At 44.9% G+C, this 70,620-nt stretch overlaps 6 protein-coding genes and 1 pseudogene across 7 annotated transcripts; 4 read left to right on the forward strand and 3 right to left on the reverse strand.

Annotated features, from left to right (window-relative positions):
* Window positions 1–14,497: 14,497 nt before the first annotated feature.
* On the reverse strand, window positions 14,498–17,425 carry LOC125528018 (Radical SAM superfamily protein). Its single transcript, XM_048692536.2, has 2 exons — window positions 16,562–17,425; window positions 14,498–15,349 (listed from the first exon to the last, which is right to left on the reverse strand). The coding sequence occupies exons 1-2, from the start codon at window positions 17,413–17,415 to the stop codon at window positions 14,728–14,730; spliced, it is 1,476 nt and encodes a 491-aa protein (XP_048548493.2). The 5' UTR covers window positions 17,416–17,425; the 3' UTR covers window positions 14,498–14,727.
* A 2,092-nt stretch (window positions 17,426–19,517) lies between these two features.
* On the forward strand, window positions 19,518–25,264 carry LOC125538355 (putative U3 small nucleolar RNA-associated protein 7; annotated as a pseudogene).
* A 3,375-nt stretch (window positions 25,265–28,639) lies between these two features.
* Window positions 28,640–29,221, forward strand: LOC125538363 (defensin-like protein). Its single transcript, XM_048701624.2, has 2 exons — window positions 28,640–28,754; window positions 28,845–29,221. Exons 1-2 carry the CDS (start codon window positions 28,691–28,693, stop codon window positions 29,015–29,017), a joined length of 237 nt encoding a protein of 78 aa, XP_048557581.1. The 5' UTR covers window positions 28,640–28,690; the 3' UTR covers window positions 29,018–29,221.
* A 2,355-nt stretch (window positions 29,222–31,576) lies between these two features.
* Window positions 31,577–33,082, forward strand: LOC125538373 (BTB/POZ and MATH domain-containing protein 2-like). 2 transcript variants are annotated; one of them, XM_087530514.1, is made up of 2 exons: window positions 31,577–31,713; window positions 31,789–33,082. In XM_087530514.1, exon 2 carries the CDS (start codon window positions 31,829–31,831, stop codon window positions 33,044–33,046), a length of 1,218 nt encoding a protein of 405 aa, XP_087386640.1. In that variant the 5' UTR covers window positions 31,577–31,713; window positions 31,789–31,828; the 3' UTR covers window positions 33,047–33,082. The 2 variants fall into 2 exon arrangements, with proteins under 2 accessions (XP_087386640.1, XP_087386639.1); XM_087530513.1 differs by having other exon boundaries at window positions 31,810–33,082.
* Window positions 33,083–35,583: 2,501 nt separating this feature from the next.
* LOC125538383 (BTB/POZ and MATH domain-containing protein 2) lies at window positions 35,584–37,384 on the forward strand. The gene is made up of 2 exons (XM_048701640.2): window positions 35,584–35,719; window positions 35,804–37,384. Exon 2 carries the CDS (start codon window positions 35,811–35,813, stop codon window positions 37,023–37,025), a length of 1,215 nt encoding a protein of 404 aa, XP_048557597.2. The 5' UTR covers window positions 35,584–35,719; window positions 35,804–35,810; the 3' UTR covers window positions 37,026–37,384.
* Window positions 37,385–38,176: 792 nt separating this feature from the next.
* LOC125530335 (65-kDa microtubule-associated protein 3) lies at window positions 38,177–42,428 on the reverse strand. The gene is made up of 13 exons (XM_087530518.1): window positions 42,270–42,428; window positions 42,083–42,187; window positions 41,758–41,964; window positions 40,866–41,105; window positions 40,563–40,772; window positions 40,331–40,486; window positions 40,081–40,249; window positions 39,774–39,925; window positions 39,595–39,682; window positions 39,438–39,511; window positions 39,273–39,347; window positions 38,954–39,191; window positions 38,177–38,858 (listed from the first exon to the last, which is right to left on the reverse strand). The coding sequence occupies exons 2-13, from the start codon at window positions 42,158–42,160 to the stop codon at window positions 38,488–38,490; spliced, it is 2,058 nt and encodes a 685-aa protein (XP_087386644.1). The 5' UTR covers window positions 42,161–42,187; window positions 42,270–42,428; the 3' UTR covers window positions 38,177–38,487.
* Window positions 42,429–44,764: 2,336 nt separating this feature from the next.
* Window positions 44,765–48,370, reverse strand: LOC125530336 (ATP synthase subunit beta, mitochondrial). Its single transcript, XM_048694736.2, has 9 exons — window positions 47,823–48,370; window positions 47,056–47,131; window positions 46,886–46,974; window positions 46,645–46,762; window positions 46,453–46,556; window positions 46,211–46,369; window positions 45,840–46,064; window positions 45,444–45,755; window positions 44,765–45,149 (listed from the first exon to the last, which is right to left on the reverse strand). The coding sequence occupies exons 1-9, from the start codon at window positions 48,288–48,290 to the stop codon at window positions 45,039–45,041; spliced, it is 1,662 nt and encodes a 553-aa protein (XP_048550693.1). The 5' UTR covers window positions 48,291–48,370; the 3' UTR covers window positions 44,765–45,038.
* Window positions 48,371–70,620: the final 22,250 nt, after the last annotated feature.

Consider the following 70,620-nt stretch of genomic DNA (forward strand, 5'->3'; position numbering starts at 1 on the left):
CGATAACCCTTCCGGCACTCCGGTTTTCTCCGAAATCACCGAAACACTTCCGGTGTCCGAATATAGCCGTCCAATATATCGATCTTTATGTCTCAACCATTTCGAGACTCCTCGTCATGTCCGTGATCATATCCGGGACTCCGAACAACCTTCGGTACATCAAAATATATAAACTCATAATGAAACTGTCATCGTAACGTTAAGCGTGCGGACCCTACGGGTTCGAGAACAATGTAGACATGACCGAGACACGTCTCCGGTCAATAACCAATAGCGGAACCTAGATGCTCATATTGGCTCCTACATATTCTACGAAGATCTTTATCGGTCAGACCGCACAACAACATACGTTGTTCCCTTTGTCATCGGTATGTTACTTGCCCGAGATTCGATCGTCGGTATCTCAATACCTAGTTCAATCTCGTTATCGGCAAGTCTCTTTACTCGTTCCGTAATACATCATCTCGCAACTAACTCATTAGTTGCATTGCTTGCAAGGCTTAAGTGATGTGCATTACCGAGAGGGCCCAGAGATACCTCTCCGACAATCGAAGTGACAAATCCTAATCTTGAAATACGCCAACCCAACATGTACCTTTGGAGACACATGTAGAACACCTTTATAATCACCCAGTTACGTTGTGACATTTGGTAGCACACAAAGTGTTCCTCCGGCAAACGGGAGTTGCATAATCTCATAGTCACAGGAACATGTATAAGTCATGAAGAAAGCAATAGCAACATACTAAACGATCGGGTGCTAAGCTAATGGAATGGGTCATGTCAATCACATCATTCTCCTAATGATGTGATCCCGTTAATCAAATGACAACACATGTCTATGGTTAGGAAACATAACCATCTTCGATTAACGAGCTAGTCAAGTAGAGGCATACTAGTGACGTTTAGTTTGTCTATGTATTCACACAAGTATTATGTTTCCGGTTAATACAATTCTAGCATGAATAATAAACATTTATCATGATATAAGGAAATAAATAATAACTTTATTATTGCCTCTAGGGCATATTTCCTTCACAACCTTCACAACACCATGAGAAAATCAACGCAACACTTCAAAAGAGGATGACTGGATCGCTCATAAACATTAAGTTCAAATCATGCAAGGGTTCAACCATATCCTCAAGAACTAATGTAGCTACTCGGACATGAAAGGGATAAACATAGAAGGGAGATGCATGATACAAGCTGACACCAAGTCGGTGAAGGGGAAGCCAAGGCAGTGTCGATGGAGATTACATCAATGGAGATGGCACAGGACCAAAGGACGCTGCGGCGTGGTGGCAGAGCCTCCATTTCCTTGTTCTTGTCTTGTCCCTTCTTCTATGGATGTGATCTTGGAGCAGCAATGGAGATGGAGGTTGTGTATATGCCTGCGGCTACGGTTGGAGGTGTATATATAGGAGGCCTCCTCGTGTCCCTCCGTTGATACAGCTCCTCCAATTTGATCCAAGGTTTGTAGATGAGCCAAATCCAATCTCAATACCTCACTTGGTGGCCAAGGAAGTTGCGGAAACAAAAGGGGACGAACTCCACCAAGAATCGCGTCTGATCTGGGTGACTTTGCAGCTTTCTGGGCCTGGTACGACCGCCAATACGACCGTGCGCAGTCGTACCGAGCGTCATCTTTTGCTCCGGACCTTTTTTATAGTAAAACGATCGCTGTTTCTTCATATGAATTCCAAGTTTGAAATTCTTGGGCTCGCTGAATTTGCATGAATGATGTCAATGCACCTTAGTGTTGGATCTTTAATTTGAGCACTTTAAACAATATATTTTGACACTCTAAAATGCCTATATCTGGTTCTTGGAAGTCCTCAGTATGGATCTCAACCTTGGCATTGTCATCGTGCTTGGTGTAATCAGACGGCTTTGCACGCTACAATCAGACGGCTGGAAAGGTGACTGGTCGAGGCTTTCACCGTTCAACCGACGCCTAGTGCTGCCCATAAAATTATCTTTTTATACACCAAGTTTGACCATACCCCCTATAAACTTAATATCACGATATCAAATAGAGCTATGCTCTAGTACCTTCCAGCAAAATATATAAATATACTAAAAACAATATATACACGCTATAATACATGTCAAAGTGGCATAAATTATTTTTGAGGAATGTGATTCCATCTCTTTTAATTTGCTTGGATTAGGAGAGATTTTAATTTAGTTCAATTATTGTAATCTCATAAACTATGTTTTCAACATCTCACATAATTCCTATAAACACATAAATTTATATATTAGCAAAATTATATTTGCGTTAAAATAGAAGGAACCCTATAATTCAATATTATCAACACAACCGGTAGGTGAATTTGCTAGACACAGTTTGAAAAACATTGTTAATACTATCTCTATAACTAAATATAAGACATTTTTTAGTTCAATTGAACCGCAAAAACATCTTATATTTAATTATAGATGTAGTATCATATACTAACAATTGTGCTAATGCCGAAAGAAGCTGCTCCCTCTAGTAAGAATATACATCTTCTAAGCTTAAAATAAAATTAGGAGCACTCGTAAAATGTTCCAGTATATCATTTTCGTAACTTGTTTGTATTCAATTCAGATGCAATGAATATCAGACAAAATTTCTGAACTTAAGCCGGGCAAACATATCAATAGTGAAACTTATGAGAATAAATAGGTGACGTATTCTAAAATAATTAAAGGAGGAGCAAACAAAGAAAAATTGTTGCTAATTGGTGAAAAGAAAGTGCGAAACAAATATAAAAGTTCGATATAAATAGGTGATGACTTTTGATTCTCAACCGTGACGCACGTTGTCGTTGGCAGTGGCGGAGTACATGGTGTTGGTCGTCGACGAAAGAGAAATTACGGCTTCTAGAAAGAGATATGAAATTGCTAAAGTAACACACTTTTCCTTTTCTTTGACTCAGTGGCATATCCTTCTTCTTGTTAGATAAAATGGTACACACTGACTTTTTATCTCAATTTTTAGGTCTAGGTCTGGGCCCACAAGTAAGAATTTTTAGGACAATTTTGTCCCTTGGCTGTTTTGACTTGGTTGGTTCGATCAGAATAGCGGCAGACAAGACAGTGACCAGAACCTCTGAGACAGAACAACGCCGCCACCTCGCTCTCCTCACCGTGCCTCCTCCCGGTGCACCGCCCATCCCACCGTCGTCGCATCTAAGTGTGGCTCCTCACCACTCCCCAGCCCTCTGCCCCGTCTCGCCGCACTCTAGCCACTTCACCGCCAGCTAGAAAGTAAAAGGCGTCGCCCCTTCACGCACCATAGTAGTCAGACACTAGCCGCTCGGACCTCCGCTCAACGCCGCTGCGGCACCCTCTGATCGCCCCAGCTGTCACACCATAGCAGCGCGTCCATGTATAGGTCGCTGCTGGCCGCGCTGTTGGAAATATGCCCTAGAGGCAATAATAAAAGCATTATTATTATATTTCCTTGTTCATGATAATTGGTTTTATTCATGCTATAATTGTATTATCCGAAAATCGTCATACATGTATGAATAATAGACACCAACATGTCCCTAGTAAGCCTCTAGTTGACTAGCTCGTTGATCAACAGATAGTCATGGTTTCCTGACTATGGACATTGGATGTCATTGATAACGAGATCACATCATTAGGAGAATGATGTGATGGACAAGACCCAATCCTAAACATAGCATGAGATCGTATAGTTCGTTTGCTAGAGTTTTCCAATGTCAAGTATCTTTTCCTTAGACCATGAGATCGTGTAACTCCCGGATACCGTAGGAGTGCTTTGGGTATACCAAATGTCACAACGTAACTGGGTGACTATAAAGGTATACTACGGGTATCTCCGAAAGTGTCTGTTGGGTTGACATGGATCAAGACTGGGATTTGTCACTCTGCATGACGGAGAGGTATCACTGGGCCCACTCGGTAATGCATCATCATAATGAGCTCAGAGTGACCAAGTGTCTGGTCACGGGATCATGCATTACGGTACGAGTAAAGTGAATTGCCGGTAACGAGGTTGAACGAGGTATTGGGATACCGACGATCGGATCTCGGGTAAGTAACATACCGATTGACAAAGGGAATTGTATACGGGGTTGCTTGAATCCTCGACATCGTGGTTCATCCGATGAGATCATCGTGGAGCATGTGGGAGCCAACATGGGTATCCAGATCCCGCTGTTGGTTATTGACCGGAGAGCGATCTCCGTCATGTCTACATGTCTCCCGAACCCGTAGGGTCTACACACTTAAGGTTCGGTGACGCTAGGGTTGTAGGGATATGTATATGCAGTAACCCGAATGTTGTTCGGAGTCCCGGATGAGATCCCGGACATCACGAGGAGTTCCGGAATGGTCCGGAGGTAAAGATTTATATATGGGAAGTCCTGTTTCGGGCATCGGGACAAGTTTCGGGGTTATCGGTATTGTACCGGGACCACCGGAAGGGTCCCGGGGGTCCATCGGGTGGGGCCACCTGTCCCGGGGGGCCACATGGGCTGTAGGGGGTGCGCCTTGGCCTACATGGGCCAAGGGCACCAGCCCCAAGAGGCCCATGCGCCTAGGGTTTCAAGGGAGGAAGAGTCCTAGGAGGAGAAGGCACCTCCTAGGTGCCTTGGGGAGGAGGGATTCCTCCCCCTTGGCTGCACCCCCCTAGGAGATTGGATCTCCTAGGGCCGGCGTGCCCCCCCCCCTTGGCCCTCCTATATATGGTGGGGGAAGGAGGGCTTTTCATCCACGCCTTTGGTTGCCTCCTTCTCCCTCTCCAACACCTCCTCCTCCTCCATAGCGCTTGGCGAAGCCCTGCCGGAGTACTGCAGCTCCATCAACACCACGCCGTCGTGCTCCTGCTGGTGCCATCTCCCTCAACCTCTCCTCTCCCCTTACTGGATCAAGAAGGAGGAGACGTGGCTGTTCCGTACGTGTGTTGAACGCGGAGGTGCCGTCCGTTCGGTGCTAGGATCTCCGATGATTTGGATCACGTCGTGTACGACTACCTCATCCCCGTTCTTTGAACGCTTCCGCTCGCGATCTACAAAGGTATGTAGATGCATCCGATTACTCGTTGCTAGATGAACTCATAGATGGATCTTGGTGAAACCATAGGAAAATTTTTGTTTTCTGCAACGTTCCCCAACAGCGGCATCATGAGCTAGGTCTATGCATAGTTCTTCTTGCGCGAGTAGAACACAATTTGTTGTGGGCGTAGATGTTGTCAACTTTCTTTCCGTTACTAGTCTTATCTTGCTTCAATGGTATTGTGGGATGAAGCGGCCCGGACCAACCTTACACGTATGCTTACGTGAGACCGGTTCCACCGACTAACATGCACTAGTTGCATAAGGTGGCTGGCGGGTGTCTGTCTCTCCTACTTTAGTTGGAGCGGATTCGATGAAAAGGGTCCTTATGAAGGGTAAATAGAAGTTGACAAATCACGTTGTGGCTTTCACGTAGGTAAGAAAACGTTCTTGCTAGAACCCTACTTCAGCCACGTAAAACATGCAACAACAATTAGAGGACGTCTAACTTGTTTTTGCAGCAAGTGCTTTGTGATATGATATGGCCAAAGTTGTGATGAATTATGAATGATCTATATGTGATGTATGAGATGTTCATGCTATTGTAATAGGAATCACGACTTGCATGTCGATGAGTATGACAACCGGCAGGAGCCATAGGAGTTGTCTTTATTTTTGTATGACCTGCGTGTCATTGAGAAACGCCATGTAAATTACTTTACTTTATTGCTAAACGCGTTAGCCATAGTAGTAGAAGTAATAGTTGGCGAGCAACTTCATGGAGACACAATGATGGAGATCATGATGATGGAGATCATGGTGTCATACCGGTGACAAGATGATCATGGAGCCCCAAGATGGAGATCAAAGGAGCTGTGTGATATTGGCCATATCATGTCACTATTATTATTTGATTGCATGTGATGTTTATCATGTTTTTCATCTTGTTTGCTTAGAACGACAGTAGTAAATAAGATGATCCCTCACAACAATGTCAAGAAGTGTTCTCCCCTAACTGTGCACCGTTGCTAAAGTTCGTCGTTTCGAAGCACCACGTGATGATCGGGTGTGATAGATCCTTACGTTCACATACAACGGGTGTAAGACAGTTTTACACATGCAAAACACTTAGGGTTAACTTGACGAGCCTAGCATGTGTATAGACATGGCCTCGGAACACAGAAGACCGAAAGGTTGAGCATGAGTCGTATAGAAGATACGATCAACATGAAGATGTTCACCAACGTTGACTAGTCCGTCTCACGTGATGATCGGACACGGCCTAGTTGACTCGGATCATGTTATACTTAGATGACTAGAAGAGGGATGTCTATCTAAGTGGGAGTTCATTGAATAATTTGATTAGATGAACTTAATTATCATGAACTTAGTCTAAAATCTTTACAATATGTCTTGTAGATCAAATGGCCAACGTAGTCCTCAACTTCAACGCGTTCCTAGAGAAAACCAAGCTGAAAGACGATGGCAGCAACTATACGGACTGGGTCCGGAACCTGAGGATCATCCTCATAGCTGCCAAGAAAGATTATGTCCTACAAGAACCGCTGGGTGACGCACCTGTTCTCCCTGCAGAACAAGACGTTATGAACGCTTGGCAGGCACGAACCGATGACTACTCCCTCATTCAGTGCGGCATGCTTTACAGCCTAAAGCCAGGGCTCCAAAAGCGTTTTGAGAGACATGGAGCATATGAGATGTTCGAAGAGCTGAAAATGGTTTTCCAAGATCATGCCCGGGTCGAGAGATATGAAGTCTCCGACAAATTCTTCAGCTGTAAGATGGAGGAAAATAGTTCTGTCAGTGAGCACATACTCACTATGTCTGGGTTACATAACCGCTTGACTCAGCTGGGAGTTAATCTCCCGGATGATGCGGTCATTGACAGAATCCTCCAGTCCCTTCCACCGAGCTACAAGAGCTTTGTGATGAACTTCAATATGCAGGGGATGGAGAAGACCATTCCTGAAGTATTTGCTATGCTGAAATCAGCAGAGGTAGAAGTCAATAAGGAACATCAAGTGTTGATGGTCAATAAAACCACTAAGTTCAAGAAGGGCAAGGGTAAAAAGAACTCCAAGAAGGACGGCAAGGGAGTTGCCGCGCCCGGCAAGCAAGCTGCCGGGAAGAAGCCAAAGAATGGACCCAAGCCCGAGACTGAGTGCTTTTATTGCAAGGAAAGTGGTCACTGGAAGCGGAACTGCCCCAAATACTTAGCAGACAAGAAGGCCGGCAAAACAAAAGGTATATGTGATATACATGTAATTGATGTGTACCTTACCAGCACTCGTAGTAGCTCCTGGGTATTTGATACCGGTGCAGTTGCTCACATTTGTAACTCAAAGCAGGAGCTGCGGAATAAGCGGAGACTGGCGAAGGACGAGGTGACAATGCGCGTCGGGAATGGTTCCAAGGTCGATGTGACCGCCGTCGGCACGCTGCCTCTACATTTACCTACGGGATTAGTTTTAAACCTCAATAATTGTTATTTAGTGCCAGCTTTGAGCATGAACATTGTATCGGGATCTCGTTTAATTCGAGATGGCTACTCATTTAAATCTGAGAATAATGGTTGTTCCATTTATATGAGAGATATGTTTTATGGTCATGATCCTATGGTAAATGGTTTATTCTTAATGAATCTCGAGCGTATTGCTACACATATTCATAGTGTGAGTACCAAAAGATGTAAGGTTGATAATGATAGTCCCACATACTTGTGGCACTGCCGCCTTGGTCACATAGGCGTCAAACGCATGAAGAAGCTCCATGCAGATGGACTTTTAGAGTCTCTTGATTATGAATCATTTGACACATGCGAACCATGCCTCATGGGTAAAATGACCAAGACTCCGTTCTCAGGAACAATGGAGCGAGCAACCAACTTATTGGAAATCATACATACTGATGTGTGCGGTCCAATGAGTGTTGAGGCTCGCGGTGGCTATCGTTATGTTCTCACCCTCACTGATGACTTGAGTAGATATGGGTATGTCTACTTAATGAAACACAAGTCTGAAACCTTTGAAAAGTTCAAGGAATTTCGGAGTGAGGTTGAGAATCAACGTGACAGGAAAATCAAGTTCCTACGATCAGATCGAGGAGGAGAATACTTGAGTCACGAGTTTGGCACACACTTAAGAAAATGTGGAATAGTTTCACAACTCACGCCGCCTGGAACACCTCAGCGTAATGGTGTATCCGAACGTCATAATCGCACTCTATTAGATATGGTGCGATCTATGATGTCTCTTGCCGATTTACCGCTATCCTTTTGGGGGTATGCTTTAGAGACTGCCGCATTCACTTTAAATAGGGCTCCGTCGAAATCCGTTGAGACGACACCATTTGAATTATGGTTTGGTAAGAAACCTAAGTTGTCGTTTCTGAAAGTTTGGAGATGCGATGCTTATGTCAGGAAACTTCAACCTGAAAAGCTCGAACCCAAGTCGGAAAAATGCGTTTTCATAGGATACCCTAAAGAAACTACTGGGTATACCTTCTACCTCAGATCCGAAGGCAAGATCTTTGTTGCCAAGAATGGGTCCTTTCTAGAGAAAGAGTTTCTCTCGAAAGAAGTAAGTGGAAGGAAAGTAGAACTTGATGAAGTATTACCTCTTGAACCGGAAAATGGCGCAACTCAAGAAAATGTTCCTGAGGTGCCTGCACCGACTAGAGAGGAGGTTAATGATGATGATCAAGATACTTCTGATCAAGCTCCTACTGAAATTCGAAGGTCCACAAGGACACGTTCCGCACCAGAGTGGTACGGCAACCCTGTCTTGGAAATCATGTTGTTAGACAACGATGAACCTTCGAACTATGAAGAAGCGATGGCGGGCCCGGATTCCGAAAAATGGCTAGAAGCCATGAAATCCGAGATAGGATCCATGTATGAAAACGAAGTATGGACTTTGACTGACTTGCCCGTTGAGCGGCGAGCCATAGAAAATAAATGGATCTTTAAGAAGAAGACAGACGCGGATGGTAATGTGACCATCTATAAAGCTCGGCTTGTCGCTAAGGGTTATCGACAAGTTCAAGGGATTGACTACGATGAGACTTTCTCACCGGTAGCGAAGCTGAAGTCCGTCCGAATCATGTTAGCGATTGCCGCATTCTATGATTATGAAATATGGCAAATGGACGTCAAAACGGCATTCCTTAATGGTTTCCTTAAGGAAGAATTGTATATGATGCAACCGGAAGGTTTTGTCGATCCTAAGAATGCTAACAAGGTGTGCAAGCTCCAACGCTCAATTTATGGGCTGGTGCAAGCATCTCGGAGTTGGAACATTCGCTTTGATGAGATGATCAAAGCGTTTGGGTTTACGCAGACTTATGGAGAAGCCTGCGTTTACAAGAAAGTGAGTGGGAGCTCTGTAGCATTTCTCATATTATATGTAGATGACATACTTTTGATGGGAAATGATATAGAACTCTTGGACAGCATTAAGGCCTACTTGAATAAAAGTTTTTCAATGAAGGACCTTGGAGAAGCTGCTTATATATTAGGCATCAAGATCTATAGAGATAGATCGAGACGCCTCATAGGTCTTTCACAAAGCACATACCTTGATAAGATATTGAAGAAGTTCAATATGGATCATTCTAAGAAGGGGTTCTTACCTGTGTTACAAGGTGTGGAATTGAGCTCAGCTCAATGTCCGACCACGGCAGAAGATATAGAGGAGATGAGTGTCATCCCCTATGCCTCGGCCATAGGGTCTATTATGTATGCCATGCTGTGTACCAGACCTGATGTAAACCTTGCCGTAAGTTTGGTAGGAAGGTACCAAAGTAATCCCGGCAAGGAACACTGGACAGCGGTCAAGAATATCCTGAAGTACCTGAAAAGGACTAAGGAAATGTTTCTCGTTTATGGAGGTGACGAAGAGCTCGTCGTAAAGGGTTACGTCGACGCTAGCTTCGACACAGATCTGGATGACTCTAATTCACAAACCGGATACGTGTATATTTTGAATGGTGGCGCAGTAAGTTGGTGCAGTTGCAAGCAGAGCGTCGTGGCGGGATCTACATGTGAAGCGGAGTACATGGCAGCCTCGGAGGCAGCACATGAAGCAATATCGGTGAAGGAGTTCATCACCGACCTAGGAGTCATACCCAATGCGTCGGGGCCGATCAAGCTCTTTTGTGACAACACTGGAGCTATTGCTCTTGCCAAGGAGCCCAGGTTTCACAAGAAGACAAGGCACATCAAGCGTCGCTTCAACTCCATTCGTGAAAATGTTCAAGATGGAGACATAGAGATTTGTAAAGTACATACGGACCTGAATGTAGCGGATCCGTTGACTAAACCTCTCCCTAGAGCAAAACATGATCAACACCAGAATTCCATGGGTGTTCGATTCATCACAATGTAACTAGATTATTGACTCTAGTGCAAGTGGGAGACTGTTGGAAATATGCCCTAGAGGCAATAATAAAAGCATTATTATTATATTTCCTTGTTCATGATAATTGTCTTTATTCATGCTATAATTGTATTATCCGAAAATCGTAATACATGTGTGAATAATAGACACCAACATGTCCCTAGTAAGCCTCTAGTTGACTAGCTCGTTGATCAACAGATAGTCATGGTTTCCTGACTATGGACATTGGATGTCATTGATAACGAGATCACATCGTTAGGAGAATGATGTGATGGACAAGACCCAATCCTAAACATAGCATGAGATCGTATAGTTCGTTTGCTAGAGTTTTCCAATGTCAAGTATCTTTTCCTTAGACCATAAGATCGTGTAACTCCCGGATACCGTAGGAGTGCTTTGGGTATACCAAACGTCACAACGTAACTGGGTGACTATAAAGGTATACTACGGGTATCTCCGAAAGTGTCTGTTGGGTTGACATGGATCAAGACTGGGATTTGTCACTCCGCATGACGGAGAGGTATCACTGGGCCCACTCGGTAATGCATCATCATAATGAGCTCAGAGTGACCAAGTGTCTGGTCACGGGATCATGCATTACGGTACGAGTAAAGTGACTTGCCGGTAACGAGGTTGAACGAGGTATTGGGATACCGACGATCGGATCTCGGGCAAGTAACATACCGATTGACAAAGGGAATTGTATACGGGGTTGCTTGAATCCTCGACATCGTGGTTCATCCGATGAGATCATCGTGGAGCATGTGGGAGCCAACATGGGTATCCAGATCCCGCTGTTGGTTATTGACCGGAGAGCGATCTCCGTCATGTCTACATGTCTCCCGAACCCGTAGGGTCTACACACTTAAGGTTCGGTGACGCTAGGGTTGTAGGGATATGTATATGCAGTAACCCGAATGTTGTTCGGAGTTCCGGATGAGATCCCGGACGTCACGAGGAGTTCCGGAATGGTCCGGAGGTAAAGATTTATATATGGGAAGTCCTGTTTCGGGCATCGGGACAAGTTTCGGGGTTATCGGTATTGTACCGGGACCACCGAAAGGGTCCCGGGGGTCCACCGGGTGGGGCCACCTGTCCCGGGGGGCACATGGGCTGTAGGGGGTGCGACTTGGCCTACATGGGCCAAGGGCACCAGCCCCAAGAGGCCCATGCGCCTAGGGTTTCAAGGGAGGAAGAATCCTAGGAGGGGAAGGCACCTCCTAGGTGCCTTGGGGAGGAGGGATTCCTCCCCCTTGGCCGCACCCCCCTAGGAGATTGGATCTCCTAGGGCCGGCGCCCCCCCCCCCCCCTTGGCCCTCCTATATATAGTGGGGGAAGGAGGGCTTTTCATCCACGCCTTTGGTTGCCTCCTTCTCCCTCTCCAACACCTCCTCCTCCTCCATAGCGCTTGGCGAAGCCCTGCCGGAGCACTGCAGCTCCATCAACACCACGCCGTCGTGCTGCTGCTGGTGCCATCTCCCTCAACCTCTCCTCTCCCCTTGCTGGATCAAGAAGGAGGAGACGTGGCTGTTCCGTACGTGTGTTGAACGCGGAGGTGCTGTCCGTTCGGTGCTAGGATCTCCGGTGATTTGGATCACGTCGTGTACGACTACCTCATCCCCGTTCTTTGAACGCTTCCGCTCGCGATCTACAAATGTATGTAGATGCATCCGATTACTCGTTGCTAGATGAACTCATAGATGGATCTTGATGAAACCGTAGGAAAATTTTTGTTTTCTGCAACGTTCCCCAACACGCGCTGGACGGCTGGAGCGACGCGTCCATGTACAGGTTGCTGCTGTAGTTGTGCTTTGCTCTGCTCGCTTGATGAGCCATGGACGGGTGAGGATGCGATGGAATTGGTGGAGCGTTAGGAGAAGAGATGAAGCGGGACGATGCGTCGGGAGATGAGGACAACACGTCGAGACAGAGGCACGACCAGGCGATGGCAGTGGAATTGGCGACGCGTGTGGGAGGAAGCGGGCGAGGCAGCAGTTCCTCTTCTCTACCTCATCTCGTCTGCCTCTGTTTCGATAGAAACATATCGCTGGCAGAAACGATGGAAGGCCCTAGTGAGGTTCGATCCAACCAGTAAGTCAAAACGACGGAGGGGCAAAATTGTCCTATGAATTCTAACATGCGAGACTGGACAAAATAAGCTAAAAAATCAGTGTGTGTCATTTTATCTAGCAGTGAATCAAAAGTGTGACATTTTATCTAATAAAAAGGAAGATGAAGCATTGGGTCAAAATACAAGGAAAAGCGTGCTATTTTATCAAATTGCTCCTACAAAGATGGTGGACAGCGAATCAACAACTAAGAGAAATGTAGGCTATAGGACTCGTGACTCTAAGAGGACAACATTTCCAACTGCATAGGAGCACCACGGAGTTGTGGGAATGCAGAAAGGAGACCGATACCTGTTAGCGAAAGAGATCCCGTGATAAGGAAGAAGAGGGCGGTGTCAGTGATTTGGAACTTCTCCATTGGTTCGTTTGTTGCATTTTTCCATTCTACGATAACTGGTGCGGTAGAAGAAGAACTCTTGTGATGAAATCAAAGATGTGCAGGATGAGGATTGGAGAAAGAATGAGACCAGTAAACATGTCGGCTGACATTTTTTGTCGTATGAATCTCTGACGAGTAGGGACCCTACTAGTTTCAGCATCAAACGCGCTAAGTGGACGACCGGTGCTTTTTGCAATGTAATTACTCATGAACCTTTGTCGTAAAAAAAGTGACTAGTCACTGTTTTCTGCAAAGCAAAATTCACATTGAATGTGGCCAAACATGCCCACACTCATGAGGGGAGCTACATGACCTTGCTCACCTGCACCAAACCTCTCACCAAAGGTCCGGAGCCGGTTGTGGGTGTGGTATTCACAGTGGTTGGCAGGGATGCTCGGGTACCGGAGATCATATCTCCCGCCGGCATGATGCGGCAGGCGGCCAGGTTATTGTCAGTTTGCCACCAAAGAGAACAAGCAGAGCTTTGGCGTATGCACCACAACCCACTCCTCCACTTACACGCTGGTAGCAATTGGGGTTTGTGTGGGCTGTCACATTGCCTCGCGCTAATCGTAGTGGACTATAACGGGCATCCGCAGATGACCACAGAGCGTGATAGTTTCTGTAATCTAAGTTTCTCCGAGGCCACATTTACTGTAATAGGAGAGCTAATCAAGTTCCGAATGAGACTGCTAAATTTTTTGTCTATATGAACTGAAACTCGATAGGCCTAAGTTTCTCCATCTCTGTGAAGGAAACTCGGTACCTTTTTCTTTACATGAAACTCTCGGCACCTGACTGCAGCAATTCAAGTTCTTTTTTCCGGAACACGCAAGAGCTTTGCGTGTGGATTCATTAAGATTGAAAGAGTTTTAGCTACATGATGCTAAAGAAGAAAGGCTCTAGCAATCCACATCCACCCCAAGCCTATAGGGATTTCGCTCTTGTTCTCGCACTATCCCGACTCCGCTCCTCTTCGTATGCCAAGCTAGTTTCCATAGCCTCCACTCCACAAGGATTTGTTTTAGGAATGGTCACTCCGCAAGGATTTTGTTTGCCACCTCGCTGTCCGAGGTTGAGATGTTATCAGAAGTTCGCCGATTCCTCTCTTTCCAGATGGAGAATATCACCGGAGTGATTATCGCACCGGCTTCCTTTGTGTTTGCCCTCGGATAATTGGCGAGCACCTCCTCCCGCCGACACACGAGAACTGAATTTTGCTAAAGAAGGCACGGGATGGCAATATTCAGAGCTACGGTCACCAATGACCAGACAGTCCTGGAGAATGGGCACTGCATTACAAGATGATTCATCGTTTCAGGCTCCTGAAGGCACAGCGTACACAACAGTTGGTGCTGAGGCCCTCGATCTTGAAGACGATCCTTTCTGTTTGCCCTCCACAAGGATTCTCTTCAGGACCAGCAGTTCAAGTTCAGTGTCCAGACCCCGTGACCACTAAACGATTCATGTGCACATTATCAATAACCAAGCCTTGCCAAAACATAATCCTCGCCAGGATGTACTACACTACATTACCATCTCAGGAGGTGCGAACTCAACTGACAGGTAGAAGGCGCCCCGTTAAATTCAAATTCAGAAAGCACCGGCTAGGGGTCTGGTAAACACACGATTGGTGCTAGCTGAACAATTGAACAATTTTGTAAAACAAAAATTGCTATGGATCCCAGTGATCAGCTAATGTCTAGTATATCAGTAAGTGTCAATTTTGTCAGATAAAATCTGACAAATAAGAATGTGGAATTATCAATGCGAAAAGCCAGCTACTCTTGTCATGGCGAAATAGTCCCAAAGGCAAGCGAGATCAACTCGTTGGACAGCAGAAATCCATCCGGGTCACTCAGGCGGAGGAAGGCCACCCTGCTCCCACTCATCTCACCCTCCAAATCTGACTCAAACTCATTGAACTGCAGGGCCACTTGCTCCTTGTCCATGGCGATCACCAACCCACTCTCAACAAAAGGCCTAAACGTCTCGCACAATGACCGTGTCAGACCCTCGCCAAAAGATTTACTGAAACTGTGCAGATCCAGCCCGCGAGCTGTTCTCAGTGATAGCATCACCGAGTCCATCGCCATATCCTTCGTCTCGGAGACACTAGGCTCGTGGCACCAGGTCCCGTCTTCCAGCTTCTGAACCCAATCTGCGTAGTTCTTCATTCCTCTGGGCCTAGAGAACCTGACACCGTTGATGTAGCTTGCCGATCCCAGACCAAACGCATAGAACGGCCTGTTTTGCCAGTATGTTACGTTGTGCTTGCACTCGTAACCAGGCTTGCAGTAGCTACTGATCTCGTAGTGTTGATATCCTGCTTCAGAAAGCTGTTTTGAAGCGATCTTGTAGAAGTTTGCAGAGTCTGTCTCATTTGGGAGAGGAAATACACCAGGCGTATAGCTGCAACATTTAATATGAAAAGGATGAGATCGGCATCAATCTGACACATATTTAAGGATGAGCTCATTTCATCTTTCATACAAAAATGTGACTGAAAATTAATATGTGACCAAATTGTTAGAAACTTGGATATAGGATGGCAGGCTAGAGAACAACATGGCTTTATAAGGTCGTAGTATAATGCAATTGGTTGAGTAATACACCCCAAAACAAATCCAGTTAAGCCTTTTAACATGCAACTATCAGCATCATGAGTTCAATAAGAAGACTGAACTTCTTTCTCTGGAGTGATATAATCTTCGCAAACAGTGAGGCAACAGTCAGAGCTTCGGTTCAGTTCTCACTGAACTATAGGAACACTTTGCAAGATATCAAACATGATATAAATGAATACGATGAAAAGGGCAAGACCGCAAGAGTGTAATCCAGGGACAAGCTAGCAAGGAGACAACTCCTTACTAGATAAGTTGTATGCCACCTGATGTCAGATGGTTTATGTCATTACGTGGACACCAGTTTTACCGCCAAACTAATACTGCAACTTGGACGGCAGTGATCAGAATCAAAGAGGAAAAAGTAATTCTGTCTGCCTAGGACATGGTGCCACGATGCCTTAATGCTGAGAAGCAGAAACCATTGCATCGCATGTCTAGAAGGTGTCCAAAAGGCGCTGATCTACACTAATCAGGCCGATGTTGATTGACAGCAACAGCCTGACGGTGGCTAATGCCATCGATCCTCATATGTTGTGCTGGTCCACAATTAGTGGTGGCATTCAGGAGATTTGTCAATTGTTGCCTGAATTCCCGAGTCACAGAATACTCAAAATCTAAAAGCAGGATAACAGGGTAGCGCATGGTTTAGCTCGATGCTGTAGAAAGGTGTTGTGTGGTGGTGTTCTACAAGATGCAGTCCCGGCTTGCCTGTTGATTATGATACTGCAGGATCGTAACCTCAGCTCTGTAACCTAATTAATACAAGTAGCCCCTTTCCAATAAGAGAAGACCAAACTTCTAAAACACAAACCAGTGCAAATCAAAACAACACTTGTAGCTAACTGTGTGACGATGATGGTTGCAGTGTGTTAGTTTTTCTCCAATTCGTTATTATCTATAGAACAGAACCACCACAAACAACACACATATTTGTCAGGACCGATAATGTTTTCAAGATAGGGGTCATAGCTCATAGATATGGATAGAATGAACTCACATTTGGCCAAACTTGGTGCCCTGCTCGATCTGCAGGTCGTAGACGGAGACATGCGTGGGGCGGGCATCGACGGTGCACCGCAAGCTCTCCTCCCACATCTCCTGGGTCTGGTTGGGCAGGGAGGATATGAGGTCCATGCTCCAGTTCTGGAGCCCCTCGCAGGCGGTCACGATCCCGACGGCCTCGTGCACCTCCCGCAGGCCGTGCGCGCGGCCGCACGCCCGGAGCAGCTCCTCCTGGAACGCCTGCACGCCGAGCGACACCCGGTTCACGCCCACGCCCACCAGCTCCCGCAGCTTGGCCGCGTCGAACGTGCCGGGGTCCATCTCGATGGACACCTCCGGGCACGCGGACAGCCCGAACCTGCCGCGCAGCGCGTCCAGCACCGCGGCCACCAGCCTCGGCGGGACCAGCGACGGGGTGCCGCCGCCGAAGAAGATGGTCTGCAGCGGCACGCCGTCGTCGGAGACGGGCCGCGTGGCGGCCACCTCCCGGAGCAGGAGGCGCACGTAGTCGGCGATCCGGGGGTCCTCGCCCTCGCCCGGGCCGCCGGGGGAGGGCGCGGAGGAGCCGAGCGCCACGATGGGGAAGTCGCAGTAGTGGCACCGCTTGCGGCAGAAGGGGAGGTGCACGTACGCGGAAGCCGGGGGGAGCGGCCGTGGCGGAGGGGGCGGCGGCGGGACGGCGGCGGCCGGGAAGGCATAGCGACGAACAGGTGGTGGGCGGGGTGGGCGGATTGGGGGCGGTTTCCTGTGCGGCAACTGGAACACCAGCGGGAAGGCTGATCTTAGCATTACTGACCACTCGCCTGCCAAGGCTCCTCCCGGTGGGCTGGTAAAGAGACAATTTTGCATTGAGTTGAATGGCTACACATCCAAATTGATTTTTAAATAAATCCAAACGTGTTTTTTTAAAGAACTTCTATTTAGTCATCAGGTGTCAAGATAGTACAAAGAACAACATAAGTAAAAAAATTACATCAAAATCAATAGACCATCTAGCGACGACTATAAGCACCCGAGCGACTGAAGGGGCACCACCGTCACCACCCTCCCTTATTGAAACGGGGCAAATCTTATTGTAGTAGACAGATGAGAAGTCGTCGTGGTAAGGCTATATAGACTAGCGCACCAAAATAACAACCGCCATCGACGAGGAGAAGCGTAGATATGAAGGATCCGATTTGTAGACACACGCAGACAAACGAAGACCAAATTCACATGAATACACCAAAGACAAAACGCCGATTGATTCCGATGAGATCCACCAGAGACCAACCTTCACACGCCCTCTGACGATGCTATAAGCAGCGGTGTATCAGGGCTGGGCTGGGAGAGTCTTATTCCATCTTCAAAGAGTCGGCGCTACCTAACGTCTCTGAGTAGGACACAAACCCTAACAAAACTAAAAAAACTTTCAAAAACAAAGCCCCCCGTTGGCAAGAGTCAGGATCCACCATGCATCCATGGCCCTCAGGTGTGCTGGCGGGAGGCACAGAAAACACTAGTGACAGGGTTCCACTGCCTAGGAGCGAAGGGGTACGAGCGTTGCGCGTATTTAACCATGTTTGTTGATAGTTTACAAAAATCGCATCAGATTAAAAAAAGACAAAAAATAATCAAAAGGTCAAGATAAAACATAAATAAAGTTATATCAAAAGTCCTTGGTAGTCATTGACTCCAGACTCGTCTCTTGCATCTCGACTTTTCTTTAAACATCCAGTGAAGAAACTGCGGACAAGCGAACTTGCACATGGTGCATTCCCAAATTCAAAGGTTTCAAAGAGCGTGTATGAGCCATCTATGACAATGGCTTAGAAGCGAAGACCGTCGAACGTACTGTGACCGAGGATACATCGTTTGTAAGATAGGTTGTTGAATTGTTGCTTCACCTACTAGGAGCACATACAAAAAATCAACATACCCAGTGACAAGAGCATGCTTGACAAAAAGAACGAATATGCATGCCTATTGATAAGAGCTTGACAATACTATCATGGCCACTATCGAATGATAGGCTGAAGCGCCCAGCGACAATCTACAAGAGCGGGAGCCATTGATCTGCGGGGCTAAAACACCATCAATTCTCGGTAGGCCGTATCAGCCACATTAGAACGACAATAGAAACCATGAGAATTATTCCGTACTACGCCACCTCCATCATCTAGACTTTGTTGTCGAGGACACGTAAATAAAACATAGATGAACAGCAAACTGGATTCAGAGTGTTGATCGACCCGGCGCAAAGGCTGGGAGCCATCGAAAACCATGAACCTCCAAAACGAAGGAAGAGTTTAAGCACACACGCTTCTTAAGTATTTGTTCGCCTTTTTACTTGTTTTTCATCATACTTAAAACGAAATTGGTCATCTTGTCCTTATCCTTAAGTATGTTCTCCCTTTTTTCTTCATTTTGATTTTTCTTCTTGTACATTTGTTTATGTCATTGATTTTTCTTGAATTTTTTCTTAACGTTCTACCATTTATTGATATACCAAATAAATTATGTTTTCTTTAACAAGCCAGTAGTTTTCACTAAAAATATCCTGACATTTATTTAGCTAGGCAAATCACAGGTAGTAGCATTTTGTAAACAATTATTTACATAATTACATTTTTTTAGGGGAATTTACATAATTACATTGATATGAAAAATTAAATCACTGGACTAACGTGCTATAATATTTATTGCCAGTTATAAACACGGACAATTATTTAGTGTTTTCTATAAGAAAAATTATTAAAAAGCATTCCCTCGAAGAAGGGGAAACAAAACCTAACGGTGCATGGGCCGAGTTAACCAGGCCAATATCTGGCCCAACACATGAATCGCTATGTTGGCCCAACACGTGGCTTTGCGCCTGCCTGCCACCGCGTGCCCTATATAGCCTTGAGCCGCCGCGGCCAGCGTCACCGCCGACGCATCAACCCCGTCTCCCACGACCCACGAGGGTCGCCGCCGTCGCCATCGCCGTCCCCGTTCCCCATCGTCTCGTCGTTGCGTCCCTGCCGACTCCACACGCCCACGAGCCTCGGCCACTGGGTTTTGGGTTCCAAGGTCTGAGCTTGTGATCAGTCAAACCCCACTGACCTCCACAATTGCAGGGCAGATGAATGCTGCTGCTTCGTCTAATCAACATGCTAATGCCACGATAACTACTCGATTTTTTTTGTTCAGGAGTTCCTTCCTGTAAATTCACTCGCGTGGCCGTCTCGTTATTAAATTTACATTTTCCATCGTGAGTTTGTGACAGGTTGAGCAGGATGGGGATCGCCACGGAAGGAGGCCCCAGAGAGAGGGAGAACCACCGAGGCTCTCTGGACGAGATGGAGATGAAGGTGGCCAGATTCTCCCGGGGGAAGGCGGCGAACCTGGGGGTAGGAATAGGATTGCTACTCTCCTTCTGTCCTAGTGTGGTTGTTGGAAATTCAGGTGCTAGTTTCTTTGCCTGCTATGCTACTTCAGAAGTGAATTTGGCATCTTTGGTTTTCTTCGTAACAGGATTTGCGCGACAAGAAACTGAAAGGGCAGCTCGCTGGAAAGGAGAAGCTGATAGGAGTGTCCGCCAAAGCTGCCGCGCAGGCTGAAAAGGTCTGTGTTTGTGTATTTGTTGCAGAATGTGTGTGAATTTGTTGATTCATACAACATATATGTTGCTATCTCACTGGAAATCTCGGGGGCACTAACCAAACGGTGTATGCATGATAAAGGGAATCTGGCATTCTCGACTAGTGACTTGTGGCAATGTGATGTTCTAGAATATAGCTCTTCTTTAGCTGTTCACCAGTGTCGTGCGGAACTGTTTGGATGAAGTGCTCTACTCATATGTATAGAATCCACATTTTAAATGTAAACATAGATTGATCTGGCGTTGCTGTTAAAGAGATGATGGCCAGCCAGCGAAAGACCGGCCAGTAGATTTTCGACGCATCTACCGTGACAAGGAGTAAAATTTACCGAGTGTACACATACTCTTTTTGGATCGTTTTAATTCACATTGCTTGACAATTATGGCATAGATAGATATGGCTATATGTCACTTTGAGTATGGACTCTCTTGCATAACTCCATGGTGCTCGTCGGAACATAATATAACCCTGCACCCATCTAAATTCTTTGCCTACCTCATGCCTCTTGATTTTCATGCTAAACAACTATCCAGTCGAACTGACTTGTGAAAAACATGAGATAATTAATTTGCACTATGCTGATTTTTTATTACTCAATTTACAGTGGCTGTTGCCTATCGAGGGGGGCTATTTAGAGCCTGAAGGTCTCGAAAAGACATACAGATTTGAGCAGTGGTCGATTCTGCCAAAGGTGGACATTTGGAGTTCAAGAAAATCATTTGACATGATCTTACCTGGTAAATATGTAGATCTGTTACACTATTATCTGAATCTGCCACCCTAGCTACATTATCCAGTACCAAAATAGCCACATGATGCCCAGCTCAGATTTACGATATCGTATTTCTTGATTCTTATTGTGTATGCCTTTATAGACTTACCATGTGGTTGTTACATATACCCTTCTTACTGTTTACGTGAAAGGAAGATGCAAGTTAGCCTGTAAAACATTTGTAACCATAACATAACATTGACACTATCAGCTTTGTACGACTAAACAGTTTCCTAATCGAATAATTCAGTGAAAGAACTCTGCTGCAGGCTCTTATGTTATTTCATTAGGCATACTCTATGTTGCCACCTTGCTGAATGCTGACCGTCAGTTTCCCTAATTATGGTTTATGACCATGAGTTGTATGAGGGTGCTGACTAGCTGTTTTGTATGCAGTGTTTGGTCCTTATACTCTAGAATACACACCAAATGGGCGCTACATGATAGTAGGTGGGCGAAAAGGTCATGTTGCATTTATGGATATGTTGAATATGGAACTCATCAATGAATTTGAGGTCAGCTTTCAGTATTTAAGCAGTTTGTCAGGTTTACTTCTCTTTTTGTTCTTTTTTCCTCAGTAAAATGTTCACTATTGAATTTCAGTGCTTTGCTCATAAATTAGACTTGTGAGAATGATCTTAGTCTGGTCCTCAATATTGGTGGAAATTAGCAGTATTAAAAGTTTGTGCCTTTTGTTAGACCAACCTGAAAGCAAGAACTAAATGAACTCTGGGGTTTAGTCTGCTAGTTCGAGAAATATACACATGTGAAGGCTAAAAGGAGCCTAAGATACCATTGAGAAATAAGGATATCTATTTTATGTACTCATAAGTTGTAAGTAAAGATGATACACATTTTAATTGTGGAGGGCGTGGATGTTGAAGTCAAGGAACTACTTATAGTTCATATTTTTCCAAGGTATTGAAACTAGAAACTAGAGTACCTGGTAGGTACCCAACAGTTTGCTCACCTTGCAGGAGATTACATGGGTTAATCACCCTTATACTTAGTTATAATCAGCCTTATACTCTGGTTATTCTGATAACCTGTGAGTGCACCTAGTACGAGTTTACAACTTAGTAAATCTAGTAATTGAGTTTTTTCATTTCATACGGTTTGAGTGATAGCAGCTCAAATTCGGATAAAATATGCTGAGTTTAGCGTAGGTAGTTTTTCTTGTTTGCCCAGAAAAGACTAAAGTCTTCAGAGACTTTCCCGTTGTCTCCCCGTTGGTTCCCAAGGTTTGGAGAAGTGATAGCTAGGCACTAAGCGGGCGGTGTATGGATGCCTAGTTCCTAGACAGTAACCTGGAACATGGTGACAAGCAGCCAAGTAGCCAACCGTATACCTGGGCCAAGGACCATGCATCCAAGAGCAAAAATTACAAAGGTAAGGGAGTAGGATGGAGGGTGTCTGCAGAGAATGTACAGGTCGTTGCAGCTGGCAGCTGGAGGAGGATGTTTCGTGGCGATAGGGGAGTGTGGCTCGTGGAGTCTGCAAAATGATGTCCCCTGTCCCTATGTTTTAGTCCATAAAGGAGCGTGTAAGCAGCGCCTAGTAGCATCTTTTGAACCTTGATGAAAGAAAGCGGACCTGACCCCTTCGCATTGTTTGTCCCTCGTAAAAAAGGAGAAATTTCTATATAAGGATACCACGAATCTTGACACAAACTGAATGGTCTAGATAGAGGGTACACTGGTATGTGGGTACAAAAAATCCACACTCCATTCTAAAATTGTTCCCCGCTTTTCTCCGACATCAGCCCCTGGTTTTTATAATCACTGACTGTAGACATCTCCAACATTATTTCTTGTTGCACCTCATATATGTATTGTACTTCTCTGATCTTATCTTTTTATAGGTGAAGGAAACTGTGCACGACGTGGCATTTTTACAGAACGAGCAACTCTTTGCAGTCGCCCAGAAAAAGTAATTTATTGACTGTACTCAAGCTTTGCGACATATTTCCATTTCTCATGAAGTATATCAACATGTTCTATGTGCTAAAAAGGATGTAATAAGATGACCCCTACAGCTTGATGATGTAAAGAAAGGATGGACAAACCCATGCTCACCAAAATAAGAACCGTTGTCAGAATATGTTTGATATGTGGATCAATCAGGCTACAGAATGACGCAACATTTCAACATGATTCACTACACCGTTTCCCTGTACGATTTCCCATGAGTGGGATCATCATAAAATGGCATCTGTGAACAAGACTAATTTTTGGCAGTTTCTTGAACTGTTAGTGCATAAATATGTGGGCTAGGTACAGCTTAGGGTTGCCTTCTGACTTCAATATTCGAGAATGGGTTGTTGATCTGGACTCTGGAACTGTTAGTTTCTTAAATCGTGTATTAATACTCTATGTGCAAATGGTGCTTACAAGCTGTGAAGGGCTGATTATGCTAATGATTTCTATAGATTTTTTATAGTTCCTCACAAGAATATTGTTCAAACAGGTATCCGTACATATATAATCGTCATGGCACAGAAATTCACTGTCTGAAGGTAATCATGATTTAAATGCCTCTATGTTCTTGGTAACTTTGCCCTGGTTTTTGATGATTTTGAAGAAGTGGTTGTATATATAGTAAATCCGGGAATAGGAGCCTTTGTATGATCTCTACAGAACTAGTGATTAATAATAACTCTTATGTTAGGTACATTCAGTGATTTGTTCTTAGATCAGCTAATGGGAATACATGACCTCCCTTTTTTGTAGTTGGAAAACTAATAACTAGTGCCCAGACCACATATTGATATGCATCTGCATGTCAGTGCGATATTCAGATGCATTTTTGACAACTGAAAGCTTAGTGGTGGCAAAATACCGGGCATGCAAATATCCGAATTGAATGTTCCTTTGTTGATGAATGTGATGCTTTTTTTCACATAGGGCTTTCCAAAAGGAACTTATTGGTACATACTAAACAGTTGAGTACTGCAAAAAAATTGTGGCAATGAATTACTTTGGACAGTGCTTCTGTTTCGTAAGCATGATAACACTAGTGCAGCGACACCGTCATAGCTATCAGTCAATCATCGAATTTGTACCCAATGCATCTCCACGAAAGACGTGCTATCTCCAAAATACTTCTTTTGGGAGTCTAACAGTGATCACTCTTCCGTTTCACAGGAACATGGCAAATCGCTGAAACTTCAGTTTCTGGATAAACACTTACTCTTGGCATCGATAAACAGCTTCGGGCAGCTCCACTACCAAGATATGAGCACTGGTGAGATGATTGCAAACTACAGCACACGTCTTGGATGTACGGACGTGATGCGGGTAAATCCCTGCAATGCCGTCATTGGCCTTGGGCACATGCTGGTGGGGAACTCACAATGTGGAAGCCAACCAGTGTGAAACCCCTTGTCACAATGTTGTGCCATGAGGGCCCTCTGACTGCCGTCGCATTTGACAGGGGTGGTCACCTTATGGCAACTGCAGGTGGAGACCAGAAGATTAAGATTTGGGATCTCAGGAAGTTTGAGGTTGTGCATTCATACACCGCACGTGCTCAGTCCCTGGATTTCAGCCAGAAGGGGTTGTTGGCGAGCAGCAACGGATCTCTAGTGGAGATATACAGGGATTGCGGGGGGCAGGACTATAAAATCTATATGAAGCACAGAATGGTAAAGGGATATCAGGTGGGCAAGGTTTTGTTCCGCCCTTACGAGGACATCTGTGGGATCGGGCACTCCATGGGCTTTTCCTCCATGCTCGTTCCTGGATCAGGCGAGCCAAACTTCGATACCTTTGTTGACAACCCCATGGAGACCGGCAAGCAAAGGCGGGAGAAGGAGGTGCGGTCCCTTCTTGACAAGCTCCAACCAGAGACCATCATGCTTGATCCGAATGTGATAGCCACCGTAAGACAACTGAAGAAGAAAGAGAAGAAAACCAAGAAAGAGATCAAGGACGAGATTGAAGGTGCCGTCGAGGCCGCCAAGAACATTAGGGTCAAGAAGAAGACCAAGGGTAGGAGTAAGCCGAGCAGGCGGGCCAAGAAGGAGGAGGAGGAGGTTCTCAGAGCCAAGAGGCCTTTGTTGGATCAACACAAGGAAGGCAGTGGGCACCCGGATAAGAAACAGCGGATCGGCGATGAGACCGAGCTGCCGAAAGCATTGCAGCGGTTTGCCAAGAACAGGCAATCGTGATCTTAGTTATCAACTTATCATTAGCGAGTGTGTGCTGTAGTCTATTATGTAAAGGAGTAGCTGGCAAGTAGTAGTTCATGTGAACTTGTTAGAAAAATATGCACCCAAATTTTATTCTCTGCTGAGCATGACGTTCTCCAGGTTGAAGTTTGGTTTAGGTCAGCTGTTCTTCCTGAGCTGGCATAATTTTTATGTTTGATGATGATGATGAGGTTGAGGCTTGAGAGTCCCGTTTGATCTAATTACTTGTGCCTTGGTGGTGTCTTAACACTGTTTTATGTGCTGAGCTCCAATTCCTATTGGAATTAGCAACACTGTTTTCGTAGGATGAAATGTCCTTGGGTCAGAAATACTCGACCAATGCAGCATAGAAAGAAACTATAAGTATAGGTCTGGTGGTTACTGTTGTGAAAGGGGCATGTGTTACTTGTGTATATGTTTTTCGGTTGTAGGATCACTTAGATTCATGAAGAAACTGTCAAAACCCACTGAAAATTATACTGAACGATCTCCTGTTCCCAACCTTAGTTGTCGCCACGCCGAAGGTGTCCACACCGCTCTCGGCCTAGAAAGCTTTTTTTACCGGTGCTGGGAGCTACCGGGAGCTACCGGCGAACCATCCACCGTTCACATTTTTTTTGCGAACTGTGTTTAAGTAGGACCCGTTCATATGTATAACCATGTATTGTGGCAGTTAATCTTCGGAAACACTAACGCCCATACGTGTGGGTGTTCCCCAACTCGCTCACACGTCTGGATCGTCGTTCACTGTCTTTTGCACAAATCTTGACACGAAAAGGTGGATTTAATGTGCCACGTAGGACGGGGCTGGTGTGTGGGCATTGAAGAGTTTGCCCACACACCCGCACCATGCTGTTTGCCAGCTGCGCTGTGTGGGCGAACTAGTTTCTGCCCACACAGCCACCACCTAGTTCATCCGCGTGTGGGCGAACTGTTTTTCGCCCACACGACACTTCTACGTTGTGGATAGCAACTGCAGTTACGCGAACGTGGCAACTAGGTAAACACACATGGCAACTGTGATTCTTTGCTAGACGGCAACTGCAGTTGCGCGTACGTGGCAACCAGATAAACACACATGGCAACTGTGATTAGCAATACATGGCAACTATGGTTGGACCACACGTGGCAACTAGGTAAACACACATGGCAACTACTGTTTGACTATATGTGGCAAGTAGTTAATCACACAGCAACTACGGTTTGATTACACACGACAACTACCAGAAATTAGACATGGCAATTATAGTTAACCAAAATAGATAGAGTTGCCATGCTTTTACAACTACACTTGCTATCCCGGATAACTACATCTGCCAACCAGGATGGCAACTAAATTGTCATCCCGCGGGATACCTAACGTAGCTGCGCCAGGACGTGTGGGCATTTTTGCTTCGTGCCACACACGCGAGGTGGTGATGAGTAGTATTTGTTGGGCGTGTGGCACGAAGTAGCCGCGCCTACACGTGTGGGTAATTCTAATGTCTGCCCACACACAGCCCGTGTGGGCTGCCTCCTGCTCACACCATACACGATGTGTGGGCACATGTCGAATATACCACACGTGTGGCAGTTGTCAGCGTCCTTAATATTTTGTATATGTCCATGTAAGGAGAAGCAGTACTTTTTGTAGTGGAATGTACGCATGCATGCAGCATCTCCTCTCTCTCAAACAAATCCATGCATTTTATTTTTGTTTACATTTTTAGATGGCCAATATTTTTTACAGCATTGTTCTATTATTTACAATTTTCATATATTCAAATTCTTGAACATAAGATCTTTAGAATGCCAATCTTGAGTATATTTAAACTAGTTTAATTTTTACTATTTCAATCATATCAAAATATTAATTTCACTCATTTCAAATTACAATTTTAGAAATGATTGAAATCGGTTATTGAAATGATTGAAACCACTTTCCCAAATATAGTTTTCTTTGTGAGTTTCATATTCCAGCTTGTGAAACTGTTTCTTCAATGGAGTAATTATGATGTGTTTTTCTGAAACTAGTGAAATCTATCTTTTGTAATGAGTGTAATCAGTTTTTTGAAACAAGTGAAATATAGTATTTCAGTTGAGCGACTGTAATGTGTTTTCTGAAATGAGTGAAATGAGTTATTTGAGAAAAGTGAAATATATCTTTTTGGTGTGAAATGGCTCTTTCAATGTGTGAAACTGATATTTCTGCTGAGTGAAATATGTTCCAATATTTTTTCCATAAATATGAAGTGAAATGAGTTTTTGAGATATATTTTATAATGAGTTAAATCAATTTTCCAAATCAGTGAAATGCGTTGTTTCAAATTTGTGAAATACTTATTTTGGAAACTAGTGAAAGGAGTAATACGTTTTCTCAAAATGACTGCAATGTGTTTTCTGAAACTAGTGAAATGGGTGAAATCTATATTTTGCAAATGAGTGCAGTGTGTTTTCTAAAATGAGTGAAATAAGTTATTTGAATAAAAGTGAAATAAAACCAATTTTTGCTGTGAAACTAATTTTTCAGTGTTTGAAAATGATATTTTTTATAAGCGGAATGCATTTCAATATATTTCGTAAATTTGCAGTGAGATTAGTATTGCAAATGAGAGTAATGTGTTTTCTGAAATGTGTGAAATCTATTTTGGAAACGAGTGAAATGGTTTTTTAACTGATAATTTGTTTAAATAACTGTAATGTATTTTCTGAAATGAGTGAAATATATCTTTTGCAAATGAGTGTAATGTGTTTTATGAAACTAGCGAAACGAGTAAAATATATCTTTTGTAACAAGTGAAATCAGTTTTTTGAAACGTACGAAATATGTATTTCAATTGAGTGGGTGTAATGTGTTTTCTGAAATGAGTGAAATGTATCCTATTTAATTGAGTGTAATGTGTTTTCTAAAATGAGTGAAATATATCTTTTGTAACGAGTGTAGTGTGTTTTCTAAAACTAGTGAAATGAGTGAAATATGTTTCTTTTCGTTGAGTGAAATATGTTTTCTTGAAATCGGTTAAATAAAATTAGATGAAATATATCCAATATTGGCCTTATTTTAAAGTTCATGGCATGAGCAATTCAAATCTATAAAAAGTTTCAAAGACAAAAAATTATTTCAAAAGTTATCAACTATTCTAACTATCACAATGAAATAAAATGCTGGTCTTCATTTTGAAGAGAGAGAATATTATATGCATGCAGCCACTCACCCTTCTCTCTCTCTCTCTCTCTCTCTCTCTCTCTCTCTCTCTAAACTGTTATTACCTTGTATACCCATGACAAAATACTATCATCCAAGGCAGCAAGATATAGTCATCATGCAGGTTGCCCTATTATTAGCCATGGCTTTAGGCAGCCAATCCATTTTAATGAACGCGCGTTGATTCCAGCAATCAAGTCTCGAGATTCATGCCACTACAAATCCAATCAAATCATTCCTATGCACGTCTTCACCTTCGACAATATAAGAAGCCTACCCCCATCTCCCTCATGTCATCTGCAAACACAGCTTCCTACATTCTCTCTTACTCCTCGAGAAGAAGAACTCTTGCAACAATGGCGGTTTCGTCGAAGCTTTTCCCGGCCGCCGTCCTCCTCCTGCTTCTCCTCCTGGCCACAGGTAATTGATTGCTTGTTTGTCCTGATGGGCGGGCTAGTAATTAACTTCAAACCTAACCTGAGACTGATTGTTCTTGATGTGTACGTGCAGAGATGGGGCCTGTGCGGGAGGCCATGGCGTGCGAGCACGCGCGGTGCAAGAAGTGCACCGGGGCGTGCTTCGACCCGGATGAGTGCGCCATCACGTGCCGGAACGAGGGCTACGACTCCGGCGACTGCACCGGGAGCGGAGCCTACCGCTGCACGTGCAGCAAGAATTGCTAGCTAACTAGTGCGTGAAGAACACACGAGTAGAATAAAAAGGGGATTACAGTTCTGTGCTACTCTAGTTTGTTCTTTCCTTTTTGACCATGGATTTTTTGTTCGAAGGTTCACACGAATGTGGCCTAAACTTAGTGGTTCCAGTTCTGAGATTATTTTGTATCGCAAGCTATGTACTAAGAGAGATTTCTCTCAACAAAGATTATACTAAAAGAGAGTAATCGTTTGTCAAAGGTTTATCCTTCAGAACATACAGGAGTATACGGCGGGCAATCAAATTGACATGGCAAGCATCCAAAACTGCTTAGCAAATGGCCGACAAGTGGGTAACGTTGGGGCGACACAAAACAAACATATACTAGCATCTTAACCCTTCAGAACAAACGCAATGGCGGTTTCCCTGGTCATCCTTCTCCTAGCCACATGTACGTTGTAATTGATTGGTTATCCTAATGATATTGGGTGCTTATGCACGCATGGATTAAACGTCTCCAATCACAACGGTCATTTGTCCCCGGAACACATTGTACAGCGTGTCCACTTTAGACCCTTTACTTGTCTAGTTTTTTCGAAAAGGATGATGACCGACGGCATCATTTGTCTAGGTACAGAACAATATCTCTCAATCCATTTTCAAATTGTTTAAAACAAGCACATGAATGATAGGGTGGTCCGCTCTTCATTAGTGAGAGGAAAGAAAGAAAAAAAGGTCAAAGATGAGCCGGTCCGACGGACTATATATCCGGACACCTCAGTTTCTTTCACACATGGCTGGGTTTGTGGAGTGAAGCCAATTTATTCATCAAAAAAAAGGCTGGGTTTGTGGATTTGCGGACAACCATGACAAACGGAGGATTTTGGGGACTCGGTTTAAGAGGCTTCACACACTGTTCGGGCTGTCTGTCTGGATATATAGATATATGAGGACGATAATATAGGATCTGACTAAAAGGACGTGGTTGTTCTAATCCCGAGCTCATGTGAGCTCAGTTGAACAAAAAGAATGGAAAAATTCAAAAATTCTGAATTTTTTTGGTAGCTGTAGGTTTGACAAAATATATACGAGGACGATTTGACAAAATGTTTATAGGTTTGCAAAATTCCATCACCATATTACATTCATGGAAATCATGGCAAAAGAAACAAAATCAATGCGACAAAATGTTATTTTCAAATGTACTTTGGAGCATCGATTTTGTTTTTGTTTCATGATGAAATTTGCGATCCAACAAACATTTTGTCAATGTTTCACACACAAAAAAATCAGTATTTTGGAAAAAAAATTACTGGTCACCTGCGCTCACATGAGCTCGGGCTTAGGACATCACATTCGCTGACGAAATATATTTCTTTGTCTAGCGTAGATTCATTTATACGTGCTATAAATTGTTGGAGCTGCCACTTACACTCAGAGTTGGCAGCTGGGTGTTGTGAAATACTCCCTTCGTTACCTTATATATGGTGTATTTACTTTTAATTCAATTTTACTAAATTTTTGCAAGTTAAGGTGTATTTCTTTTAATCTCATGTTATCGTTTCTATGCCTCCACCCTCATGTACGAACAACCTCACACGAGAATCAAGGCTGAAAGCTAGTATCATAGAATGATACCATATCTTAATGAAAAGAATTACTACTATGTGTCATGCAAAACAATAAATAAGGTCATCTCAGATACTAATGTACTATTAGTGGCTTTAAAATGAAATCAAAATTCATTCATCAAGGCATGATAAAATACGACGATCGCAATTTCATTACAATGAGGCTAAAATTAGCCGTTAATGGATTTGATATGTGTTCCGGGAAATGATGAAGGTATCTTGACCTCTTAGGAAAATGGAAGGCAAAGATTGGTTGTCGATTTCTATAAATACAAGGTGGATATTTATTAATTGATTTATATAAAGATAAAAAGGTTAGTCAAATTATGTTGTTTCTTTGGGGGAAGTCAAACGAGTGAGGCATTTTGGAGCTCATCTTTTTGAAAATTCAGAAAGTGTATTTCAAAGGCTCAAAATATTTTGGAAAAAATCTACATGTTCATAAGAATGTATTCTATAAGTGTGTAAAGTTTCACTATAAAATATAATATCATGTGAGCTACATAAAAAGACAAATTCATGTTTTTTTAATGAACAATGAATGCACACTCACCTTTTTAAAATCATGTATTTATCTGTTGTTCACTAGTAAAAACCCATGAAATTTCCTTTTTGTGTAACTATCATCGTCCAACTTTACACATATGTGGTACACATCCATATGAACATGTGTGATTATTTCTTAACTTCAAAATGTGAATATTGATTGTTTTTTTAGGGAAAAAACGAGCCATCTGAATTTTCGAAGTCAAATTCTATTTAGCATTTCATAAATGCAAATTGGATTATAATTTTTGCATCCTGCAAATTTCAGCCGATTTGTTTCAGAGTAGCTTTTTTTTAGTGGTTGTTTCAGAGCGTTTTTTTTTCTTTTTGCCCAAAGACAGTGCTGTGAACGACGTATGGGCTTGCAGCTGTGAGGGCCCTTAAGACAAAAGCCCAAACAGAGGTGGTAACTTGAAGAAAACCCTAACTCTAGGCAGGCCCGGGCCGCACGCACCGTCGACCCGGCGGCGCATACTCTGTCTCCGGGGAGAAGTGACGTCGTCGGCGGGGCGACGCAGCGAGCGGAGCAACGGCGAGTCCGGGGCCAGGTTTGCCCCTCAGCTCGTCCATCTCAACTCTGAACCCTGGGATGTCAACATTTCCTTCTTAATTTTTTGCGGTAGGGATGCCAACATTTTCGACAGATCCACTCGCAGATTCGCCATGTCGTCGACGTTCGCCGGTGTATCCGTCGTGGCCGGCGGCAAGCTGAGCCCTTCCACAGCATCGTCCTTCCTCACCATCACGGACTGGGGGTACCACCTGCTTGTGGTCCAAGACTACTCGCGTACCAAGCAAGCCACTCCCACCGGCGAGTGGATCAGCTCTCGTCCTTTCATGGTAGGAGGCCATAAATGGTGCATTGACTACTTTCCTAACGGCTACACGGAGAGTTGTGCCAACTTCATTTCTCTATTTGTTAACCTTCTCGATGACGATGACGATGACGATGACGACGCTGAAGAGCCTGTGAAGGGGAAGTTCAATGTCAGTTTCATCGACGAGGCGGAGAAGCACAAGCCAATGTACATTTCGGAAACTGAAGCATTCAATTTCCACTCTGAGTCCATGCTGGGCTACAACATGTTCATGGAAAAAGATGTCCTTGAACAATCATTGCATCTAATGAATGATTGTTTCACCATCCGGTGTGACATCATGTTGTTCAGCTCCAAGGATGCCGGTGGCGATAAGGTGCTCATGTCTGAAATAGACCAACATTTGAACAATCTCCTTCAAACTAAGGTGGGTGCTGATGTGACATTCGAGGTCAGCGGTGAGATGTTCGCTGCGCACCGATGTGTGCTTGCAGCCCGGTCTAAAGTCTTCATGGCACAACTCTTTGGCCCCATGAAGGAGGGCACTACTACATCCTGTGTCATACAGATCAAAGACATGGAAGCAAAAGTGTTCAGGGCTCTGCTTAGCTTCATCTACACAGACTCACTCCCTAAGATGGAGGATGACAAGATGGAGGAAGACGAAGCAGCTGCTGTGGAAGAAGGACAAGAAGAGGAAGCAACAGAGGATGAAATGTCAGAAGTTGCGGAACAAGGACAAAGAGAGAAACCACCAGAGACTGTGCAATGGCTGCAAGGCTTGCTTGTAGCCGCAGACAGATATGATCTCCAACGGCTCAGGTTTATCTGTGAAAGGCAGTTGTCCTTGCGCATAGGTGTGAGCTCGGTGGCGTCTACTCTTGCTCTAGCTGAGCAGCACCACTGCCGCCCATTGAAGGCGGCATGCTTGAAGTTTATCCAAGCCCAATCTCCGTCGTGTTTGCAAATAGTAATGGCGACCGATGGCTGGGAGCGCTTAATTACAACCTATCCCTTTGTTTTGAACGAGCTCTTTGCCATGTTTGCTTTGAACCAGAAGTAACACTTCATATGGTATACATGTTCCTTGGATCGGTAATGACACTTGTGCATATATGGGATTCTCTAGAGATCGTAGTATGTCTCTCTTGCTTTTGTCTCATCATTTAATTTGCCTATCTGCTGAATCGGGCAAATCCAACATATGGGCAAACTGTCTCCTCATGGTCTGTAAATTCAGGTGTAAGCATCAATGCTGATCTGCATTGCAGCAATGTGCTAGTCGTTTTATCCTACTATATTTCTATGTGTTTTAGTTGTGTTGCATGTTGTTTCCTTTGTGCCTTCCCTGTCATGTAAATATCTTTTTCCAGTTGTTATCAGGGAAAACATGTAAATCTTGCTCCGGCACTCAGGAACCTTCTCCTGGGTGATTTGCCGTTCTCCTCGGGTGGGCAGAAAGATTTTGCAAAAGTTCAATGTTGTAGTTGTGCCCCTGTAGCCCGAATGATGGTTTCCGTTGAGGTGCGTTTTGAAGCACGAATGGTTGCTGTCAGTTTCGGTGTTTAAAAAATGGGGAGAACTCCCAGTGCACATCGTTGTCTATATATTGATGTCAGTTTGCAAGAAAGCAGGGGATATGAATCATCACTCTACCTATTTGTAAATTATCAGCAAAGAAAATATGTGAAAGTGTCCGTGGCCTATTTTAACTTGAGGAAACTAGTGCGTTTTGACCGCTTGTAACTTGTTGCTCTTGGCGCGGCGGATTTCAGCAGAGATGTATGTGGGGTTGAAATTCATGTTACAAATTAGTGTGCAAGGTAGGTCAACCTTTAGTGCATATTGGTTTCTGCATGCACCTGGCAATCAGGCAACATGTTGCCTGCTTATCTTTTGGTTTATCACAGCTACTACTACATGAAAATTCAAATGCTGCCAGCAATGTTATGTTCGATTGTGTAGAGCTCGTCTCGCACGCAACAACGATATATAGTTTAGCGCGTCGGTCGACCTGTAGAACAGTAGAAAGAAATCTTATGTGCAGGTATGGCATACCCTGACTTGCTAGACATCTGCAGCAGAAGGCACCAATATAATTCTGTTTTCAACCATGAGAAACAAAATATATGGCTGTCACTCAATCAGAAAATTACTTCTTGTATCGACTTAGCCATGTGTCTCTCACAAGAGACAACCTGCCATTTTACGCAAAAAATAAAAATAAAAAAATAAGAGACAACCTGCCATGCCAGAGTATCTTGGGAGTTAAGTTCCCGTCTTCAGTGCCGTTGGAGGCAGACCACACAGGCCTCGAATAAGGTTATCTAAGATGTTAACATCTTATACTATGCACTACGAAGTGGTATCATACACTACGAGTAGCCTAACTGTACTGCGTGCTATTAGCTGGATGCAGACCACAAAATCATTTGTTTCCCGACGGAAGGGCATGCAACATGCATTTCTGTTTGAAAATATACTTCTAAGGGATTATTCAAGGGTATTTTTGTCTCAAGTTCTGCTCGATTGCGTGTGTTACCAAGAAAATACACCTTACGGAAAGGACGAAGGGAGTAGAAAGAAAATTACGTCACGGTTTTCCTCGTGGGGATTTTGAATCTAACTTTGATATAATTATCAGTGGTTTTAAAATGAAATCAAATACATTCATCAAGGCCCCATAAATGTGACGACCGCAATTCCATTATAGTGAGACTAAATTTAGCCATTAATTGATTTGATATGTGTTCCCGAAAAATTAAGGTATCTAGATCTCTTAGGAAAACGGAAGGCAGAGATCATTTGTCGCTCTCGGTAAATACAACGTGGATACTTTTTAATTGATTTACAAAGATAAAACAAAGGCCAGTCAAATTCTTTAGTTTCTTTGGGGCAAGTCAAACGAGCGAGGCATTTTGGAGCATAGGCTCCATGGAGGTCTTTTTTTGGGAAAATTCAAAAAGTGTATTTCTGGTCCTCAAAAAATGGAAATGTCATCATATTCATATGGATGTGTTTATAAGTGTATAATTTTTTCACGATGAGATTCATTGACATGTGAGCTACACAAAAGAGACAAATTCGTGGGTTCTTAATATCGAACAATGTGTGCATGTTCACCATTTTCAAATCACAAGTTTATCTTTTTGTTCATTGTTCATTATTAAAAAGTAAAAACCCACGGATTTGTCCCTTTTGTGTAGCTCTCACGTTAATGTATGTCATCGTCAAACTTTACACATATGTAGTATACATCCATTTGAACATCTGTGATTAATTTTACAAAAAAATATTGGAACTTCAAAATGTGAATTTTGAAAAAAGAAAAGAAAAAAGAGCTGCATCTGCATTTTTCAAGTGAAATGCTATATAGCATTCCATAAATGAAAGCCGGATTATATTTATATTTTCTGGAATGAACTGGATTATATTTTTGCATCTGCAGATTTCTGCCCGATTCGTTTCAGGCTTCGGTTCGCCCAAATCAGTGTTGTGAATGATGTATGGGCTTGCAGCTCGTGGGCTCTGAAGGCCTTAAAACAGAAGCCCAATCAACGTGGTAAGTTAAAGAAAACCCTAACTCTTGGCAGGCTCAGGCTTGCCTAAAAAAAAGGCAGGCTCAGGACGCACGCACGCACAGACGAGCCGGCGGCGCATACTCTGTTTCCGGGGAGCAGCGACGGCGTCGGCGCGGGCGGCGCAGCGAGCTGAGCGACGGCGACTCCGTGACCAGGTTTGCCATGTCGATCCACTCGCAGATTCGCCATGTCAACTCTGAACTTTGGGACGCCAACATTTTCGATGGATCCGCTCGCAGATTCGCCATGCCGTCGACGTTCGCCGGTGTATCCGTCCTGGCCGGCGGCGAGCTGTGCCCTTCCACCGAGTCGCCCGTCGTCACCAGCACGGACTGCGGGTACCACCTGCTTGTGGTCCAGGACTACTCGCTGACCAAGCGAGCGACACCCACCGGCATGAGCATCTGCTCTCGCCCTTTCATGGTGGGACGCCATGAGTGGTGCATCGAGTACTATCCTAACGGTCAGAAGAAGAGCTGTGCCGACTTCATTTCTCTATATGTTAACCTTCTCAACGACGACGACGATGCCAAAGAGCGTGTGAAGACGAAGTTCGAGTTCAGTTTCATCGACGAGGCGGAGAAGCACAAGCCGATGTACATTTCTGGAACCGAGACACTCAGCTTCCGCGGCGAGTGTCTGCGGGGCTACGGCAAGTTCATGAGAAAAGATGTCCTTGAACAATCGGCGAATCTGATGGATGATTGTTTCACCGTCCGGTGTGACATCATGGTCTGCGACACACAGGATGCCGGTCGCAACAAGGTGCTCCTGTCTGAAATAGACCAGCATTTAAACAATCTCCTTCAGACTAAGGTGGGTGCTGATGTCACATTCGAGGTCAGCGGCGAGATGTTCGCTGCACACCGATGTGTGCTTGCAGCCCGTTCTAAAGTATTCATGGCACAATTCTTCGGCCCCATGAAGGAGGGCACTGCTGCATCAAGTGCCATCCAGATCAAAGACATGGAAGCAAAAGTGTTCAAGGCTTTGCTTAGCTTCATCTACACGGACTCACTCCCTCTATTGGAGGACGACGACATGGAGGAGGATGAAGGAGAGGCCGTGGAAGAAGGACAAGAAGAGGAAGCAGCAGAGGATGAAATGGCAGAAGTTGCGGAACAAGGAGAAGGAGAGGATGCAGCAGAGGATGAAACGGAGCTGCAATGGCTACAAGATTTGCTTGTAGCTGCAGACAGATATGATCTCCAACGGCTCAGGTTTATCTGTGAAAAGCGATTGTCTGAGCGCATAGGTGTGACCTCAGTGGCATCCACTCTTACTCTAGCTGAGCAGCTCCACTGCCGCGGATTGAAGGAGGCGTGCTTGAAGTTTATCCAAGTCCAATCTCCCTTGTGTTTGCAAAAAGTAATGGCGACTGATGGCTGGGAGCCGTTAATTATCACCTACCCCTCTGTTTTGAACGAGCTCATTGCCAAACTTGCTTCAAACCAGAAGTAACACTCTGCGTGATGTACGCATGTTCCTTAGACCTGTAGTGACTCTCTTGTCAGTCTTATGCATATATGGAATTCTCTAGAGAGATTGTAGTCTGTATGTCATGCTTTTGTCTCGTTGTGTAATTTGCATATATGCTGAATCAGACAAACCCGGCATATGGGCATACTGTCTCGTCATGGAATGGATGGTCTGTAAATTCAGGAGCAATGAAGCATGTTCATCTGCATTGCAGTAATGTGCAAGTTCCTTCGACCTGTAGTGACTCTCTTATCAGAAGTGCCAATGTTTATCTGTGTTGCAGCAACGTGGGAAGTTCACCAGCTAGTCGTTGTATCCTCGTATATTTCTCTATGAATTAGTTGTGTCGTATATTGTTTGCTGTCTGCCTTCCCTATCATGTTAAAATCCTTTTCCAGTGGTTATCAAGAAGCACACGTAAATCTTGATCCAGTAAGGAACTTCTCCTGGATGCTTTGCTGTTCTCCCTGAGTTGTGCCCCCATGGGAGACGAAGGTCGGAACTCGAAGATCTTATAAAAGTTCAATCTTTTAGGTGTGCCCCTAAACCCCGAAAAGATGACTTCAGTTCTTATTTTGAAGCTCTTTCAAAAGAAAACTTGTTTTGAAGCACAGTTGAGTGCTGTCAATTTCGTTGACGAAAAGATGGGGAAAGTTTTCAGTGCACATGCAGACAGGGGCTATATTTGGAGCTATGCTCGTGTTAACCTAGATAGGTAGGGAATCAATTGATATCCTAGCTGCTTCGATCCTGTTACAAATTCCAGGGCATACATAGCAGTTCTTTGCTGGGTATCAGAATCCAAACATTTAGTGATGAACACATTATTGTCTTTATGTTCATGCCAGTTTGCATGAAAGCAGAGGATATGAATCATCACTCCACCTGTTTGTAAATTTTCATCGTCAGAGTAAATAGGTAGGGAATCAATTGAGGAAACTAGGTGCTTTCGACGCTTGTAACTTGGCGCGATTGGCACAATAGCTTTGAGCAGAAGTGCATGCGGGGTTGAATGGTTGACCAATTATCCATCTTACAAATTAGTATGCAGGATAGTCGACCTTGTGCAAACTAGTTTCTGCATTCACCTGCCAATCAGGCAACATGTTGCCTGTTTATCGCACAGCCACAGCTATATGAAAAATGTAATGCTGCCAGCGATGTTATGTTGAGTTGTGTAGGTTTAATATCACAAGCAACGCGGATACATAGAGTTAAGCATCTCCGTCGACCTGTCGAAACAAATCTTCTGCGGAACTACAGCAGAAGGCAGCAATGTAAATCTGTTACCAACTAACAGAAACATGACATATGGTTGTGACTTTGATCAGAATAATATGTGCCTGTATCAACTTAGCCAAGCGTCTCTCCCAACATTGGCCCTGCCATGCCTGATGACATACTTTCAGTTACCTACACAGCATTCCCCGGCATTCCTCGAGAATCAAGCGGCGTGCGCAGCGAGATAGGCAAGGCGCCTCTCTTCAAAGGAGTACTCGGTGCTCTCTAGCAAACACAGCTCTGGCTTGTCATTGGAGACGCAGACAGGTGCAGCAGTCAGAGCAGGCGTTGTGGTCATTTGCATGGGAGAGGTCACCATCATCGGCGTCTTGGGAGTTGGTGCTGCGAGTATCTTGGGAGTTCGGTTCTCGCCTTCGGTACCATTGGAGGCAGACCGCACGGGCGTCGCTGGGTTGCTATTTCCGGGTGCGATCTGCGTGAAGGGTTTACGAGGGGTTTCAGTCTCACCAAGAGTACTTGCCTTGAATGATAACTTCTTGATCGGAGGACTGGCAGTGCCTTTGCTTCTACTACCTGAAAGCGTTTTTTTTGTTTTCATCAGAGATAGTCTGTTAATTTGAAAGTAAAGAAACTGAACAACTGCATCAGCTATGGTTAAGTGAACTTGCCAGGGGACAGAGTGCCACTATCTTCTGTCTTCTTGGCTGAACGGACGGATCTTGACTGAGGTGTCACTGATTTTGGAGTTCGCACTGGCCCACCGCCAACAGACAGCCTCCGGTTTGTACCAGCCGAGGGGTTTCTGGTAAGCTTCTTCCCGCTGTTCGACCTTGATGAAGGGCTCGGCTTTGATCCGTACAGCATCTCCTGCTCAGCTTTGAATTGATCCTCAAGCTTCTTCTGATCCTGCAATCGCTCACCCATCAGATACCATCCGCAGATGAACACAGATGCAAGTGCAGAAAAAGTTAAGCAAAATATGAATACCCTTTGCCTCTTCTTTTCCTGCTCCTTTTCTTCACGAACTATCCTATAATCATCAAGCATCGACAAAAGACTAACCTGAAATGTTGAATGGCATGAACCTTTGACAGTATAGAAACAGATATTGTGTTTACTCACAAGAATAGCAGTGAAATTACGGATACATACACCATCATAAGTAAACTCAGTGCCCCTTTCTTTCTCCCAAGCTATTACTTTATTTGTAAGAACGTCTACAATTCCTGCTTCATGCAACAATGAACCGATCAGCAGTAGCATTTTAAAAATAACAAGCAGAAAAACGTAGTTAGTAAGGGTCTTTCACCTGGTATCTTGTTAACCAAAACACGGGCTTTTTCAGCTCTCTTAAGCATAATATGTGCACCCCTCCCAGCATTATATCGGTTATCGTCCTAACATAACATGTAGATAGCGAAATTAGTAGCAGTTGACATAGAAAATTTTGTCATATAGCCTGGATCAAATCATCAAACACAACCATACTTTGCTGTAATCCTCTAACCAAGCTTCCTCCTCACATGCATTTAGCCACCTTTCAACTCGCTCAAGAATATCCTTCCTGCTAAAAGCGTCTTCTTTAACTGTAGCGATGTATGCCTCGATTTGTTCCAGAAGAAGTGAGGGATCAATAGCACCTGCAATGAAACAACAAATTACAACATTAATAAATGATATCAACAAACACATCTGTTTGTATCTGAATGCTGCAGCAGAGAAATTTACAGGAAAAAAATCCTTATTCTGCCAGAATCCAGATGCACCAAAGCATGTTAGAAAGCTAGAAACATACCTGCTTCAATTGCCTCAATTGCCTCGATATTGAACTGAGTTTCATAATGTTCATCCCCAACTAAATGTGCTCGTCGACGATGCTCTTCTAGTTCTGTTTGCTTCTTAAGAACTAAGTCCTTCATTTTACTGACTTTCAGTTGCTCAAGCCTCAGTACCTCAGCTTCTACCTGCATCAAAGAATATCATCTCCACTAAGCTAACCAAGAAATACAATTAAAGCAAGTTCTGCAAACAACACATTGACTCACAAAGTTCATGACGTCAATGGAAAGGGCATTGGCCTCTGTTATTTCAGGTTCTGATGCAGCAATATTGCATGTTATATTCTGGAATGACTGTTGCTCTTCTATCGGCGTATCCATAAGATTCCATAGTTCCAGCATTGTAGACGAGAGGTCTTGAAGCTGTTAGAGCTAACAGAGTTAAGGGCCGAAAGCAGTCATATGATGATTTTCTAGGTTAGAACTGTAAGGTGCTAACCTTCTGCATCCTTTCAATTTTTGATTCCCGTAGTCTCTGTATTGCCAACGCCAACCTCTCAATTGTGGTGTTGCTTATGTTCATTGGTACGCCATCCTCATCGAGACTGGGGTGTACATCAGATATTGTTTGTTTGAAGTCAACGGCAAGTACTTTACATAAGGAATGCAAAGTATTCAGGTAATCCATTACTTGCTTTAGCCGCTCACTCTGCAAGATATTCAGAAAATGGCAGAGCTAGCATATGTGAGAAATAGAAAATGTAATCAGTGGGTACAAAGGGGAAAAGGCATGAATATGAACCTTCTCTTTCTCTAGGAACTGCAGCTCCATTCTTAACTCTTCTAGCCTTCTGCAGGATAGATCAGATTGATCCACAGGTGCTTTAAAAGGGACAAAATCTGCAGGTCTGATCTCAGATGATATCTTCTTTATCTTGCCTATAACATCAAGAATCTGATTCCATCTTTCGACCTTTCTCTTCTTCATCTCTTCCAGATATGGGACGATTACACTTAGCTCCTCCCGTAAGCCACATCCTTTCTGTGTAGAATGAAGAAAAGATATAATGGAAAATACTCATTATTGGTGGAGTCCCAATAGGAAGCATCAAGCATTTGAAATTAGTTGCATTAACAATACATGTGGAGCGAACATGAAACATCATTATTCTGAAGTTGTGTTCTACAGTCAAATTGGTCTGTTAATAAACACAGCTGCCTCGTTAGGGTGAAATCAAAATGTTATGGCTGCAACCAAATTTGCATGAGACTTAGTTTTCCTCTGCATGTATTGGTTGGAATCGCTAGCATTATAAACCCATCAGCCAACTTATTGCTGACAATTAGGCATACTTGCAACCATCTATGGAATAATTCGTGTATTTATTTATTTATTTGAAAGAGGATTCATATTTCAATATCCTGCTTTCTCATCAGATAAATGAAATGACAGAAGTAACAAAAACAGATGGCTGTCCTGGCAGGAATTTATAACGTAGCTAATAGCTAACCTGCGTGGCACAGAATTAAGTTCCTAACACAATTAAGACTGGCTGGATAACAGAATTGTAGGGACCCGAAATTCATTTACACAGTGTACACTGCACATAATTAGCACAGTAGTTTTTGTCTCATCAGCACAAGTTCCTTTGCGGTGTTCGAGAAAACAACAGGTCGAGCAGTGACCAACCAACCTGCCTGACGAGGACGGGCGGCTCGGCCATGGCGGAGCAGACGGCGGCGAGCTCGGCCTGGGCGTCGGCGATGGCCTGGCGCAGCTGGGCCCGGCAGCGGCTGGCCTGGTCCACCTTCCTCCGGTAGGCGTCGAGGCACTCCTGCTGGAGCTCGAGCAGCATCGTGTCCCTCGCGGCGCCCTGCTCCCCGATCTCGTCCCAGATGACCTGCGCGCACGCACACACGCAACCAACCACGAGCGATTATCACGCATACACGCACACACACCCGCCGCAAAATCACACCACCGCGGTACGTAATCGAAGGGGCGGGGGGCGCACGCACCTGGAGCTCCCGCATGAGGGCGCCGCACGCCGTCTCCATCTGGAGGAGCTGGTCGCCGGGGCGACGGCCGCCGCTCATCCCGGTCCCGCGCGAGGGCGCCGCGGCCTGCGAGGGGGCCGAATCGAGGGGGATCAGTTAGGGCCTGCCGCGGCTTAATTTCCGGCCCCGTGATTACGAGCTCACTCACCAGTGTGCGGCGCCTCGGCGTGCCGGCGGGCGGGGCGGAGGGGCGGGCGGCGCGATTGAGGTGGGGATGGGTGCGGCGGAGGAGGAGGAGGGGAGGTTTGATTTGAAATGGGTTGGGAATGGGGAGGGAGGCGATTGCGGGGCACGCGGGGTTGGCGTTTGTGTTTTCGGGATTTCCGGGGAGGAAGAAGGGAACTGCGCTGGTGGTCCCCACTCGTTTCGAATTCGCGTCAGGACCCGTCGTGGGCCTCCCGTTCCCCTTTCGTTGGGGCAAGGCAACGTTTGGGTTTGGGCTCGCCTCCTTGTCAATCTCCTCTTTTCTTTGTTTTTGAGAAGATGGCATAGCTAACCACTCATGTCAAGTGGTCAAGCTCCTCTTTTCTCTCTGCACATTCTCATTCTCAAAAGAAGAAGAAATCTATTAATTCTCAAAAAAAAATCTATTCTCATTGTTACTAATCGCACTTTTCTCAAAAAAAAAAAGCAATCACTCTGTCCATTCTCATTCTCAAAAGAAAAGAAAAAAACTGCCTAAAAACAAATCACTCACTCTGTGCATTTTGAAACTGAACTCGAAACCCATGCCAAGAATAAATCGAACCGAACAAATTCTATGGTTTTTACGGTATCTGGTTTTTGATACGACACTGTTTTGAATTTTGGTCTTTTCGTATATACCGAAAAACCGATCGGTTAACTGGATTAAATGAGGTCAGAAATATGTTTATATTTCTTTGAGGGAGCACTGTGCAAAACAGCCAATCACATGAGCATGTGAGCTTGTCTCGCTTGCATTGTCCAACATTCACATTGGCCACATGATGTCTCTACTGTTAAAGGGGAATGCATACGTCGTCCTCGTTCATACGCAACTACCAATGGGAAAATAATTTGAAAGTTGAACGTCGAATCAATTTGAAAATCAAGTCATTAATGAATTAATTAGCAACACAATTTAATTACATGTGCAACTAATTAATCCAATTAAATAGAGATTTTCCGTGTGGAATCAATTATCAAGTCATTAATACAATTATTTAATTACTAGGAAGCCGGTTAATTAGGCCTTCCAGATAATTAGAAATAGGGATTTAACCCTATTTTGCAGAATGGTCTACACTGCTCATAATGTACCACTTCTCGCATGCCACCACTCTTTAAATATTGTTTCATCCCTAGCAACTTCTCGCATGCCACCACAACATTGTTTCATCACGTAGAAAAGCTAGTATAAAAGATTAAAAGGAGTTGTTGCCTGCTCACTCAAGCCCACAGAAAAAGTTAATGGGCAGACCAAAGGCCCAAAAAAGCTTGTAACTTGTTTTTTTTTTTTTGCAAGAGTTAGATTCGCTAAGCATGTCTGTTTAGTTTTAATGTTTTTGTAACAATGTCTTGGTGAGGATGGACAACTCTAAATGATTGTAGGGTGGTTGATGCTATACGCTTAAATGAGGGACATCTATGGTGGTGGCTCCTGTTCTAAATGATTGTAGAGTTATTACGAGAGTTCGGGAAGGTTAGTATTGAGCATTGTATCACAGAATCAAATGTAGTTGTTCATGAGCTAACTGAGTAGGGGCATGCAAACACCCCTTCCGTATGGGTGAATGCACCTCCGGTTTCTATTTGTAAAAGATTTAGCAGATAATGTAAGCATTATTTGAGTGTAATAAAACTAACCATAAAGGCCTTTAGTAAAAAAACATGTCCATTTTTATTTTTAGTTTTTTGGTACGTAGTCATGTTTCTCTATAGAAAACATGCTAAACATGCGGAAATTGCTTTTGAAGATCTAGCTCCATGCAGACCTCCAAATATAAATTTAAAATTCATGAAAATTCATATTTTTACATTTAGAAAAATCTGAAGAAAAAAATAGAGATAGATAAATGCATAGAGCCCAAATGTGTAAATTTTTAGGACGAAATACGTTAAAATGGGGAGTGTGCAAAAAAGACATATTAAGCTTTTAACACATGATATTATTCATTCTTCAAGACCATGAATTTGTCTTTTCATACAGATCACATTTCAACGTATTTCATCCTGGAACTTTACACGCATATGTCTCACGTCCTGGTTTACTTGTACAATTTGTTCAGATTTTTTTTGAAACCGAAATTTTCAAATTTCATTTTTTTTCAAAAAAAAACAGCCTCCATGGAGGCCGACAAAAACGGCTTTCTCTTAACAAAGCAAAGCATGCATATGCAAATACTTAGGAAGGGAGGGAGTACATAACTAAAACTTACGAAGAAGCCACAGTCCTTAAACAAGTGTCGGACACAGATGCGATGTTTGACATTGCTTGTGATGATATTTCTATGTTATCATCACAAGAAACCATTAAAAGAAACAAGACACCCATAGTGGCACACACGATGCGATGTTTGACATTGCTTGCGTTGATTTGAATTTATTTTTCTATGTTTCTCAGAGAAACCAAAAGACACAACGTAGAAAACGAGGCACTTTTAAAACCTGAACACAGACAACTTCGCCAACAACAATAAACTAAACCAATTCATGATCTGTCGGATCTGCATTACAAAGGGCACAAGTGTTTTCCAAGCCAAGAGTAGTGTTGCTGTTGTGCAGACTAAACCAATGTCACTGCAGTTGCTTATTACGGGTAAATTGGAGTAAAAACGAACAAAAACAAGGATCCCTCAGCAGGAGCTGGCACACTCCTGCTCGTGAGCAAGTCTCGGGCGAACAGCTGAAATCCCAAAAAAATTAACTTGTACAGGGCGGTGGCAACACCTTGTCATCAAGCGTTCTCGCTGGCGATCTTCTCTGCCTTGGCGATGACTTCATCGATGCCTCCAACCATGTAGAACGCATGCTCCGAGATGTCGTCGTACTTGCCGTCCAAAACACCCTGGACGTTTCATCAGGCATGTTAGCAGAGCGCACACAATATAACCAAGCAGTCATATGAGAAACAGTTATTCTTAAACAAGCAACTGCACACAAAAGAGTGTCTCAAGTTGCTGAGTAAGATGGATCATAAGCAACAGAAACGTAATAAGTTTTGTGCAATGTTCATGCTGCATGGGCTGTCCACAGGTTTGCAAGCATGTGGCAAATACCAACTAATTTTCATGACCAGGCACTTCTAAAATAGTGGCATTACTTACTGTTCTAAAAAGAACTACCATGGTTCAATTCTCACCTGGAAACTTTGAACACCCTCCTTAAGATCCACGTACTTCCCTGGAGCACCAGTGAAAACTTCAGCAACGTGGAAAGGCTGGCTCAGGAACTTCTGGATCTTCCTTGCACGAGCAACCGTCATCTTATCATCTTCACTGAGCTCATCCATACCCAAAATGGCAATGATATCCTGAAGATTCTTGTAGTTCTGAAGAACCTTCTGGACACCACGGGCAGTGTTGTAGTGATCCACACCCAGAACGTGGGGAGAAAGCATTCTTGATGTCGAGTCCAAAGGATCGACAGCAGGGTAAATGCCCAGCTCAGAAATCTGCACAAGTAGCTCATTACAGTCATGATGTGCATGTTGTGTGTGCGTTGAATAATGATCATGTACAAAGGATGACGGACAAACCTGTCGTGACAACACAGTAGTAGCGTCAAGATGGGCAAAGGTGGTAGCAGGAGCAGGATCCGTCAAATCATCAGCAGGCACATAAATAGCCTGGACAGATGTAATAGAACCCTTCTTTGTCGTCGTAATCCGCTCTTGCAGTCCTCCAAGATCGGTGGCAAGAGTTGGTTGGTATCCCACAGCAGATGGAATACGTCCAAGGAGAGCAGACACCTCAGAGTTTGCCTGCCATTTAAGAGTAATAAAAGATAGAACTATTAAGACTTGATAGCAATGGTAACAGCAGGTTAGAAAGAGAAATATTGTTCAACAACACAATATGGAGCACAGAAACAGAGGTGTCAGTACAAGAAACGCCCTGCAAAATTTACCTGGGTGAAACGGAAAATGTTGTCAATAAACAAGAGCACATCTTGTCCTTCAGCGTCACGGAAATGTTCAGCAACAGTCAAACCAGTCAGACCAACACGAGCACGAGCACCCGGGGGCTCGTTCATTTGCCCGTAGACAAGAGCACACTTGCTCTCAGCCTGCCACAGAAATCATTTTGTAAGGAAAGATAGCTTGCATATATGAGCTTCAGAGCTAAAATTTCAAACTCCATAACAATTACCTGCTTCTCATCAAGCTTAATGACACCACTTTCAATCATTTCCCTGTACAAGTCATTACCTTCACGGGTACGTTCTCCGACACCAGCGAAAACAGAGAAACCACCTAAGGAAAACGAATTAACCAGGTACAATCAGTAAACCATAAGAAGCAGCTACACAATATAAACAATACAACTTTGTAGAATACCAACCATGGGCCTTGGCAACATTGTTGATCAACTCCATAATAAGAACAGTTTTACCCACTCCTGCACCACCGAAGAGACCAATTTTGCCACCCCTTTGGTAAGGTGCAAGCAAATCCACGACCTGTCAGATACAGAACCATCACACTACGATTAACACTTGTTACATTATGACACATGCTCACACTGCATTTAATGGTTACATGAAATATCCTAAGATAGTCACGGTGATAGTGAAATGTTGTACCTTAATTCCAGTAACAAGAATTTGCTGCTCTGTGGCTTGCTCAACAAAAGCAGGGGCCTCACGATGAATAGGAAGGAAGTCGTGTGTCTCTACAAGATAGAGATGTATCAATAATAACAATGGTAAAAAGACATGTACATGAAGGAACTCGTGTAGAGAATGTCACTTACTTATGTCACCCTTGTGGTCAATTGGCTCACCAATAACGTTAATGATACGTCCAAGGGTGGCCCTCCCAACAGGCACCTGAGAAGGAGAAACAACTTCCAAGTCAAACAAATGAAGCACACTGCAGGTGAGTACTCCCTCCGTAAACTAATATAAGAGTGTTTAGAATACTAAACTAGTGATCTAAACACTCTTATATTAGTTTACAGAGGGAGTATGATTCAACTTCCAAAAAGAATACCACCGATGTACATGTATACATCATATACAAGCAGAGGCTCTTGCAGCAGGCTGTAAATTAATCCATCTAAGGACACAGAAACCAAGTTTCTAGTATTCATTAGGCCACACATGATATAGATAACTGTAACAAACAGACTTAAAAATTGAACTAGTGGCTACAGGCCTATGGAGCATCAAAGTTGAACCTAGATATATCACACAGATGCACATATGAATCATAATTAACTTCAAAGGTTTGATAATCGAACAGCAGACTACCAACACCCAACCACAGCAGTCAGAACTTGTGAATAATACGTATACAAATACCAATGTTTAACAATCTACACAGATCCTACGGAACACAACAAGCAATCAACGTATATGTAATGATGGAAGATAAAAGAGATGTATATCCGACACGTGCCAGTCGGATTCGTGCATCCAGATCAAATCTAACCCCGCCAGATCTACATTTCATCAGATCGGGCACGACAGGAAATGCAGTTGCGGAAAGGGCGGGCGGAAAGGGAGATGCGGTGATTACAGTGATGGGGGATCCGGTGTTGAGGACTTTCTGGCCGCGCACGAGCCCCTCGGTCCCGTCCATGGCGATGGTGCGCACGACGTTCTCGCCGAGATGCTGCGCCACCTCGAGCACGAGGCGGATGCTGTTGTCGAGCACCTCGAGCGCGGTGAGGATGGGCGGGAGGCCCTCGTCGAAGCGCACGTCGACGACGGCGCCGATGACCTGGCAGACCTGGCCGATGGAGCCGGCGCCGGTGAACTCGTCGGTGATCTTGGCACCGACGTACTTGTCGGAGGTGGGGGGCAGCTTCTCGGCGGGGGCCTCGGCGGCGGCGGCGGCGGAGGCGTAGTTGGCGGCGCGGTTGAAGAGGTAGCCGGCCGGGGACGGGCGGTGGAGCGGGGCCGCGCGGGGGAGCGGCGACGGGGAGGCCGCGCGCGCGCGGGAGGCCGACCGGAGGAGCGAGGAGAGGGCCCGGCGCGTCGCCATGGCCGCGGATCGGGCGCTGGATCTAGGGTTGGACTTTGTGCGGCGGCGGCACCGCTGGGTGGGGGTGGGGTGGGGTGGGGGGGAGAGGGGAGGAGGGGAGTGAGGCGTGGAGAGGGCTGGGGAATAAAAGCGGGTGTGGTGGTATCGAAGGGCGGAATGCGGGGTGCGGGTGGACGCGGTCCACGGGGGCCGCGAAGCGTGGGGGGACGGACGGCCCGTTTGGTCGCTCGCTCGCGGGGCGATCTGGCTGGTGGTGTATGGGGCCGGTCCAGTGGACTGCCGGGTGTTTTGATTCGGAATGGATTCATTGTGGCTTCGTTTCGCAGCTGGGGCGGTGGAATATGTTCCTGTTTTTGTTCGCTCTCGTTTAGTAAACTTTTTATTTCTTCGCTTTTTTTTTTGAAGGAGATGATAGCTGGGAAACGTTCCCTAGTTAGGAGGTCCCAGCGAATGGCCCCCTAGCCCTTGGATACAGATCACATGAATGGCAAAAAAAAAAAATATCTCAACATTTTTTTACGATACATTGCGATATCCACTTTTGATCATGACAAGTTTTGTAAAGTTGCTATGGTAGATTTTGTGAAGTTGTCGTGGCAATTTTAGTTGAAATTGCATGGCAGTTCGAGAGATTTTGCTGGGAAAGCACTCTCAGGAAACGTTTTCCACGTGGAAGGAAGAAGATAGAAGGACGAAGAGGATGAAGACAAACTTCCATGTGGGATCCTTCTTAACTCCTCAAATTTGGAATTGAGACTTCGGGACTTGAATTAGGGCAAGAGTTAGAGATGTCCTAACTATGTTGCAACTATTAATAAACAAAATCCAAGGTAACCTAATGGAGATGAGCTTACCCGGATGGGTCCAGGCGAAGAAGGTATGGGCTTTCCCATCATTGGTTTTGGTTTTGCTTATGGGCCACATCCCCTACTAGGCATGCATGGGCCTGCTCTTTCTCGGACACATTCATCCCATCGAATAGAAAAATATATGTTCATTCGCACATTCTCTTTCCTTGTACATCACAACATTACCTAAAGGAGGCATCACTCACTCCCTTACCATCTTATCTCACCGCATAGAGACATCCGTACAAACCCATCCATCAGCATCCTGAGTCGAAGGCCCAATCCGCTCCATCATCGTAGAACAATTAAGACGCACTATAGTTTGTCAGACCAGTTTGCCACATAGAAATCCATGAACCATGTCGTTGCGGACTTGCTTTGCTCTAGCCTAGCCTCCTAGGCATGCAGGCAGATCTAGCAGGGATTTTGTTATTTTTAGGTCAAATTATGTCTTTTGTGTAGCCTACAAATTGTTGTATTATTTAATGGAATTTTTACATACTCATTTACATTCATCATGATATTTTTAACTTTCCATCAGCAACAAAAATGAATGGTGTGCACTAAATAACAGATAGAAAAAAGAAGTAAAGCCTGGTTATGGCGGAGAAGTAGTGATTCACAAGACCAACTTTTGAGATTGGGCAATACGTGTTCAAATATGCATAACTCCATAGTCATTATCCATCACAACATTGGGTTATGGCGTAAACTAATCGAAGGCTAGAAAAACAGAGGAAAAAATGCCTCCTTAGAATCAAAAGATATGCTTCAAAACAAACACAAACTGTATGAAATTCGCTTCTTGCTAGTCACGAAGACAACTCCACTACAATGCCTTAACCTGCATCATAAAAAATACGGGTGCTCCATGGCATTCTTTATTTGCTGACATCCTCTCTATCGGCTCGTGTTTGCTGCCGCATTTTTCCAAGGATCACATTCATAAGTTAGTACAAGATTCTTATAAGAGCACATTTTCTTACGTGTTTTCTACAAGGATCAAGTAGCCTGAATACACATGTTTGATTACTAACCTCAAGCAAATCAAGACCATTGGCGTAGAGACCGGAAATTGCAGGAGATAGCTTTGAGAAGTTCTAGTAAGGGTACTCGTGCAAGTTTGGGAACTTGCATACTCCTGGCCATACATCATTGCTCGGATTGCCCAGGAACCTAGCATTCAAAACCCAAGATAGTCCATGTACATTTCATACCTAATAGGCTAATATTAATGGCAATCAATAAGACAAGTAACATGTGACAAGGTGTGTGGCGCCAAGGACCTCAGGCTCCGTACCATAGAGCATGGATCCGCAAATGAATTTAGATGTGTCACGAATAGACCAATGAAGCGGAATTGTGCAGAATCAACCATAGTTAGGTGCAATAATGTTAATAGAACTCGTTGGAAATTTTAGTTGCTCGACAAAATCCACTAAAAACTAAGCACCATAGCCCAGACCAAGCTTCAAATTTTCAAAATTGTCTTAGTAATATTGTAAAAATATAGGTCCACGTTCTCCAAATTCAAGGGCTTGTGTTCTCTTTAATTTTTTTGGTTTTATCTATTAAATATTTTGTATAACATGACAGTGAAGTACACAGTGAAAGGAAATACAAGACTCCAGAAGAAAAGAAAGAGAATGCAAACATCAACATAAACTAAAGAGTATAGACATTGTGGAACCAAATTGGATAATATATCAATGTCCTATCGGCAAGGTACCACATTAGAACTAAAATGATGTATCTCTTTGGAGAATACATACAACGGTATTGTAAATCAAACCAAAATCATGGTAGAAAAAGCGAGTAAACTATGAATATTAGTTGCACAACTTTTATCATTCATGGTGTATGGCCAATACCTCTGCATCACACTACATAAGCTTACCTTCATATTATCGTTGACGAATAGATCTATGTAGATACCGCAAATACAATTGTAATAGATGGTGCATCCAACAACAATGTGTGCAAAACTTTTAATAAACAATGGTCTATCCAGCATCAATATATGACTGGATTGAGAATTAGAAGATAATAAGACGGAGAAAAAAGAGCAGTCAAGGGGGATTACATCAAATGTGAACAAAGAAATAACATTTTGTGTTGACTTTTCAAGTTATCAGTTATCACATATCCCCTTGACCGCATTATATGGGTATCATTTGTGCCAACCAAACTGAGAATATAAGAGAGCACACTATAGGTTGAGAGGACAAAATCAATATATTTTTGCAAGCTGATTGGGACAGAATAATAAGAGCGGCGTTTTGGTGTCCGGGCTCAGTAAATCGTAAGAAGTTAAACAAACATTTTTTTGTGATGCAAGATCACTACTAGGGAAAACTTTATACACCGAAATTTAGCAGTAGCGCGTGTTAAAAATGGGCGCTAGTGCTAAATAGCAGTAGCGCGCGTGCGTAAACCGCGCTACAGATACAATAATAGCAGTAGCGCGTGCACATGAAAAAGCGCTACCACTAATATTCTCATTGCTAAACCGATAGCCTACGCATAGCAGTAGCGGTCTTGAGAGAAGCGCGCTACCGCTAGGACATAAGTAGCAGCGCGTTTCGCGCGGAGAGCGCTACTGCTAATGGAAATAAAATAAAATGAAAAACAAATGGAAAAGTAAATGAAAAAGAAAGAAATAGAAAAAGGAGAAAGAAAAAAATAAAATATAGAGCAAAATAAATGAGAAAGCGAAAAAAGGAGAAAGGCGTAGCAGTAGCATTTGTTCGTAAGAGGCGCTATAGCTAATGTAGTTGCAGCGCGTTCCTAGACCCCCGCTGTAGAAACAGAAAAGGAAATAAGAAATATGAAAAAAATTACATAGCTATAGCAGTAGCGCGTTTTGTGAAAATCGCTATAGCTAACTTGGCTATAGCGCGTTTCGCGAAAAGCGCTACCGCTAAGTTTGATTTAACCAGAAAAATGTTTCCTCCCGGCCACCACTTCTCCCTCAAATCCTCGACCCACCCCGCCGCCGTCTGCCCGATTCGCTATCGCCCCACTTCGCCGCCGTCTCCTGCTGACGTCGACGCCCCCGGAGCCACCAGAGCCGCGCGCCGTCGACGCCACCGGAGCCGCCCCTAACGCCACCGGAGCCACGCGACCTCATCAATGCCATCGGAGCCGCAGTCGACGCCACCGGAGCCGCAGTCGACGCCACCGGATCCTCCCTCGCCACAACTGCCTCCCTCGCCGTCACTGGAGACGCCCCTGCCTCCCTCGCCACCACTGCCTCCCGCGCCACCACCGGAGCCATCCTCTGTAAGTCCCCACCCCTCCTCTCTCTCTCTCTCCCTAAATTAGTTAGGTTAATTTAGTTAGGTTAATTAGTTAGGTTAATTTGACAGAGACACCCCTGCCTCCCTCGCCACATCTGCCTCCCTCGCCATAGGAAAAAATTGTATATGCTTAACTAGGGCAGTAGGGTTAGGGTTGTAGTGTTTAATTACAAATGTTAGGAAATTAAGGTTTAACTAGATGTTAACTAGGGTGGTAGGATTTAGTTTAGAGAAAAAATTAATATAAAAATATAAATTTCTATTAGTGTTGCAAATCTAGTAGGTTCTTAATTTTTAGTGAATTTTTATTAGGACAAAAATTTAGGACATAATTTGAGTTCTAGGTTCATAATTTGAGTTCTAGGGTTCATCCATCTATATTTGGTTTTTGAATTGAGTTTCGGGGAGCATGAGATTTGTGTAGATTTTCTTGAAGTGTCAAACACTAGGAGATGCAAATTTGAAGTGGTCATGATCTATGAAAAATCCTCAATTGTGTTTGCTCATTGATCATAATCGAAATTGAAGTGGTTCGATTATGCCCAAGTGGCCTTTTGTTGTTTCCAGGGAATGAAGCCGAGTGGCCTATGTTTTGCCGGAATGTTGATTCATTTCCGTTTCGGCAAAATCCAGGTTCTAAATTTGTCCACTTTTTAGCAAAGGCCATGTCGAAATTTTCCGTGAATTTCGGCATGACTTGTGCTACAAACTAGGACATATCGAGTGCCCGGGATTTGCCGCACCGGAAAGGAGTCAACGTTCTTGCAAAACAATAGGCCTTTTTTATGTCATTATTCATTTTATTAGGTCTAGAATTAATTGACTAGATTTAATCGTAGGAAACATGGCTAGCAACGATGAAGGACAAGGTTCTAGTGATTGCGACGACGTCTACCGGGCGGTAGAGGAATTTTTGAGCCTTGCTGACGAGACTGAGACTAGCGCTGAGACTGAGACCGGTGCTGAGACTGAGACCGGCATCGAGACCGGCGCTCAGACTGAGACCGGCGCCGAGACTAGCGGAGCCAGTGTAGAACCAAAAGCAAAGAGGCAACAGCTTCCTAACAAGCTCAGGACTACTAGACTGGTGGTCACGGAGGTGGACGACGACAATTTTGAGCCAAAAGCGCCCCAGGAAGCGCGCGCGTGCTACGGCAATCAAATAGGCTGCATCGTGCGGACAACCGCCACCATCAACGATGAGAAACTACAGAAGATAGATAATATGAGGACCTCCCTCCTAAAGAAGTTTCACCAGATATTCTTGTTCCCAGGGCGGAATGAAAAGGATTATAAAGATCTAGATAAGGACCCGACAATGAAGAAGATAAACAAACACGCCATGACCAAGTTTAGCGACGCGTTGGCCGCCTGGAAAACAAGGGTGAAAGCAAGGATCATCGACAAGAAGGAACCCTACTCGGAGATTGTAAAGGATAATCCGACAATCACGGAAGAACAGTTTCAAATATTCAAGGCGGCTTGCGAGGCCGAAGCTGCCAAAAAAAAGTCTAAGTACATGAAGGGGCTTCAATAGAGGAACATTGGGAGCCACTGTCGGTGTTCTAGGAACGGGGGTCCCCAGACTTGCCTGCCTGCAGCCTGCGGCGTGGCTCAAAAGGGGGCCCAGCGCGGCCCATCTTCACCAACACAAACCCAAGACCCTCGCGAGGGGCCAAGCCTCGCGGGGCGGACGACGCGGAGCTTCCTCAGGCACGGCCTCGTCAGGCTGGCTCACGAGGAGGTGGAGAGACCAAGGCAGAATACCTCACGAGGTGCCCGTGACGCAAGCCATGACGACCAAGGGCGCCAGGCGGGTGCCAGCCCGCGCAGTGTCCTCCTTTCCTCTTTGGTGCAAAGGGGCAAGCGCAGCCGTGGAGTACCGAGGCATCTGGCAAAGGTTGCCATTTCGGTGCAACGAGACCAAGACCAGGAGGACTACGAGACGGAGGTCACCGTGGAGCCCAAGACGGCGTCATCACCAGAGCTTTGCGCAGGCGAAGACTACTTTTGTCAGGATAGCTGATACTAGCTGTCCCCCTTCAAATTAGCCCGCCATTGTTGGCTCCCTTCCCGCTCGATATTCGGGAAGAGGACCAGGGCCTCTATAAATAGGACCAGCCACCCACAGAGCAAAAGGGGGTTCGAAGGAGAGAAGAGAAAAAGAGAAGAGAAGGGGAGAAGGATAGAAAGAGAGCTGAGAAGGAGGAGGCTCTTTAGAGAGGGGTTCCGATGAGAGAGAGAGAGAAAAGGGTGACTGAACTCCTCCCAGCAGTTCATCCCCCCAGCCAAGAACAGTCCCTCGCGAGGCTGTTCTTCCTTGTATTGTTCATCATCATCAGCCCAAGAGGCAATCCACCACACCATACACTGGAGTAGGGTATTACACCACAACGGTGGCCCGAACCAGTATAAACCCTGTGTCTCTTGTGTTGTTCTTTCCATAGTTTAGATCCTAGCAAGGCGGAGGGGTGCAGGTAGGTAGGAGGCGAAATCTCCGTGCGCACCCCAGTGTTCGAACCTCAAGGGTCTGCCGGAACCCAAAATCCGACAGCCACCACCTCGGAAGCCGTGGTTATGGCGGGAAGAGGTCCAAATGGGCCAAGGAGGACGCTTAAGCCGCGAGTCTGGGCATCCCAGACCCCTTGGCAGAGTTCACCGTCCCCCAAGAGCGTGACGTCCTCAGGGCCCGGCACCGTTGGGACCCAGTGAAGAAGGTTTTCGAGACGAACGCGGTCACGACGGAGTTCATCACACTGCTGGTAATTTTAGTTTTTGATCAATTCGACTGCACGTTAGTCATATTGTTAAACGATCCTTGTGCCTTTTGCAGAGAGAGCAGCACAGGATTCCGGCCGAAAGCGACTCGCCGTTTGATGTCTACTACACAACCTTCTTCTTGTAGACGTTGTTGGGCCTCCAAGTGCAGAGGTTTGTAGGACAGTAGCAAATTTCCCTCAAGTGGATGACCTAAGGTTTATCAATCCGTAGGAGGCGTAGGATGAAGATGGTCTCTCTCAAGCAAACCTGCAACCAAATAACAAAGAGTCTCTTGTGTCCCCAACACACCCAATACAATAGTAAATTGTATAGGTGCACTAGTTCGGCGAAGAGATAGTGAAACAAGTGGTATATGGATAGTAGATAAAGGTATTTGTAATCTGAAATAATAAAAACAACAAGGTAGCAAGTGATAAAAGTGAGCATAAACGATATTGCAATGATAGGAAATAAGACCTAGGGTTCATACTTTCACTAGTGTAACTTTCCTCAACAATAATATCATAATTGGATCACATAACTATCCCTTAACATGCAACAAAGAGTCACTCCAAAGTCACTAATAGCGGAGAACGAACGAAGAGATTATGGTAGGGTACGAAACCACCTCAAAGTTATTCTTTCCAATCAATCCGTTGGGCTATTCCTATAGGTGTCACAAACAGCCCTAGAGTTCGTACTAGAATAACACCTTAAGACACAAATCAACCAAAACCCTAATGTCACCTAGATACTCCAATGTCACCTCAAGTATCCGTGGGTATGATTATACGATATGCATCACACAATCTCAGATTCATCTATTCAACCAACACAAAGGACCTCAAAGAGTGCCCCAAAGTTTCTACCGGAGAATCACGATGAAAACGTGTGCCAACCCCTATGCATAGGTTCATGGGCGGAACCCGCAAGTTGATCACCAAAACATACATCAAGTGAATCACGTGGCATCCCATTGTCACCACAGATACGCACAACAAGACATACATCAAGTGTTCTCACATCTTTAAAGACTCAATCCGATAAGACTACTTCAAAGGGGAAACTCAATTCATTACAAGAGAGAAGAGGGGGAGGAGAAACATAAGATCCAACTATAATAGCAAAGCTCGCGATACATCAAGATCGTGCCAAATCAAGAACACGAAAGAGAGAGATCAAACACATAGCTACTGGTACATACCCTCAGCCCCGAGGGAGAACTACTCCCTCCTTGTCATGGAGAGCACCGGGATGATGAAGATGGCCACCGGAGAAGGATTCCCCCTCCGGCAGGGTGCCGGAGCGGGTCTAGATTGGCTTTCGGTGGCTACGGAGGCTTCTGGCGGCGGAACTCCCAATCTATTGTGCTCTCGGATGTTTTAGGGTATATGGAGATATATGTAACACTCCAAAAAATTGATTTGGTTTTATCAAGTTCTCTATTTGATTTGAAGGAGGTTATTTAAAATTCTTCTAAAAGACCCTCCTTTTCAAAAAAAATTCTTTTATGACAAATATTTTTTTTGGGGTTCATCCAAATCTTGATCTTTGGTCTTGAGGGTTTTTTATCTTGTATTGGCTCAGCACAAATAAGGTTGGAAGGTTTTTACAATTTCTGTTTAATAAAAATAATTCCAAAGTTTTGGATTTATTCTTCCCCATCCAAAAAGTATCCTCTTGCCATGACCTAGGTAAAATATTTTCTTCCAAAACCCACCTCCCTACTTTGGATCAAGCCAAGCATCCAATCCCAGCAAGTTTCAACTTCCCCTAAATTTTATTTCTATTTATTTTAACCTCAACATCTTTTTTGTCATTTAATTTGGACCTTAGAGATTTACAAAGGAACTGCCAAATTTCCTTTGAGTTTTGACTCCAAATAAATTTCTCTGGCTAGTCCTTAGCACCCTCAACCAAGATCCATCAAGATCCACTGGTCCACAATTCAAAATTTTCAAAATGTTCTTGCTGCAAGTTTGGACCAGATTTGCCATTTTTGGTGAAATTCATTTGTTTTCTTTTCCTAAAAATCTGAGAAAAATCAGGCAGCCTCTAGATGCATCAAGAGGTCACCTCACCAAGTCCCAGCTCCATAAATTTTTTCCTCGTGTCCAAAACATTTCGTCGAACAGCTGGCGTGCACTGTTCCTATCAAATTCAGAGTTTTAGTGATCAGTTTCAGTCGTCAGTGTCGTTTTCTTTAGAGCCTCACGTCGATCTCGCCAATAACTGCAGTGGCGCCTTGCTCCTTGTTCTCCCTCCTTATCCAGTGCGCCGCACTGTTGCATGGACTGTTGCGAGCGTCGACGGTGAGCTGGCAGAGGTGCATCGCCCCCGTGAGCGGCGGCAGCAACACTCGCTACGGCTGCCAGAGAGGAGCAGCGTGGAACGGCGCCGTCCAGCACCACCCACACCACCAGGCGCCTCCGCGTGGCCGTCCCCTTGTACGTGCTGCAGAGCCGTCGTCGTGGCCTGGAAAGCACAGAGCACGCTCCCTGCCGCCGACATGCCCGTGAGGCCGTTCCATCGAGAGCTTGGAGTATCAGCCAAGTCATACCAAATTTAGCCCTTGAACGGAACCAGTGGACCATCACGATGATGCCCAATCACCTAAACCTCCAGCCCGACCACTGCCTCGCCGTAATCACCTACCAGAGTTATCCCGTTCTCGGCAACCGCCTCGGGCCGGCTATAAATAGCGACCCCGAGCTCGTCCGCAACCCAGCACCTCCCCTCCTCTCCTCAGAACCTCGCCACGCTCACCAGAAGGCCTCGGGAGAGCCTTCTTCCCCGACTCCGGCCGCCCCGATCCGCTTCGGGCTTCGGCAAGATCCTCTCTGGTGAGACCACCCCCGCCTCCCAGACTGTGCCAGTCGCCTCCTAGTGCACCCACTCTTCTAACCCGAGCCCCAATTTGACGTTTGCAGCCCTCTCCGGCGAGATCCATCACCGCCCGAACCACCGTTCGCCGCAGTGGAGGCCGCCATGGACGTGGTGCTCGCCGACGACCAACTCCACCACCCACAGACGCGGGAGAGCTCAGTGAGTCCATAGGTACCCTCCTTTCCCCCTACCTCGCCGTGGATCGACGCCGGCGACCGCCGCGGCCCTCCGGTGCCGGTGTGCTCTGTTTAAAAGTTTTAAACCTGACGGGTGGGACCCCCTCGTCAGCCTCTCCCCATCTTATTCGAACCGTTTTCTGAAAACACCTTCGGGTAAAATACGTGTTCCTTTGGGGTTGGCGTATTTCAAACCAAAACGTTTTCTATTTTTATAAACTAACCCCTGGAAACTTTCTATTTCATTACAGATGAGTCCCTGGACTAAAACCTTAATAACTTTTAAACAAAAGATGATTTTGAGTTGATTCTTTTTCTGTCATCTTTATTTTTCTGTCTAGTTTTTTATCATATTTATTTGAAAAATATTTGGAACAATTTTTATGCACGCTCGGTATTCACGTTACTATCCGATTTTTTTATACTGTAGATACCGGAGGAGGTGACGGAACCGCAAACTTCGCCGAGCTAGACTCCGGCTACTCCGAACCAGGCAAGCATGTTTGAACCTTTGATATGATGAGTGTTTTGCATGTTTGCTTGAGTAGTTTTCTCATGGCATGTTTATATAAGCATTAGTGAATGTTATATTGCATGCAAGGCAAGCTACAGGTGAGCTTCGAAGTCGATGTGTTCATGATGGTGAGACAATCTGATCATGTAGTGGCATGATAGGTTGTGAGCTGGTATTGTTGAAGCATGCCAGTCTTATGTCAATCGCGTAACACCAGTATGAACGTGGATCGAGTCTTGTTCCCGTCCGTTCCCTTCCGTGCTACCACATGTTTTCTGCAAAGAATGCGGTTTAGTAAGTTGCAAACCTCTTTCCTTGTACACACCAAATAAAGGGGCCGTGATGAGGGTTCCATGGCCTTGGATTAAAGCCCGTCATCCAGTCAGGGGGCATGGGTGTTTCCGGTTGGGACCGAGAGGGGGGCACCCCTTAGAGCGCGCGATATAAATTTGATCCCATGCCATTCGAGGTTGTGACCTCCCCGTCTTAAAGTTTCTCTTGAACGTTGCCTAGGATCATTCCTGGCAGCGAAATGTGGAATGGGTGTGTACTGGTTAGATGTGTTTCTTCTAAAATACCGTAAACGGAACTAGTCCTTTGTGACTACTGAAATCCGTTGGCTGTGGTTAAAGAGTACAAACTCTGCAGAGTCAAAACCATTCGAGTATCCATGTCCACGATCAAGGACTTGGACATCATCTCAGTGTCAGTGTCAGTCTCAGTGTCGATCTCAGTGTCAACCCCAGTGATAGTCTCCGGAGAATAAGCATGAAACTGAGAGTGGTAAACCCGGCTGAATGTTATTTTTGTGGACGGACTAACCAGTTTATTATTATGTACTAAGTATCTCCTTGGGATGATTTAAATTCATGAGCTACTTAAATTCGAATGACGAAATATAAGCCCTTTATGTGATGTCGCTCAGACGTCCGACTGTGGCATTCTTGTTATTTACTTTTGATATAAGCCCTTTATGAGATGTCGCTCAGACGTCCGACTGTGGCTTTTTTGTTATTTACTTTTGATATAAGCCCTTTATGTGATGTCGCTCAGACGTCCGACTGTGGCTTTTTTGTTATTTACTTTTGATATAAGCCCTTTATGTGATGTCGCTCAGACGTCCGACTGTGGCATTCTTGTTATTTACTTTTGATATAAGCCCTTTATGCGATGTCGCTCAGACGTCCAACTGTGGCATTCTTGTTATTTACTTTCGATATAAGCCATTTATGTGATGTCGCTCAGACGTCCGACAGTGGCATCCTGATTATTTACTTTCATTATAAGCCCTTTTCGAGATGTCGCTTACACGTTCGATTGAGGCACGCACTGTCATTTACATTTCAATATAAGCCCTTTATGAGGTGTCGCCCTGACGCCCGACTACAGCATGTTAATTTATTTTTACCTTTCGAGGCGTCGCTTCAGACACCCGATTGGTCTTCAGCTATTTTTATTGGGATTTTGGGAGGACTACCGCCTGACTCCCTTTTATTTATCGTGCAGTGAAAAATTTATTATCTGAGTGTGCATTACTAATCTGCTCATGTGCATCATGTTTGCAGTTGTTATATCTTATGTCCAAACGGTCTTGCGAGTACATTCAAAGTACTCACCTGGCTTGTTGATTTGGCCAGATGTTGATGAAGGCGATCTCATGGATGAGGAGTTCGATAGCGAGTCCGACGCCTAGAGGAGTCCCAGTTAGTCCCGTGCGATCCTGGATTTGGTCACTTGTATTATATACGCTTCCGCTACCCAAATAAATTCATCGAGCCTCACTCCGGCGCTTGATGAACTGTAAGATTTTGGAGTCATGTCACCCACTTCACTGTGACGTATCCACCACCACCTTTATTACGAGTCAGTAGTATGCCACCACACCCCTTGTGTCATATCCGCCTTTATGTATAATATCTGCGTGCTTTTAATAAATTGTTGAGCAGCCTCAGCTCAACCTTGTATAATATTTAGTACGTCTAGATTTCTTTATCAAGGATTTGTCTACCAGTAAGAAGGATTATCTTGTACTGATCAATACAAGGGTTGACTTTTCAATAAATGTTTTATTGGAAAACCGGTCCTGGCAACCTTGGTATCAGAGCCAGGCTGACTGTAGGAACTCGGAGAAGTGCACTAGCCTAAATAACATGTCAGGAATGTGTACGCACTTCCTGAGTGATGTATTGTATAATTACGGCTTGCGTGTAAGATATGTACTGAGCGGTCCTTCTCCATGCGCAACCAAGTATTTCCTTGAAAAATGTTGGAGTTCTTAAAAAAATCAGCCTTTGCAAAACTATTTATTTTTGCCACTCAGTTTTCTCATGATTTCTGCAAAAATACCCCAGAGTGGAAAATGCCTCGTCCCTGGACTCGTTCCATGCCAAGTCCGCCAGAAGAAAATTATGGTACCCAGACAAGTAACAATTTCACTCAGGGGCGGTCAAGTCAGCAAAGCAGTGAAACAGCATTTTCTCAAGTATGCCGCCTTTATGAGCAAAGCCAGCAGCAGCATCAAGAAATGATGAACCATGTTATCAATATGGGAAATCACCGTGAACCATATCAGCAGCATTCCAAGTTGTCTGAACTACAAAAGACACGTCCCCCAATGTTCTCTCATACTGATAGACCTCTTGAGGCCGATGACTGGCTTCGAGACATTGAAAGGAAGTTAATTATTGCACAATGTTCGGACCGTGAGAAGGTACTTTGTGCACCTCACTACCTCACAGAAGCAGCTGCATCATGGTGGGAGAATTTCCTACACATGCACCCGAATGAAAATAACATCACCTGGGAAGATTTTAAAGAAGGTTTTCGTGGGGCGCACATTCCCAGAAGTATTATGAAGATCAAGAAGAGGGAGTTTGATGACCTCAAGCAAAGAAGCATGACAGTGATTGAGTACAATAGTCAGTTTACTCAATTATCTCGTTATGCCAACGAAGAGCATATGACTGAAAATAAAAAGATGGAAAAATTTCTGGACAGTCTGGCACCAGCACTTAAATGCCAGCTAGTCGTACACACTTTTCTGGATCTCAAAACACTTGTGGACAAGGCTATTACATTGGAAAATGAGCGCCGCAGCTTGGAGGATTTTCGCAAGCAAAAAAGGGACAAGACTACTCATGCTCGCAACAACCGGAACAAGACTGACCTTTAGAAAATTGGAGCGAACAAATCCACAACCACTGTTCTACGCCCAAACAAAAAAAATTCATGCAAGGGACAAGGATTTCACATATCGCCCAGGTTTTAGTTGCTACGCTTGTGGAGAGGAAGGACACTATGCTAAACAGTGCCCAAAGCCAAGAAACTCGGCCCCCAAGCCGAACAACAGTGAGAATAATTTAACACCCAAGCGTAACAACTTCAACCCCAATAACAATCACAAGAAGGGTCACTTGAACCATGTGACCAAGGAGGAAGCACAGGATGCCCCGGATATCGTACTCGATATGTTCCCTGTCAACACAATACCTGCCACGCTTTTGTTTGATTCTGGAGCTTCTCACTCGTTCATTTCAAAGAAATTTGCTTTGCAACATGATTTTTCGATGCTTCCCTTGGGAAAATCCATGATCATCAAGTCCCCCGGGATTAAGCAAATCACTCAGAGTTACTGCCAAGGTGTGGTTATTGAGACTGAGGGACTAAAGTTTCAGGCAAACCTCATCGTATTGGAAAATAAGGGACTGGATGTTATCCTAGGAATGGACTGGTTAACCACCAACAAGGGATTTATCGGCTGCTTCAATCGGACTGTAATTGTCACTCATCATCACGGGAAGACGATAAAAGTTGCAGCTCAAGAAAGACCAATATCACGGCAACCAAAGTTGAACAAGGTGGACATTTCAGAGTTAAGAAAAGTTCCAGTGGTATGTGAGTTCCCTGACGTATTTCCCGAAGAACTACCAGGCATGCCACCAGACCGGGAAATAGAGTTCATCATTGAACTAGCACCTGGAACCACCCCCATTTACAAGAAACCTTATAGAATGGCACCCTCCGAGTTGGTAGAATTAAAGAAGCAAATAAAAGAATTACTGGACAAAGGATTTATACGGGCCAGCTCCTCACCTTGGGGTTCACCAGTATTATTTGCCAAGAAAAAGGATGGGACACTGAGATTATGTATAGACTATCGAGCACTCAACATGGTCACCATCAAAAACAAATATCCGATGCCACGGATAAATGATTTATTTGACCAGCTCGCACAAGCCAAGGTTTTCTCAAAAATTGATTTAAGGTCGGGGTATCATCAATTAAAAGTACGGACAGAAGATATCCCTAAGACAGCATTCACCTCCAGATACGGATTATATGAGTTTACAGTAATGCCGTTTGGACTAACAAACGCCCCCGCATATTTTGTCCATCTCATGAACAAAGTTTTTATGAAATTTATGGACAAATTTGTTGTGGTCTTCATTGATGATATTCTGGTATACTCTAAGACACCAGAAGAGCATGCTGAACATCTCAGAATTGTACTGGGAGAATTAAGGAAACATCAATTATACGCCAAATTCAGCAAATGTGAATTTTGGTTAAGACAGGTTGGTTTTCTAGGCCACGTATTGACCCAAGAAGGTGTTGCCGTGGACCCAGAAAAAGTCAAGGCCGTACTTGGCTGGAAACCACCAGCCAACGTGACAGATGTACGAAGTTTCCTAGGAATGGCTGGATATTACCGAAGGTTTATTGAGGGGTTCTCCACCATAGCAAAACCAATGACACAGTTACTCAAGAAGGATAAGAAATTTGTATGGACTGAAGCTTGCGAGAAAAGTTTCCAAGAACTCAAGAGGAAATTAACAACAGCACCAGTATTGGTTGTACCAGACATACACAAGAGTTTTGAAGTATATTGTGACGCATCCCAGAAGGGCCTCGGATGCGTACTAATGCAAGAAGGCAAGGTAGTCGCATACGCTTCCAGGCAACTACGAAAGCATGAAGAAAATTATCCTACTCATGACTTGGAATTGGCAGCAATCATTCATGCACTCAAAGAGTGGAGACACTTTTTGCTTGGAAATTGTTGTGAAATATATACAAACCATAAAAGTCTCAAATATATTTTCACACAGCCAGAAGTCAATTTACGACAACGGTGCTGGTTGGAATTAGTGAAAGATTATGATGTTGGCATTCACTACCATCCAGGAAAGCCGAATGTAGTGGCAGATGCTCTTAGTCGAAACCCCAGCTCGAGCAACGACGGTCTACAGAACTTGAGACCTGACCTGAATTTCAGCAGGAGTTCGCCAAACTCAACTTGGTGATGGTCACTGAAGGCACTGTGTCAAATTCGGAAATACAGCCCACCCTAATGGAACAAATTAAGAAGGCTCAGCACGGACACCCCAGCATTGAAGGCATAAAAAGAAAAGTGAGTCTGGGCAAGGCCTCAGAATTCGTCATAGACGATAAGGGAATATTATGGTATGGAGACCGACTTTGCGTACCAAATATAGAGGACCTCAAACAGCAAATTCTAGCCGAAGGCCACACCGCTCCATATTCAATCCACCCTAGAGGAACCAAAATGTACAAGGACATTCAGGAAAAAATTTGGTGGCACGGTATGAAGAGGGATATAGCCGCATTCATTGCGTGTTGTGATTCATGTCAGTGCATTAAAGCCGAGCACCAAAAACCAACAGGTCTATTATAACCAAACAGGATACCTGAGTGGAAATGGGACGAAATTGGAATGGATTTTATTGTCGGGCTACCTCGGTCACAACATGGAAATGATGCCATATGGGTCATCACAGATAGATTAACTAAGGTGGCACATTTCATCCCAGTAAAGACAACCCACACCACTCAGAAACTTGCCAAGCTTTACCTCTCCCGTATAGTTTGTCTGCATGGAATTCCAAAGACTATAATATCCGACAGAGGCACTCAATTCGTCTCTAAATTTTGGGATCAGTTACAACAAGCTCTGGGGACTCAACTAGTATTCAGTAGAGCATACCACCCCCAGACCGAAGGACAAACTGAACGTGTGAACCAAATTCTAGAGGACATGCTAAGAGCATGCGTTCTCACCTATGGAACCAGTTGGGAAGAAAGCTTGCCGTATGCCGAGTTCGCATACAACAACAGTTACCAAGCCAGTCTACAAATGGCACCTTTTGAAGCCTTGTATGGGCGAAGATGCCGTACCCCATTAAACTGGTCAGAAACAGGAGACAATCGTATCTTCGGCCCAGACATGCTCAAGGAAGCTGAGGAGAAAGTTAGACTAATCAGGGATCGACTCAAGACAGCCCAGAGCCGACAAAAGAGTTATTGTGATAACAAATAACGTGAGGTCGGTTTTGAACCCGGTGAATATGTGTACCTACGAGTATCTCCTATGAGGGGCCTGCAACGATTCAAAGTTAAAGGAAAGCTAGCACCACAATTTATCGGACCCTTCTGTGTGGTTGCACGAAGAGGCACAGTAGCCTACCCGCTAGACCTACCCAAAGAGCTGTCAGACGTCCACGACGTGTTCCACGTCTCAGAGTTGAGGAAATGTATAAGCAACCCGGAGAAGCATGTATCTCATGAGAACATTGACGTGCAACCAGACCTCACCTACAGAGAACGTCCAATAAAAATATTAGAGGAGTCTGAAAGGAGGACACGTCAGAAAACAACTAAGTTTTTCAAGGTTCAGTGGAGCAATCACACCGAGGATAAAGCAACATGGGAAAGAGAGGATTTCCTTCGGGCAGAATACCCACACCTATTTGAGGATCAGCTGAAATCTCGGGGACGAGATTTTTCCTAAGGGGGTAGGTGTTGCAACACTCCAAAAATTTTGATTTGGTTTTATCAAATTCTCTATTTGATTTGAAGGAGGTTATTTAAAATTCTTCTAAAAGACCCTCCTTTTCAAAAAAAATCTTTTATGACAAGTATTTTTTTGGGTTCATCCAAATCTTGATCTTTGGTCTTGAGGGTTTTTTATCTTGTATTGTCTCAGCACAAATAAGGTTGGAAGGTTTTTACAATTTCTATTTAATAAAAAGAGTTCCAAAGTTTTGGATTTATTCTTCCCCATCCAAAAAGTATCCTCTTGCCATGACCTAGGTAAAATATTTTCTTCCAAAACCCACCTCCCTACTTTGGATCAAGCCAAGCATCCAATCCCAGCAAGTTTCAACTTCCCCTAAATTTTATTTCTATTTATTTTAACCTCAAAATCTTTTCTGTCATTTAATTTGGACCTTAGAGATTTACAAAGGAACTGCCAAATTTCCTTTGAGTTTTGACTCCAAATAAATTTCTCTGGCTAGTCCTTAGCACCCTCAACCAAGATCCACTGGTCCACAATTCAAAATTTTCAAAATGTGCTTGCTGCAAGTTTGGACCAGATTTTCCATTTTTGGTGAAATTCATTTGTTTTCTTTTCCTAAAAATCTGAGAAAAATCATGCAGCCTCTAGATGCATCAAGAGGTCACCTCACCAAGTCCCAGCTCCAGAAAAATTTCCCTCGTGCCCAAAACATTTCGTCGAACAGCTGGCGTGCACTGTTCCTGTCAAATTCAGAGTTTCAGTGGTCAGTTTGAGTCGTCAGTGTTGTTTTATTCAGAGCCTCACGTCGATCTCGCCAGTAACTGCAGTGGCGCCTTGCTCCCTGTTCCCCCTCCTTATCCAGTGCGCCGCACTGTTGCATGGACTGTTGCGAGCGTCGACGGTGAGCTGGCAGAGGTGCATCGCCCCCGTGAGCGGCGGCAGCAACACTCGCTACGGCTGCCAGAGAGGAGCAGCGTGGAACGGCGCCGTCCAGCACCACCCACACCACCAGGCGCCTCCGCGTGGCCGTCCCCTTGTACGTGCTGCAGAGCCGTCGTCGTGGCCTGGAAAGCACAGAGCACGCTCCCTGCCGCCGACATGCCCGTGAGGCCGTTCCATCGAGAGCTTGGAGTATCAGCCAAGTCATACCAAATTTAGCCCTTGAACGGAACCAGTGGACCATCACGATGATGCCCAATCACCTAAACCTCCAGCCCGACCACTGCCTCGCCGTAATCACCTACCAGAGTTATCCCGTTCTCGGCAACCGCCTCGGGCCGGCTATAAATAGCGACCCCGAGCTCGTCCGCAACCCAGCACCTCCCCTCCTCTCCTCAGAACCTCGCCACGCTCGCCAGAAGGCCTCGGGAGAGCCTTCTTCCCTGACTCCGGCCGCCCCGATCCGCTTCGGGCTTCGGCAAGATCCTCTCTGGTGAGACCACCCCCGCCTCCCAGACTGTGCCAGTCGCCTCCTAGTGCACCCACTCTTCTAACCCGAGCCCCAATTTGACGTTTGCAACCCTCTCCGGCGAGATCCATCACCGCCCGAACCACCGTCCGCCGCAGTGGAGGCCGCCATGGACGTGGTGCTCGCCGACGACCAACTCCACCACCCACAGACGCGGGAGAGCTCAGTGAGTCCATAGGTACCCTCCTTTCCCCCTACCTCGCCGTGGATCGACGCCGGCGACCGCCGCGGCCCTCGGGTGCCGGTGTGCTCTGTTTAAAAGTTTTAAACCTGACGGGTGGGACCCCCTCGTCAGCCTCTCCCCATCTTATTCGAACCGTTTTCTGAAAACACCTTCGGGTAAAATACGTGTTCCTTTGGGGTTGGCGTATTTCAAACCAAAACGTTTTCTATTTTTATAAACTAACCCCTGGAAACTTTCTGTTTCATTATAGATGAGTCCCTGGACTAAAACCTTAATAACTTTTAAACAAAAGATGATTTTGAGTTGATTCTTTTTCTGTCATCTTTATTTTTCTGTCTAGTTTTTTATCATATTTATTTGAAAAATATTTGGAACAATTTTTATGCACGCTCGGTATTCACGTTACTATCCGATTTTTTTATACTGTAGATACCGGAGGAGGTGACGGAACCGCAAACTTCGCCGAGCTAGACTCCGGCTACTCCGAACCAGGCAAGCATGTTTGAACCTTTGATATGATGAGTGTTTTGCATGTTTGCTTGAGTAGTTTTCTCATGGCATGTTTATATAAGCATTAGTGAATGTTATATTGCATGCAAGGCAAGCTACAGGTGAGCTTCGAAGTCGATGTGTTCATGATGGTGAGACAATCTGATAATGTAGTGGCATGATAGGTTGTGAGCTGGTATTGTTGAAGCATGCCAGTCTTATGTCAACCATGTAACACAAGTATCAATGTGGATCGAGTCTTGTTCCCGTCCGTTCCCTTCCGTGCTACCACATGTTTTCTGCAAAGAATGCGGTTTAGTAAGTTGCAAACCTCTTTCCTTGTACACACCAAATAGAGGGGCTGTGATGAGGGTTCCATGGCCCTGGATTAAAGCCCGTCATCCGGTCAGGGGGCATGGGTGTTTCTGGTTGGGACCGAGAGGGGGGCACCCCTTAGAGCGCGCGATATAAATTTGATCCCATGCCATTCGAGGTTGTGACCTCCCCGTCTTAAAGTTTCTCTTGAACGTTGCCTAGGATCATTCCTGGCAGCGGAATGTGGAATGGGTGTGTACTGGTTAGATGTGTTTCTTCTAAAATACCGTAAACGGAACTAGTCCTTTGTGACTACTGAAATCCGTTGGCTGTGGTTAAAGAGTACAAACTCTGCAGAGTCAAAACCATTCGAGTATCCATGTCCACGATCATGGACCTGGACATCATCTCAGTGTTAGTGTCAGTCTCAGTGTCGATCTTAGTGTCAACCCCAGTGACAGTCTCCGGAGAATAAGCATGAAACTAAGAGTGGTAAACCTGGCTGAATGTTATTTCTGTGGACGGACTAACCGGTTTATTATTATGTACTAAGTATTTCCTTGGGATGATTTAAATTCATGAGCTACTTAAATTCGAATGACGAAATATAAGCCCTTTATGTGATGTCGCTCAGACGTCCAACTGTGGCATTCTTGTTATTTAATTTTGATATAAGCCTGTAACGCCCCGAGACTGATGCGCCAGGTGTGTTCCAGTTATTCGCTGTCGTTGCCATGTCATTTGCTTGCGTGTTGCTTCCTATCATGTCATCATGTGCATTGCATCATCATGTTTTCAAAACTTGCAGCTGTCCCGGTCTCCCAGTTCCTTCCGTTGTCCGTTCTGAGCCCAGACACACTTAGACGTGCCCGCGTCACCTCCGAAATATTATTTTATAAGTGGGAGGGAAATGTTCTCGGATTGGGTTGAAAGTTGGTGTGTGGTCTTATTATAGTGTAGATAGACCGCCTGTCAAGTTTCATCACATTCGGAGTCCGTTTGACGCCCCAATGTTTTACTATAGCGACAATATAGTCGATCTATCGTCGGACGTTTCCGGTCTCCGGAAACAGTTGCCGGGTTGCTTTCCCCCTCTCTCTTCTCAGCCCACCACCACTCACCGTCAGGCCCTACCTAACCTCTCTCGTCAGCCCGCGGCCCTCCTCGCGCGCGCGTCCGAAAAGCTGTCCCGAACCCGACCCGGGCAGTCGTCACCGTTGTGTCCGGATCTTCCCCAAACGTCTACAAAACATCACCGTTTTCTTATTTGGACTCCCTAGCTATTTTATCCGGGGTCGTCCGATTACGATCGGATGGACTGAGTAGCCCCTAACCTAACAAACCTACCTATATAAACAGTCAACCCTAATTTCTAGGGGAGTTGTCCCATTCATCCCTCTCGGCCGCCGCCACTAATCCTCTCGGGATCCCCTCACTCAATCTCCCTCGATCCCATCGCCCAGCCAACCAGAGCCGCACTCCTCCCGATCCAAATCCTCTCCAACCTCCTCCTTTTCCCCGATCCAGCGCGCCCGAGCTCCACCTTGCGTGCCCTCCTCCTCGTCCTTCCGGCCGCAGCAGACGAACAGGAGGCCTCGCGCCTGCCTCCTCCTCGTTGCCTTGCTCGAGCCCAACAGGAGAGGAGCCCCGGCCAGCGAAGCTCTCACCGCCGACAAGCCTTGCCAATCCCCCCGCCAGGTTAACGGTCCCTGTCGCTCCTCTTCATCGCCTGTTTCTTCTCCCTCCATTTCTCCCTCTCTCTGCTCCTCACTAGTGACGCTGCCCTACAGGAACCACCGCCGCCATGGGAGTTCGCCGGAGTGGAGCTCCTTCCTCGACGTCGAGCTCTCCAAGCCCAGCCGCCAGGGACCTCCTCCACGCCCTGTTGACCCGTGCCCATCCGCCTCGGAGCCAGCCTCCTCTGCATATGCATCGCGCCCGAACCACTCGAAGCTCCATGCTCCCCTGCCGGTGCATCCCGCCTCCATTCCGGCGCCGAGAATGGAACCCCCGCCGTCGGATCCACGCCCGCGCCCTATTCCTGGTCGCCTCCACCTGGATCTGCCCCATCCTCGTCGCCGGGAGACGCCAGCGCCAGGTCCTCCACCGCCTGCGTCCTCTGCTTCCGGGACGAGAGTAACATGCCTCGTCCCGCCCGCGTTGACCACGCCTCCAGGCCGACATGCCCTTCGCAGCCTGCCTCCTCCACTGAACTGGGCCGTGGCCCATGTGAGCAGCCACCCCCAAACCCTCTGTGCTCTGTTGGGCCAACAGAGACGGCTCGTTTCATGTTTTTTCCATATAACGTTTTTCCTATTTTCCAGAGACAACAGTTTTTACAGAAAAACCCTCCTGTTTCATGCATATAATAACTCAACAACCGTGCATCATATGTTAAAACATTATATATGAAACATGCTTAGAATTTTGTCTAGCTTCATAATATGTCACTTTCATCTATGTTTAAAATGTTTAAAATGCTGTTTGGTTAAATTTGCCCCTATGTCATGTTAAAATGATTTAATTCATAGCTAAATAACCATAGCTCCAAACCTAACAAACTTTATATGTAAA

Source organism: Triticum urartu, chromosome 1A (genome assembly GCF_056163025.1).
Source record: "Triticum urartu cultivar PI428250 chromosome 1A, HENAU_Tu73, whole genome shotgun sequence".
NCBI lineage: Eukaryota > Viridiplantae > Streptophyta > Magnoliopsida > Poales > Poaceae > Triticum > Triticum urartu.

Excerpts from the sequence above, each read along its gene's own strand:
- LOC125528018 (XM_048692536.2), bottom strand. The coding sequence starts at position 17,415 with ATGCAAAATTGTCTCTTTACCAGCCCACCGGGAGGAGCCTTGGCAGGC. Across the intron at positions 15,350-16,561 it reads GGCACCAAGTTTGGCCAAAT|CTATACGCCTGGTGTATTTC; the intron begins GTGAGTTCATTC and ends TAAATGTTGCAG.
- LOC125538363 (XM_048701624.2), top strand. The coding sequence starts at position 28,691 with ATGGCGGTTTCGTCGAAGCTTTTCCCGGCCGCCGTCCTCCTCCTGCTT. Across the intron at positions 28,755-28,844 it reads GCTTCTCCTCCTGGCCACAG|AGATGGGGCCTGTGCGGGAG; the intron begins GTAATTGATTGC and ends GTGTACGTGCAG.
- LOC125538373 (XM_087530514.1), top strand. The coding sequence starts at position 31,829 with ATGTCGTCGACGTTCGCCGGTGTATCCGTCGTGGCCGGCGGCAAGCTG.
- LOC125538383 (XM_048701640.2), top strand. The coding sequence starts at position 35,811 with ATGCCGTCGACGTTCGCCGGTGTATCCGTCCTGGCCGGCGGCGAGCTG.
- LOC125530335 (XM_087530518.1), bottom strand. The coding sequence starts at position 42,160 with ATGAGCGGCGGCCGTCGCCCCGGCGACCAGCTCCTCCAGATGGAGACG. Across the intron at positions 41,965-42,082 it reads CCCTCATGCGGGAGCTCCAG|GTCATCTGGGACGAGATCGG; the intron begins GTGCGTGCGCCC and ends GCGTGCGCGCAG. Across the intron at positions 39,512-39,594 it reads TTTGGTTAACAAGATACCAG|GAATTGTAGACGTTCTTACA; the intron begins GTGAAAGACCCT and ends TGCATGAAGCAG.
- LOC125530336 (XM_048694736.2), bottom strand. The coding sequence starts at position 48,290 with ATGGCGACGCGCCGGGCCCTCTCCTCGCTCCTCCGGTCGGCCTCCCGC. Across the intron at positions 46,975-47,055 it reads TGACCACAAGGGTGACATAA|AGACACACGACTTCCTTCCT; the intron begins GTAAGTGACATT and ends TCTATCTTGTAG. Across the intron at positions 46,370-46,452 it reads TTAAGCTTGATGAGAAGCAG|GCTGAGAGCAAGTGTGCTCT; the intron begins GTAATTGTTATG and ends TTTCTGTGGCAG.